This window comes from Euleptes europaea, chromosome 12, assembly GCF_029931775.1.
Source record: "Euleptes europaea isolate rEulEur1 chromosome 12, rEulEur1.hap1, whole genome shotgun sequence".
In the NCBI taxonomy this organism is placed as follows: domain Eukaryota; kingdom Metazoa; phylum Chordata; class Lepidosauria; order Squamata; family Sphaerodactylidae; genus Euleptes; species Euleptes europaea.
This window is the reverse complement of record NC_079323.1, coordinates 23,225,817-23,297,675: the sequence shown is the minus strand read 5'-3', so window position 1 is coordinate 23,297,675 and position 71,859 is coordinate 23,225,817. Positions and strand designations below refer to the sequence as shown.

At 44.5% G+C, this 71,859-nt stretch overlaps 1 protein-coding gene across 2 annotated transcripts; it reads left to right on the top strand.

The window, feature by feature from the left end:
* The first annotated feature begins 41,267 nt into the window (after positions 1 to 41,267).
* LNX2 (ligand of numb-protein X 2) lies at positions 41,268 to 65,035 on the top strand. 2 transcript variants are annotated; one of them, XM_056858343.1, is made up of 9 exons: positions 41,268 to 41,699; positions 47,752 to 47,999; positions 51,722 to 51,921; positions 52,706 to 53,074; positions 55,390 to 55,533; positions 57,052 to 57,229; positions 60,291 to 60,522; positions 62,160 to 62,318; positions 64,614 to 65,035. In XM_056858343.1, exons 1-9 carry the CDS (start codon positions 41,305 to 41,307, stop codon positions 64,747 to 64,749), a joined length of 2,061 nt encoding a protein of 686 aa, XP_056714321.1. In that variant the 5' UTR covers positions 41,268 to 41,304; the 3' UTR covers positions 64,750 to 65,035. The 2 variants fall into 2 exon arrangements, with proteins under 2 accessions (XP_056714321.1, XP_056714322.1); XM_056858344.1 differs by lacking the exon at positions 55,390 to 55,533.
* Positions 65,036 to 71,859: the final 6,824 nt, after the last annotated feature.

Below are 71,859 nucleotides of genomic sequence, written 5' to 3'. Positions count from 1 at the left end.
TGCATACCATGGAAAGGGACAGAGGCAGCTAGCTATGCATAATGAGCAGGAGGGGGTGGAATTTCTCCTTTTGCATTGGACTTGGGACCAGGCAGATGCATTCTTTAAGTCACCATTTGAAAACCAGTTTTGAGCAAGCATCAAAATAACCTAACTGATCTTATGAATGAGGAAAAACCTGAAGAATAAAAATGAAGCCCCCCCTCAAACCAGGGAGAGAGAGACTGGAGGGGGAACACACACCCCAGGCAGAACCGGCAAAAGCCCCCTTTGGCTTCCCCCACCCACCCACAGAAACTGCTCCCTCCCCACACACACACACAGACTCTGCTTTCCCCCACACACACACACAGAAAAGAAAAAATATAGATTAAAGCCCCCAAAGGGGTCTTACTGTGGCTGTCTTCTGTTCCAGCAGGAGGGGCTGGGAGGCTGGGTAATCCAATATGATTCCATTTGTATCCAATATAAGATCCATATGTATGCATCTCTCGAGGGTGATCCATTCATCCCAATAGGGAAAAGTGGTCTCTTAAGAAGCCTTGTCTGATGCTCCACTGAAAGTTTGGGGTCGGCACACCCAAAAATGCGCCCTCTGCAGCCATGGAAAGAAAAAGGGGGGGAGCCCATATCTCGGGACCCCCCGACCCAATGTTTACAAAACTTGGGTGGTCTCTTAAGAAAACCTGTCTGAATATCCCCTGAAAGTTTGGGATCTGTACCCCCAAAAATGCGCCCCCTGCAGCCACGGAAAGGAGCGAATGTGCACAAGCACCCCCTTACACACACATGAGGATTTCCCTCTCTCTCTCTCTTTCCCCGGCCAGCCGCACATCAGCTGATTCCTCCAGTACTCAATCCTGACTGATTGGCCAGAAGAAGACCCAGCTTGGCCACCGATTGGCCGGGGGAGGAGAATGCTGCTTACTGAAGGTTATGCTGCTTACTGACGGCCCCGAATTGGCCGAATTTATTCGTGAACTCCCGAACTCGCTGAATTCGGCCCCCCCCCGGGTGCCCGCCAGTTTTGAGTTCGGTTCCTCCCGAACTAAAAACCGCCGAATCAAGGGAAATTCGGCTGATTTTCAGTTCGGGCCGAACCGAATTGACAGCCCTAGTTTCAGATATGTTTTAAGATACCTTTATCCAACTTTTTCCTGAATATTGCAAGAAGAAAAAAGGGCATTTATGCTTGCAATAAGATAAAACAGTATTGTATTTTATAAATTAAAAACATTATACAGTATTAATAAACTAAAACAATATTGTGTGTTTTGTATGTAAATATACAATAAAATCAGTTCTTAAATCTCAAGTAATCAAGTCACTAGCAGTGACATCCAAAGGAGAGATATACCTCTAAGTCCATTTGCTTCAGTGGACTTAGAAGGGCACGACTCCTTTTGCTGTGACCTGTATGGCCCGGGCTTGGCCAATCTCACCAGATCTTGGAAGCAAATCAGGGTCAGCCTTGGTTAGTACTGGGATGAGAGAAGTGGAAGTGGAAAGTGCCATCAAGACATAAACCACACCTCTGTTCTCTTGCTCGGAAAACCCTATGGGGTCGCATAAATTGGCTTATGTCTTGATGGCACTTTCCATCACTAAATCTGTTTAGCATAACACTGCAGTTGCTAAAATGAGATTTTTTGTGTATGCAGAAGGGCCTATAGAAAAAATTTGGTAGTGCTTCTTGGGGGAGAAGTCCTGCAGTGTCAAGGACCAACACAGGCAAGACTCTATTCTGTAATCCAGAAAGTCTCACCTGGGGAAAGGCCTTTATCTGAAATTAAAGTCAGGATTGATTATTGCCTTCTGGAAAAAAAGAGTTTTCTCCAGGTACTCTTGGCTGGTCTGAAATGCCACTGATATGATTAAAGTTCTTAGGCCTGGTTCATACACTCCCCCAGGCTCTTTGTGCGCCGTAACAGTGGCTTGCACTTTCCTTCCAATACACACAACAAGTAATATGACATATGGTTGCTAACTCTAGGTTGGGAAATTCCTGGAGTGGATGGATTTGGGGAGTGGAAGGATCTTATCAGGGTAGAGTCTGTAGAGTCCAGCCTCCAAAGCAGCCTTTTTCTCCAGGAGAACTGATCTCTTTAGCCTGGAGATGTTGTGATTCCAGGAGAGCTCTCGGCCCGACCTGGAGGTTGGCAGTCTTAGTCGGGCGCAAGGACTCCCTGTATGCAGGGCCATAAAGCATGTGCAGTCTGTTTCACACAATTCTTCTTCCTCCTGTTAGTGAACAGTAATGAGAACAAGTTGGAGTCTTGAGGACTATCTTTGGTTTGTTCCCACTCAGGGCCGGATCTAGGGGGCGAAGGGGGGCGGCTTGCGGGACTTGGGGTGGCTGGGGTCCAGTCCACATGGGGACTGCCCAGCCTCTGGCTCCCAACTGGTAGAGGGGTTCCCTTCCCCCCATTCAAAAAAACATATAGATCCGGCCCTGTTCCCATTGAGTTGAAGAGTCACAAGTTACTACTGTCAGTGAGGACCTATCTAGAAAAGATTGGAGAAATTGTAGTTGTACATGCGGATGGCCAAACTTACAGACTCTTTGCATGGCAAAGATATGGAAGAGTTTAGAAAAACTTGGTCAAAGGCCATCGCATTTTGGGATCAACTGGCAAAAATGAATTTTATAAGTATGGTTAATGAATTATAGAGAAATGTAGTATAGATAATGATAGTTTAAAATATTTTAAGTACTGTCAGAATACTTCTCCGGAAGTCCAGGGGTGGTGGGATACTTTCACAAGGTGGGTGCTGGGTATTCGGGCACTGTTTATTCAATAACATTATATAAGAAGATGAAAAACTGTTATATAAGTGCTCGTTATTTGTATTTTTGTTTTGTTTTTTAGTTATTTACGTGATTTATAATTTGTGGGGTGTGTGTGTGTGTGTGTGTGTGTGTGTGTATTTCTTTTTTTCTTACTTTATAAAAATTAATAAAAATTTATTAAAAAAAAGAAAAGAAAAGGTTGGAGCCAGTTCAGGAAGCTGGCAGTTCTGTAGCTGTTAAATTGGTATCTGACGGTCCTCAGCCTTGGTGGTTGTGGTGCGGTGTGCTAAGTACAACAGGGAAACACAGCAGTTGCTGGATTAATTGTCTGGAAAACGTAGGTGTGTTGCTGAACTGTCCTTCAATTGTACCATTTTCATGTGGATGTTTCCAAAACCATAGTAATTGCAACAAAACAGGTATTGAATGTTCCTTTCCACGTGTTGCGTCGAAGGAAGGACGGTGACTATAAAGATTTTGAACACCTGATCATGTTGTCATCTGTTTGTTCTTACTGCCAACTTCTGTTTCCATGGAAATGGCATCAAAGTCTTCCAGGGTCTGAGACTGAGAGCCCTCCGTTGTGCAGTTGACCCACCAAACAGTGCAGCTTCTGCAAACTCTGTTTATGTCGGTGTGCCTTGCATGGTGAGTTTCTGTTGAAACCCCAGTGGTGCAGAAGGAGACCGAGTGGCTACTACACTTGCTCAGCATTTTGTCTCCATTTAAAAAATGGATGCACTTCAAAAGATCAAACACTTCATTTGTTAGTGTGTGTGTGGGTGCTGTCAAGTCTCAGATGACTTACAGCAAGTGACATTCAGAGGGGGTTGGCCATTGCCTGCCTCCACATGGGCTGAGAGAGTTCTGAGAGAACTGTGACTAGCCCAAGGTCACCCAGCAGGCTTCATGTGGAGAAGCAGGGAATCAAACCTGGTTCTCCAATTTAGAGTCTGCCGTTCTTAACCACTACACCACGCTGGCTCTTGGTAGAGCGGTAGATAATAACCAGTTTGGCAGAGAAGGGGGGCAGAATGGCAAAAGATATACAGTGCAAGTATGTATAGTTTTAAGTCCATAGTCTTCATCATAGGCAGGCAATTTATCTTTGTAGTTGTGGTTCAGTGGAGGTTAATATTTGGAGTAGAATGTAGGCAGGCCAATGCTGAGATGTAATTTAAGGAAAGAGTGATTCCATTGGTGCATAATCTGCTATTCCTGAACAACTGCTAGATGGCATGCAGTATGTATGCAAACTAATTCAGTTTAGAAGATGGAAGTAGTGGGGTGTAGATAATAGAGGATTGGAGTTGACCCAGATTCATATCCCTGCTCAGCCATGAAACTTGGGCCTGATCTACACATGCAACAGAAGGGGGTTGGAGGTAGAATCTTGTGCTGATAGAGAAGATGAGAGTACCCATGTTTGAACATAAAAACTCCCTGCATGTAAATTATTAAGACCTTTTAATTTTCTTCACATTAAGAACTATTTAAGTGCATTAGTTAAGAAAGGTAAGTTAGTTTTAGGATCTCTTAACGAGTTCAAAAAATTATTAGTTGCAAACAAGTTCTTTATAAGCAAGATATATGGCAATTTATTACAAAAGAGTAGAACAACAATAAGTACCATAAAAAACTTGATTACGTATTGGATGAGCAGAAATGGGAATTTGTATTCACTAAAGGTTTAAACTTTACAATAAGTTTATCGCTTAGAGAAAATCTGTATAAAATGGTATATATGTGGCATTTATCCCCTATTAGAATACAGAAAATGAAGAATTTAAATTAAAGTAAATGCTGGTTCTGTAAAATAGACCAGGCCGATTTTTATCATGAGTGGGAATGTATTAGAGCTGCAACTTATTGGGAAAAAGTGATCAACATTATATCCAAAGGTCTGGAAATAATACCTATGAATCCAGAAACAATTTTATTAAATTGTCTACCGATCATGCATAAGAAATATCTCCATATATTCCGCCACATGTTAACAATAGCAAGAGTAAATTTTGCTAGATGTTGGAAAGGAAAAAAATCACCAGATTTAATTAGTTGGTTTGATAAAGTGAAAGAGACCTATGTCTTGATTAAATTGACTTATTACCAAAATGACAAAAGCATAGAATATTTAGAGGAAGTATGGAGTCCTACAATTTCCAGAATGGAAAATATACCTAAAGGTTTAGAATCAGATGGTGGTGGATCATAAAGCAATTGCTTGTTTGGGAATACTATAAGTGTTATATGTTTTATGTCTTTTATACTTCTATATGTTTTGGTTGATGTTTGGATTGCATTGTTCCTTTTTTAATGCTGCAATAAATTTTATTATTATTTTTTTAAAAACCTCCCTGTATGTAAAAACTAGAATGGAATCTTGCTTCCTGACATGGTGGCTTTTTATTTATAGTGAGGGTTTTTGTATCAGCCAGCATCTGCAAATGACTATCCCCCATCTGTTGCTTCAGGATTCAACCCCTGCATTCTACTGCATTGGTAGATTAAACTGGCATTTATCGACTTTGGGCTCATTATGCTCTCAGCCAGGCCCACAGTATGTAGTTGTTGTGAGGGTAAGGGCCAAACTGCACGAGGCCTTTTAAACAGGCCAGGTCCAGGTTTCCCAGAGCCAACTCGCTTTCCCCAGAACTGCTTCCAAAGTGGGGCAAGTAACTCCTCCGAAGGTCTTTTTTGGCTCCGGAAAATGGCTAAGGGGGGAAGCCAGGGGCTCCTTCTCCTGCACCACAGTCCGGAGCCGAATCGGGCCTCTTCAGATTCTTAAGACAACATGCCCCACAGCTGCTGTGTGGCTGCAAGAAAAGTGAATTGGGTTCAAGTGACCCTGACTTGACTTATTTTAAAAAAATCTTGTGTTGTTTGGCCCTAAAATGGAGTAACACCCTTATTAGGCTCCTTTGAGAAAGAATGATATACAAATGTGCTAATGAAATAAATAAATACAGGGCTATGTTTGGAAACGGAAGTCATGGGTGGTTTGTTGTTTGGGGGGAAATTCCTCCAGTGCTGTGGCTGAGAGCCAGTTGTATCTAAAGTGGTTTATATCAGCCATGATTTCTGATAGAGGGAGACAGGTGGGATCAGAGATCCGTAGACTCCCGTTTACATGGCGGCAGCAGGTGTTCTTGCATAGAATATTATCACCATGACCAGCCAACGGGGCCCCAGTTGATATCTGTGGTAGGAAACGCTTTCAGCCTCGCTGCCAATTTTCAGAGAAAATTACATTGCCTGATACTTGTCCCCCTCCATCAAACGTGGCATGCCCCCGAGTCCAGGTATAAAAGGAAATGTTTACATCCTGGAGCTACGGAGAAACTGGACAGCTTATAAGCCGAGTTGTTCTCTTTTATATGCAGCCAAATTGACTTGGAAAGTTTAATGTGGGCATTGTTTGAGGTTTGAGAATTCTGGCAGGAATATCAATCAGCAGTTCAGTTTTTATCACTGAAGTCTGGAAAGGAAGGAAGGAGGACAAGCTGCTTTACATATTTTATGTTCCATTCTCCACTACAATAAAGAAACCGAAGTATACAGAGTTTCCCCCCATAAATTTTTATTGAAAGAAAAAATATTCAAAACACAACATGCTTGCAAACCCATACGTACAGTGTATCAAGCCTTCCAAAGAGAACCGTATATTAACCGCCTTAATAATAGCTGAGCTTTAACATGTCATTCTTTAAAAAAAACTGCATTATGAAAGATTCATTTGCTTTAAACCAAAGGCTATCGTTCTTAACTACATATTTGGCTACTTATTGAATCTTTGATTATTTTATAGCCGTTTACCATACATTTAAAATTAATCAGCTTTCACATTGCTAATTCCGCCTTCTTATAGACCGCCTATATAGTCTACCCTTCGTTATCATTACCTACTCTATCAAGTTAACAAAGCTATTGTTTACATTCAAATTAACCTACTGCACAATATCAAAATTAAAGTTGAGCATAATCATAATATAATTTCCATTTCTTCTGAAACTCCCCCTCGGGTCTTCTGCTCAGCCCAAAGTATTCAGAATTGTAGCTACAAATCTCCAGTTACTTCAGCATTGATTTCCACAGGAATAGACAGGTTGGCAGGTTCTGTGTGTGTCTTATCCTTTGTTTACTTAATTAAGCTTTATACAGTGCCTTTTTGACTGAATGATTTCCAAAGTAGCTTACAATGGATTAAAACAAGACAGGATGTGCTTCCTGGTTCATCTCTTAGTGCTATGACAGACACAGGATATATGGGATGTTGGCTGTACTTGCCACACTGATTTTCAGACCCCTGGTATAAATCAAGGGGAGTTAGTCCCCTTCCCAGAAGTACACTGCCAGGTAGCACCAGTTCTAGCCACCCATAGCAAGCTGAACTCCCTTCACCCCGTCCACACTCTGTAGTATATTTGTTTCCAGTATATTTGTCTACTTAGTGTATTCCTAAGGAACTAATAGGTACACATTTAAGAAAAGAGAGAGTAGCCTTTCTGGGGTAACAAACCCAACCCCATGAAAAATATTCTCAATTCCTTATGGTGGACATATGGTTAACCCATGAGATTCTAATTGTTACCTTCTTAAGGGTTTCAGAACATTTTCAGTATTGGTAGGAAGTTCTGCAAGGGATGTAGAATGGTATGGTATAGTCTGGTTTCTTCAGATCTCGGAAGCTAACCAGGGTCGGTACTTGGACGGGAGGCCACCAAGGAAGGCTTTGCAGAGGAAGGCAATGGCAAACCATCTCTTCTTCTCATTTGCCTTGAAAGCCCCTTGCTGGGGTCACCATAAGTCGGCTGCGACTTGATGGAACATACGTACGTAGGAAGTTCTACATATTCAGAGTCTGAGAAAATGACTCAGTCAGAACTGTAAAGAACAATGCTTTGTCAGAGATGGTGATTCAGCTGTGGACCTTCTGCCTGTGTGGATACAGTGACCTTATGGTATAGCAAATAATTATAATTAAGCTCCTTGTCACAAAAAGCATGTTTTTTGCAGCATAATGCTTCTCAAACCTCTTGAATATGGGCACCCCTGCTATCTGTTTATCTAAAATATATATTTATATCCCACTTTTCTCTGATTCTAGAGTCAAAATGGCCTACATATCAAACAATTAAAGCAGTCCATCCCAATTAAGATAACACAGAGATTATAAAACAGGAGCAAAACAACCCCTGCAAATTCACCATCAGATCGAAGAATCGCTAGTAACCCTGAGTGGGAACAATTAAAAACTGTCCGAAAGCTCTCTGAAACAGTTCTGCTTGGCAGAATTTCCTGAACTGAGGTAGGTTAGAAATCTGCCTCACTTCTTTTGGCGAGGTGTTTGAAAGTGCCAGAGCAGCAACAGGAAAACCCTGAGTGCCGGCTGCACCAGATCTTTCCAGAAGGTCCCTGTAGTAGGCCTCAGAACACAGGAGCAAATGAGCAGCCATGTGACGATTGAAGTATTGGGGGTAACACACACATAACGTTGTTTTTTTTTAAACAAGCACGCTGCTGCAGTTTGAACAAGTTCAGACTGGGAGACCTTGGAGGGTAGAGGACAGGATTTCCAACCTGTTCCTTCCTCCTGCCATTCCTTATGGAACCCTAGCTTGTGCATAATGCTTAGCATGTCTGCTACTAATACTTAGCTTTTGATGTTCCATTGCATTTTACATGAATTATCATTGCATTTTACATGAATTATCTATACAGCAGCCCTGTAAGGTAGGCCAGTATTATTATTCCCATATTGAAGATGAGGGGAGGAACAGACAGAGTGAGTGGCTTTCCTAAGGACACCTAGTTTGTGACGGAGGTGAGATTTGAACTGTCAGGCTTCCAGATCACAGCTCGTTCCCTTAGCCACTATGCTGTACTCGCTCCCATGTAGTGTGCGGCTGTTCATGAGGATTAAGGGAAAGGGTTGTTTAGCTGGGCTGTTGTTTCCAACCTTTTGTCCGGTCCACTGGGGACAGAGCGAGAAGGAGGTCGTGGGGCTTGTCCAGCTGTTGTAAGGATGGGTTCAAATGGCAGGGACTGCCCTTCTCATGCTCCTGGTCTCCTGACACATTTCCAAACCTTTTGCTCTACCTTGAAGTTTCTGAGATCAGGGCTTTGCAGAGAGAGAAACCGAACAATGGAAGAAACAGCCATCTCCCAAGAAGGAACAGTCCTCTGTTTATCTTTTGGCAAGAACATCCAGGCCATTTACGCAGGGTTGATTTTGATGCTCGCTCAAAGCTGTTTTAAATCCGCCCTTTAAAATGACTTCACGGTCCCGATGCAAGAGGAGAAAGTCAAACAAATTCCAACCCCCAATCGCCTGATCCTCTGTTCCTTCATTTGCATAGCCATTAGCAATGGTCGTTTGCATAGCTAAGCCACGGCTGTGATTTTTCATGGTTCCTTCAGTAAATGCTTCGATGCGGGAGCGGAGCAAATACAAAAGGTCGCATTAAAGGGGCTCTTAAGAAACGCGACGCAGGTATGTGCAGGCTCTCAGTGATGGCTGGAATGACGGTTCACCTTGAAGAAATCAAAAAAATATGTGGGGCACTTCAGCCTGGGACCCGCTGCTAACTACCAAGCATAAATGGCCCCAGTGTTGTGTGATGGTTAGGGTGTGGCAGTAGGGAGAACAAAACAATCCCCACTCAGCGCTGAAACTCGCTAGGACACCTTGTGTCTCCCTATCTGTGTCTGTCTATCTCTTTCTTTCTCAGTGTAATTTTCCTCACAGGTTTGTTGTGAAGGTAAAATAGAGGAATGGAGAACCATGTGAGCACACTGAGTTCCTTGAAGAAAGGATGGGATTTTTAAAAAGCAGACAAATCCAGACCAGTCCTGAGCAGTCCGGGAGCAGTTTAGGGGTTGTGTAACTGTAGCGGAATCAGAGCAAAGACCAAGAGAATCTTATCCAGTCTGGTGCCTCTTTGTGTTGAATACGTGCAGCCTTTGCGACAGGATGTCAGTTCAGTGAAATCTCTGCCACTTGTATTTCTTAGCATGGTGACTGGCCTTGTCAGCGGCCCTGATAGTTGTTGAGATCATGGATCCGCTCGCTGAGAAATCTTCCGAGCTAGAGGGAGGAGGAGGAGGAGAAGAGTTGGTTTTTATATGCCGATATTCTCTACCTTTTAAGGAGAATCAAACCGGCTTACACTCTCCTTCCCTTCCCCTCCCCACAACAGACACCTTGTGAGGTAGGTGGGGCTGAGAGAGGTAGGAGAGAACCGTGACTAGCCCAAGGACACCCAGCAGGCTTCATGTGGAGGAGTGGAGAAACAAACCCGGCTCTCCACATTAGAGTCCACCGCTCTTAACCACTATACCATTCTGGCTCTCTACACCACACTGGTGTGTTGAAGTTTCGTTGTGGAGAGTATAAAGTGTATGAGTTAATAGCACCAGCTCACATATTTTATATGTCTGTTGTGCTGTTTATCTACAGTTTACAGGAAACCTTTGGAATGGTGAATTTTAAAGTATGTGATGAAGCAAAGAATCACCTGACTTCCGATGGCAGCACAAAACCTTAAAAGGAACAGATTTTTAAGGTACCCTTCTTGGGGAAAGCGTGAGTGGTCTTCATTGGAGAACGTGTGAGTGGCTACATATACCATTTCCCAGCTGTTGTTTGTGCATTATTCAGAACATGAGCACTTAAAAGATCTTCCCTCTAAAACAGGAGAGTTCTGGGGTAAAAAGCTGGCTGTGGGGAGCTAGAAGACAGAAAAAGAAGTTAGTGGGGTGGGTGAGCTGCAGCTTACATTGATTTATTTAGGTACGTATACAACATTGTACTCCCTTCCTTACAACCCTTGTGAGTTACATTAAGCTGAGACAGAGTGACCGGCCAAGGTCATCCGGTGAGCTTCTATGGCCAAGTGGGGATTCGATCCTGTTTCTCCTAGATCCTGTTCCACCAGTCTAACCACTACACCACACTAAACCTCTGCCTAGGAGCGAGAAAACTCAAAGAATCGCTTTAAAGTAAACTCCTGAGGGAAGTTCCCAGTCTAACCCCCTATATCAGGAGAATGATTTCTTGCTCCAGTATATGACAACTTCCTCCAAATGAGCCGTCTGAAGAAGTATTGAACATCTGGGAGCAGATGGCAGCATCCAGCTCGTCTTTTCCATCACTTTCCACTTGTAATGCTGTGTTCCCGCTGCTGCTCCTTCTCCTTCAGGGATATATTTTTTTTTAACCACAGGCTTCATGTGCCTCACTTCTGGGGAAAACCCGGAAGCAAGTTAACATCTCTGTAGGAAATCGCCAGAAGTTCTATGATTTTACCATACCGTTTCCAGCAATTCCTAGAGCGACATGATATCACTTTTGGCTTTCCCTGGAAGTGATGTCATGCTACATGCAACACCAGCACCCCGATGCCCCTCCATCTCCCACTTGGTGCCAGCCAGCTGACAACCCTAGTTCCTTCTTCCAGCTCTTCTATTCCATGGTTTGCTTTCCTTCCCCTTACCAAAAATTGTGGGTTGCCATTGACAATATTTTCTGTTCTCATGCAAAGACTTGTAAATACCCATTCATCTGGGGTAAGTAAAAAATCAGTGAACTGGAAAATTCCAGATGAGTTAGCCTGTAGCAGCAGAATAAAACGGTAGTTCAGTGGCATCTTAGAGACTAATAAAATGTTGTGAGTCAGTGCTCACTTCATCAGATGGATAGGATGTACATATCCATCATGTACATCCAGGATGTACAACCCTCAGGTTATTACAAAAAGAGGCTGATTTGATACAAGATCCAATCCAAAGAGTAATCAGTTCACTCAGAGTTGCTGTGGGACACCTCCAGTTGTTGTTAGATAGGCAAAATGCAAAACCTCTGTAACTTCCTATTGTATCTGATTATCTCATTTTATCTTGCACTAGATTTACATTTTGCCTGTTTTACTTCAGCTGGGAGTGTCTCACACCCAGGCTGAGTGAACTGGTTTCTCTGTGGATCGGATCTTGTCTCTGTAACAGTCCCTGACCGCCCCCCCCCCCCCATACACACACCTCTCTCTTCACCATATCTGAAGAAGTGAGCTCTGATTCACGAAAGAGTATGTTGGATTTTTTGTTAGTCTGTACTGCTGAGCTGTTTTATTAAACTGGAAAATACTCTGTGTTTCTTTTCAGGGTTTTTATACATAGGTGTGTATGGGGAGGGAGGGGCTGTGGCTCAGTGGTAAAGCATCTGCTCGGCATGCAGAAGGTCCCAGGTTCAATCCCCAGCATCTCCAGCTAAAGGGCCTAGGCAAGTAGGTGATGTGAAAGACCTCTGCCTGAGACCCTGGAGAGCTGCTGCCAGTCTGAATAGACAATACTGACTTTGATGGACCAAAGGTCTGATTCAGTATAAGGCGGCTTCATGTGTTCATAGCTATGTGTGGGCAGGTTCCTGAGGACTAGTAACTTTTGTGGACTTCTTGGCATGGTTGCTGCTAATAAATTGTAGGAAGGCCCAAGAAAGGAAAATCTGAGCCCCCTTTTTTCTTGAGAAGGTATTTTAGTCTTGCTGCTTTATCCATTGCAATTGTATTGCGCATAGTTTGGTTTAGTGGTGTGATTCAGGTATAAAAACCAGCGGCTTGTACGGTGTGGTATGGCACTTGCTAGAATTACTGTGCTCTCCAGAAGGACTTTGAAATTCTGATTTATTTGATGGAGCTGTCTTGCTACACCTGGAGAACCATTTGTATGATTAATCTAAGCCGGGAGCCGGTTTGGAGTCTGATTTATTTAACATGCCCTCTGGGGAAAGCAGTTTAAACACTAAAGCTGTGGATCCTTTAAACTATGACAGGTGCCCCGACTACATTTACTTAACTGTGGTTGTCAAGGCTAAGCTCACATTTATGTAGCATTAGGAGAGAGAATGAATGCGCTCTGCTAAAGCGACGCATGCAATAGGTCGCTGTGGTTAGTGAGGGGGCCAGGAAGGACTGTTTAGCGATTCCGCTGGTGTATTTTGCTTGTCCCCGGCGCGCCAGCAGGCTTCTCTCCTTGAAGTCCGGTGTTATCATGTGATCTCCACAGGGAAGAACAATGCATAATCTCCTGGCCCTTTACACGTTGTGCAGGTATGTTGCGCTTCCATTTAATTTGCGAGACAAAGGATGAGAGCATAGAACGGTGGTGAATGCGGGCTTCTTAAATTCCATGAGCAGTTTCTGTCTTGGCTTTTCTGTGCTGGCTGCTTACTTTTCTGCCCTAAAGGCATCTATCTTTATGCATCTATGGTATGTTCCCCCATGAATTGTGAGGCAGAATTCACACAATAGAGGTTGCTTTTGTGTTGGTGGATTGTTTTAGAACTTGGGAGAGAGCATCTTGCTAGAACAAGTAATCCTGACATTTGGAAAATGGCTATTCGGTTAAAAATGCAGAGTCTGCACAAAGCCAGTAGCCTGCATTAAACTGTTTCTCCCTTATTCCGTTGACAGAGCTCATGGCTTTTGATTGAAGGATAGCTTGTTTTGTATTCATTTGGCTCTCTGTTGTGTCTTGACAGGCCGTTGTCATCACTTTCTTAAAATTTTACTGCTGGAGCACACTACTTGAATTTACGTACTTGGTTTTTAAAAGGTTTATTTTAAAGATCCCAGCCACCCCAAGCTGTGGTTTCAAAACTGCCTCTCCCCTTTCAGTCTTTTAAAATTAAGTCCGAATAGAAGACTGTAACAATGCAATCCTATATAGAGTTACTCCGGTCTAAGACCATTGATTTTGAGTTGTTTAGACCAGAGTTAACTCTGCACAGGGTTTGCACAGTAACTCTTCCATAGTTAGCATGCCTGAAGGGAATGGGGGAAAAGGCTGTGTAGTATGGATGGAAATGAACTGGTGACGAGATGAAGTACATATTCAATGTGTCCCAAAATAAGATGTCAATGTCATTTGTCAAGCCTACATTTTTTATATTTATAGAGATGCGTACTTTTTGTGTGTGTTGGAAGTGAGGGAAAGAATTGTGCCTTTAGATACAAGATCTCTCTGCAGTCTCCTAGGTTACACATTCAGTAATCATGCTACAGTCACCCGTTAGGGTTCTTTGCTGTAACAAACCCAGAAACATCTCTAATGTAGTTTTATTGCTAAAACATCTCCTGCAGGAAGCTTTCAATTGGATTTGTACGTTGCCAGCCTGCACTCCGTTTGCACAGTTGTTCCTTGAATTAACACCTGCTAAATTTTGAAAAAAAGGAGTGGAGAGAGCGCAAGAAGGTGTCAAAGCAATGTATCATTGCTGCTTATTATTGGGGGATTTTTTTTCCTTTTTGTGTTTGGCTGTTCCACCAAACATTTTTGGTATTAAATTTATATTTAACCAGGCATCACTTGATGTTGTAAAGGGACCATCTTTGGAGATTCTGTCTGTTTTGCACAACTTTTTCTGGTTCTCTTAACCATCTGGAGGGTCGACACCACCAACCCCTGCACATTTTACATTATTTAGAAGCAGGCCTGCAAAGAAAAACATGTGTGGTAGGGATCTTTGTTTTTCTTTTGCTGAAGTATGAGCGCTGTTCACATGTATCCCTGTGCTGACTTGTGTACCTGGCTCCAGGTACTGTATTGATTGTTTTCCTTCTCCGTTTGCTTCTGATGGGCTGTCCGGTGTGTATTCCAAGTGACTGCATCTTTATATGCTCAGATTTTTTAAAAGAAGCTTTAAAAAAAATTATGTACACTTAGAAAACTGCTGTGGGGAGGAAGGGGAGAGACTTTGTGAGTGACACAAGAAATAGCCAGTCAGCACTCTGCTCAGTCTTGATTCAAGATTCAGGATTTGATGTTCTGGCTGGCTAGTCAGCACTGTGCAAATCCAATTTCTGTTCAAAACCAGAACAGATTCCTCCTGCCCTCATCCAAGAGATAGGAGTGTACAGGGCAAGAGTGTACACATGTCAGAAGCTCAGCAAGTACACTTCCACATCAGTTCACCACTGAACTTATGTATGCCTGTGCACAGCTTTGGTGGTGGAAACTGCCACTGACTCACAGCTGACTTATGGAGACTCCATAGGGTTTTCAAGGCAAGAGAAGTTCGGAGGTGGTTGGCCATTGCCTGCCTCCACGTGGGCTGAGAGAACTGTGACTAGCCCAAGGCCACACAGCAGCTTTACTCGGCCACATTCTTGAGGTGCTAAAACTCTGCATCCAGCAGCTCACTCCGTACCCTTAACTCTGCTTCTGCCTGCACTGTGTTTACATAGAGTTTTGCTTACAGTTGGAATATCTCTACAGTGGCTAAATAAATAAATTGCAGTGCAGCAGAGTGACAAACTGCACTGCATCCACACTGGAATGAAGTGGTAGCCTTTGGATTGCACACCAGAGTGGTGCTGGGCTTGAAGAGAAGCACTGGTTCCTAAGGTTGGACCATGAACTGTTGCAGCCCATTCCAAAGTGCTCAGATTGGGAGGGTATAGACCCTGTTCCATTTGTAGGGTTGCCAGCTCTGGGCTGAGGAAAACCTGGAGATTTAGGGGGTGGAGCCTGGGGCAGACAGGGTTTCAGGAGGGGAGGGACCTCAGCAGGGTATAATGCCACAGAGTCCACCTTCCAAAGTAGCTGTTTTCTCCAGAGGAACTGATCTTGGCCATCTGGAGAGCAGCTGAAATAGTGGAGATCAGCAACCTTATCCACTTGCCAAGCAAAAAGGTCTCCCTTACAGGCAAAACGTGTGATTGAAGCAGGCATGAAGTGTAACTGCTGCTGGCCTGCATCATTTTCACGCTGCAGGTGCAGGGATCATGTGTCTGGTGGGACAGATTTATATATTATCTTTCCTCCCACTGTTCAGATAGTTGGTCTCTCAAACTAAAGTTGGGACTTCTTGTTTTGCATGAAGTTAAACACTCCCTATATGCCCATTTTGTTGTGATTCTCCCTTCTTTTTTCCAGGTGTGCTTTTGAAAACGGGTCTTTTGTTTCAGACACACTGCAAATGGTTTAGCAGTGAGCGTCACACCCTCATTCGAGGTTAACAACTGAATCTAGAATATTGTCATGAGGCTTGTTGTGACAAAGCGCAGTCTTGCATTTTACAGGGTACAACTCTGTTCTCAGTTTTACCTGACTCCTCATCTTCTAAACTTTTGGCAATCTGTGCACTGAGAAACTTAAGAAGAACATTGTTGTGATGAACATTCCCACACAAATGTCATAGTGACTAAAGGGAAACTCTACATTCAGAGGCTGTAGGTCGGAGGCAACATCAAGGGAAGGCCTTGGCTTGTCTGGCCTGTTTGTTGGCCCTCAGGGGCAACTGGCTGGCCACTGGGCGAAACTTAGGGTTGCCAGCTCCGGGGTGGGAAATACCTGGAGATTTTGGGGGCGGAGCCTGAGGAGGGCCGGGTTTGGGGAGGGGAGGGACTTCAATGTCATAGAATCCCTCTATCGGCTGGAGATCAGTTGTAATAGCGGGAGATCTCCAGCTAGTATCTAGAGGTTGGCAACGCTAGTGAAACGGGATACTAGTCTATCATTGGTCTGATCCAGCAGGGCTCTTCTTATGGTTTCTAAAACAGAAGTCATTTGCTACTAGGATGGCCAGAGGTAAAGCAGGCCACCTCTCTTGTACCTTCAGCAGTTGCATAGAAGAGGGAATTTCAGTTTGGGCAGGCTCAGGGACTGCCAAAATTTCTACACCACAGCTGAAGGTATAGTAGCCTTGTCCTCCTGTCACCCTATTTTGATGCACTCAACAAACGCCCCACAACAGGACTATGTTTTTCTCTTGATTTTTCTCTTTTTTTAAAATTGCCAAAGGCCAATTTATAACAGAGATAATCTGGAATGGTTTATTAAGAGTGGGCGGGGGGAAATTATGCATTTGAAGATGGGTTTCAGAAGGCTCTCAGTTTGATCTGACAAATACTTTCTTAGAAATCTCCTAATGCATTTCATGGATACGGAATTATAAAGACTGAATAAGGCAACGCATTATGCTCTGCTATTGACTTGTGCAAATGCAGCATTATCTTAATTTGTATGTCTATTTCTGCCTTGGACATAGACATAAGTTTACATAATCACTTAATACCTGTTTGCCTTTGCGACTCCTACCTGCAGGGTATATTTAAAATCCCGAGTCTAATATTAATAATGTAGCTGTATGAAGAGTTATTAATCTTTCCAGAAACAATTTAAGAGGATGTTTAGGGAATGTCACAAGGGACTTGTTCATATACTGCTTCTGCACCTGTGGACCTATTTCAGTTTATCTTTTTTAACCCATGCTGTCCTAGTGATGCATGTCTAAATGTTCACGCTCTTCTGTTATATTTTATCTAACATAAATATATTGCTCAGTTCTGTAATAGCTCAGGGCTTTTTCCTCCTGAGAACTTTTAATCCAATCAGGCATCTTTGTTTTATAAAGAGGTGGGTAGGAATGTACTATTAACCTTCCTCTCTGCCTCATTTCTCTTTTTAGAGTGGTTGCCAGCGTCATCCTAAGCAGAATCACACCCTTCTTAGCCCAGGGAAAGGGGGAGAGGAGAGGAAAGTTGGTGCTCCACAGCAGGCTCACATGAAGCAGCCTTCTACTGAATCAGACCCTTGGTCCATCAAAGTCAGCATTGTCTATTCAGACTGGCAGCAGCTCTCCAGGGTCTCAGGCAGAGGTCTTCCACATCACATACTTGCTTGGTCCCTTTAACTGGAGATGCCGGGGATTGAACCTGGGACCTTCTGCATGCCAAGCAGATGCTCTACCACTGAGCCACGGCCCCGCCCCTTAAAAGGGTTCCCAAACTCCAGGTGGGGCCTGGAGATCTCACATGAACACATGAAGCCATTTATGCATGGGAGGTTTTGCCTTGGATTTGCTGCTCTTCAGATGCACATTTTTCTGATCCAAATTATCAAAACTCAACAATAAGCCCCCATGCAGAGTTTTAAGAATTCAGATGGGGAAAAGGTGCATCTATAGGGCGGCAAATCCAAGGCAAACCCCCCCCCCTGCATAAATGGCCATCCTGAGTCAGTATTGTCTTCTTCTCAGACCATCAGTGACTCTCCAGGGTCTCCGTCTGAGGTCTTTCACATCACCTACTTGCCTAGTCCTTTTAACTGGAGATGCCGGGGATTGAGCCTGGGACCTTCTGCATGCCAAGCAGATGCGCTACCACTGAGCCACAGCCCCTCCCCTCATTCCCAAGTTGTGTGCATTGGTATGTATCCTACCATAATCTGGAGCAGGGGCCCCCAACATGGTCCCTGTGGGCAGGTTAGAGTCACCAACCCCTTTTCTAGTGCTCACCAAGTGTTTTTAGGAAGTGGATGGGGCAAGGAAGGGCTTTTGCCCAGCAAGGCTTCTGATTGACTGTTGGAGATTTGACTGGCTGTGCAATTTTTTTTAATGTTGCTTTGGCAGCTGCTGCCTCCACAGCACAAGGATCTGTACAGTGTTACTGAAGTTAAACTGGCTCCACCTCCTGCATCAGCCATTTTGTTGCTGTGCTTACCATGCCTTCTTAGAACTCCAATTGTGCCTGCAGGCTCAAAAAGTTTGGGGACCTCGGTATGGAGGAGCTTCGTCCAGCCTAAGGAGCCTTCCTCTAACAGTAAGAGCCACTTTTGTTGGAGGAAGATGCTTGAGGATGGATGAAGCTTGAGACTTTGTGTGGTGGAGTGGTAGGAGACATGCCATTCACTGAAACTCAGTTGTACAGAATGCTTACATTTATACATTTGTTAAGAGTATCCTCTGAGAATTGAGAACTCTGCTTTTTCAGGGTTCCCAGTTGCATGGAGAAGTGCTTATGTGAGTACACTGGTACGTTTGTAGGACATAGACACACCTTCCAATGAATGTGTGCAGGTTAGAGTCACCAACCTCCAGGTGGGGCCTGGAGTCCTCCTGGGATGACATTTGAGCTCTAGATGACCGAAATTGGTTCCCCTGAAGGAAATGGCAGCTTCAGACTGTATGACATCACATCCCGGCTGAGTTCCCTCCCCAGACTCTGCCCTCCCCATGCACCACCACCAAATCTTCAGGGATTTCCCAAGCCAGAGTTGGCAGCCCTAGAAAATCAAAAAGAAGAGTTGGTTTTTATACCTCACGTTTCTCTACCAAAAGGTATCTCAAATCAGCTCACAGTCGCCTTCCCTTCCACTCCCCACAACAGACACCCTGTGAGGTAGGTGGGGCTGAGAGAGTGTGACTAGCCCAAGGTCACACAGCTGGCTTCATGTGTGGGAATGGGGAAACCAACCTGGTGCACCAGATTAGAGTCCGCCGTTCATGTGGAGGAGTGGGGAATCAAACCAGGTTCTCCAGATTAGAGTCTACTGCTCTTAACCACTACACCACACTGGCAAACTTGCCACCGCCGTTCCTCTCCTTCTACTGCTATGCATCCTTTCCCCCAGGACATTGTCTGCTTTTATTGTCCAAGCCATTCAGTGACTAGCAAACTTCTTGACATATATGAATTAACTTTTAAAAGTTCTACATTTTAGGGATCCATTTCAATATTGACTTGCCTGTCTTGGAACTCCAGTGTGCAGCAGAAATTCTAGATGCATATTCAAGGACACCCACAAACACGCACACACAATTTGTGTAGACAGCTGGCCTTCAGTGGCATCCTTTGTGAACTGTGAGCGAAATCTAGAGTGTGCTCGAGAGGACCCAGCAGCTGCGCAAGGCTAGTCAGCCAGCAGTCTCACAGAGAAGTTTCACTGCTGTAACTGATATGCATCGAGGAGCCCACAACGAGCCTTGGAACACAACTGGAAAGCCATCATCAAATCTCTTGTGAAAGGACCACCCACCCACCAGCCTCTGAATGCCAATTCCTGATGGGCAACAACAGGGCGGTTTTGCCCCCTTTGCCTATAGACTATGTGAAACATCATCCATGCTGACTTAGATTCTCAGTACACTTAGATACTCAGTACACTCAGTACACCTTTAGAAGCGCTTTCCATTTGCCAGGCATGGACCTTTGTGAGAAGGTTTTTCTCCTTTTTCAGTTATAGCTCATGTTTAGCGTAATGTCCTTCCTAAGGAGGTCTGGAAAGAAGAAGAGGAGTTGGTTTTTATATGCTGACTTTCTCTACCACTTAAGGAAGAATCAGATCAGCCTTCAATCACCTTCCCTTCCCCTCCTCACAACAGACACCCTGCAAGGTGGATGGGGCTGAGAGAGCTCTAAGAGAGCTCTAAGCGAGCCCAAGGTCACCCAGCTGGCTTCATGTGTGGTAGTAGGGAAACCAACCCAGTTCACCAGATTAGCATCCGCCGCTCATGTGGAGGAATGGGGAACCAAACCTGGTTCTCCTAGAGTCCACCGCTCCAGTCCACCGCTGTTAACTACTACACCTTTGTCTTTTTTAAAATATGCAAAGCAACTCTTTTTTTTTTTTGAAGGGCTTTTATAGACTGTTCAGTCTGATGATTGATCACTGATGTTTTTGACAGGGCAATTGAAAATCTCCTTTATCTATGGCTACGTAATCCATTTTGAATGGATTTTAATCCTGTTGCTGTAATAGCCATTTCAAGTGTATGGGATAAGGAATGGATAAGGTGGGATATACATGTTCAAAGAAGCTAAAATCAGATTAAAAACCTGGCCACTGTGGAAAGCAGATGATGAACTAGATAGGCCATTGGTCTGATCCAGGAGGGCTCTCCTTATGTTCTTGTGTTGTAGGAAAAGAGGGAGCTTGTCTGACAACTTCACACTTTGTAGTATGAAAGAGCGGCCCATGCATTCAGAGCTGCCAGACAGTGTCTTGTAGGAATAAAATCCCTGTGCAAGCAATTTTTTTTCTTTCCTTCCTCTCTGAACGCACTCCAGTGAGAAGAAATTGGTCTAGCTAATTACTCCCTTGATCTTAATTGCACAGTGGTAAGAATAAATATCTTTCCCTCACAGTGTTCTGGAAATGTTGGCATGAATCCCACTTAGTTTTCCAAAGGAATCGGTGTCGGGGGGTAAATTTTTACTGATTTCTCCCTCCTCTGGCAACCCAAAACACACTCTGAAATGTTGCTCCTGGGGGATGGTAGAGTCCCAGAATAGCCATGGGGGGCACCATTGGAGGTGTCTTGGGGGGTGTCGGTGTAATTTCCCACACACACACACCCAATGCTCATGGAAATCTAGGCAGGTTCCAAAGATGTTCTGTTAACAACTATCTTGTCTGGCTGGGTTTAATTTACCTGACTATAAGAAAACATTTCAGAATTCTGTAGGCATCTGGATGTATGGTCCTCATCACTCACCTGTGTTTGGGAATGGATATGTTCTCATGGACTTCGTGTATCCCAGGTGTAAACTGTTTGTGTGGGTTTGTGTATGTATGTCAGTAAGTGGCAGCAGGTGATCAATGTTGGGAGAGGAAGGGGCTTTAGAGGGTCAGCGGTGTACAGAATTCCCCAGGAGCTGTAGGATTTCGGATGCGATGGCATCTAGGGACTCAAGCAGAGAAGAACAGTCTCTAGGGTGCGGCAAATGAGACAGTGGGACTGTAAGTGGCGGAATGTGGAGGCCACAGATGAGAAGGACGATATGGGGCGGTGGCAAGAGGGGTCTGCTTTTACGATGGGAGGGATTAGCTTAGGGGGAGGGCCTGTGGCTCAGCTTGTAGAGCATCTGCTCAGCATGCAGAAGGTCCCAGTTTCAATCCCCGGCATCTTCAGATAAATGGACTAGGCAAATAGGTGATGTGAAATACCTTAGCCTGAGACCCTAGAAAGCCGCTGCAGGTCTGAGTAGACAATAGTGACTTTGATGGACCAAGGGTCTGATTCAGTATAAGGCAGCTTCATGTGGATGGTTGGAAAAGTCTCCCTGAAGTTTTGAGATTCAGCTACAATATTTTGGTATTGCTTGTTATTTCGGTAATGGGACTAGACTCTGTAAATGCGATTTGCTTCCTGCTTTTGAACAAGATGATATTTCAAGCTCTTCTGCATTTGCCTTCCGTCAAGCTGTCTTCCATCTCTCTGCTCTCTGAAGTGTGTCTAGAATGCTGTGGCTGGCCCTTTTGTGTGGAGGGAAAGTTTGCTCCTCGTATTACCTGCACGCTGCATCTTCTGCTCTATGGCACTGAGTGCCAATGACAGTGTGTTCGATACCTTGTGTACGCCTGGTCATTTCAGTCAGCCATTGTTAGTTTTGCAAATGAATGTGTGAGGGAGAAACAGAGCTTAAGTATAAAAGCTGGTTGGCCAGAAGGGTTGGCCTCCCCTCTTCCCAAACCCTTCACTTCTTCTCAACTAACAAACCTACAGTCCTCCTCTCCCATCGATTTCTCCTTTTGCAACATCAGAAGAGGGACAAGAGAATGGGCCTGGGGCACATGGACTCCCCACTACATTTTAAATGATGTAGGTGGGGGGATGGACATCTCCCAGAATTACAACTGGTTTCCAGACGTTAGGGATCAGTTCACCTAAAGAAAATGGCTGCTTTGAAGGGTGAACTCTGGGGATTATACTCAGCTGAGGTCCCAGTGTGGTGTAGTGGTTAAAAGTGATGGTCTGGAGCGGTGGACTCTAATCTGAAGAACCGGGTTTGACTCCCCACTCCTCCACATGAGCGGTGGACACTAATCTGGTGAACTGGGTTGATTTCTGCACACCTACACATGAATCCAGCTGGGTGACCTTGGGCTAGTCACAGCTCTTTTAGAGCTCTCTCAGCCGCACCTACCTCACAGGGTGTCTGTTGTGGGGAGGGGAAGGGAAGGTGGTTATAAGACGGTTTGATTCTTCCTTAAGTGGTCGAGAAAGTTGGCATATAAAAACCAACGCTGCTGCTTCTTCTCCTCTCCCGAAATCTTGCCCTCCCCAGGCTCTACCCCCAAATCTTCAGGATTTTCCTAGCCTGGAGTTGGCTGGGGCTTGTGACATCATGAACCCTCCCTGTCCTTATTGGTTTTACAACTTTATGATTGATTGTTTGTGGCATAAAAAAAGAATAAACATGTATGTGGCGCTTTAAAGGGGGCAGGTAGGATGCCTGAAGCATGCAGAGAAAGGTAAAGCTGATGACTGAATCACCGTTGGAACTGCTGACATATGTCTGTCAATTACATTGCGAAGGTGGGTGGAAGCTGAGATCATCTCAAGTCTTATTTTGATGTTTCATTTGTACTGAGCCATAGATTCCTTACATAAGCTGCTCTGAATGTCACAAAGGAAGTGTAGGAGATAGCAAAGCAAGAAGAAATCCTAGTGCTAGAGTGGGCCAGGATTGTTTCGAAGTGATATCCCAGAACCTCAGCCCTCCAGAGCCTAAGGGCATCTCTCTCACAGTGCCAGCTTTATTATTTACTTTGACTTATTTCGCCTCATTGTGTTGTAGTATTTCCATGGTATCATCCAACACCTGGGATTGGGATAGGGGACATAGCTTAGTGGAAGGGCAGGTGTTTTGCATGCAGAAAGGTGCAAGTTCAATTCCTGGCATCGGCAATCAAGGGATCTCAGGTGTTAGGAGACAACTCTATGCCCTGTTTGTTGGCCCTCCAGGGTAACTAGTTGGCCATTGTGTGAAACAGGTTGCTGGACTACACAGACCTTTGGTTTGATCCAGCAGGGCTCTTCTTATGTTCTTCCTCTTCCTGGTTGCCTGGCAGAGACACTGCCAGTCAGTGTAAAAAATATTAATCTAGATAGACCAATGGTCTGACTTGGTATAAGGCAGTGTAGTATGGAAATATTGTGGGGGGTTGGGTTTTTCCATATCTTATGCTAAATCTGAACACATACACGAATGTTCTTACATATGGCTTTGGATCAAAAAGTTCTCAAAGGTGTTTTAGATGGTAAAATGGGATAATTAAAGCCTCTTAATTTGGAAGTGTTTCTTCTGTTCTCTTCCTTGAACAGCATGGCGGATGTGTCAGCAGCTCCTGTTGCTCCTACTAATATTGGTAGCTGTTGGGAGTAGCAAGAGGGATGTCCCAAGTCCTCTTCCCAGCTCTCTTGCCGCTGTTGCTGCCTCTCTGGGCCCACAATGCCCAGAGCAGGAATCGTTTCCCCCTCACCAAAAGCCCTGCTCTTGGGTTGCCAAGCTCAGATATCTCAAGGTGCAAGAGGGCAGAGCATGCCAGCTCACGATTCCCCCCCTGCATTGTAAAGTAAAACTGCCATAAAGGTAAAGGTAGACCCCTCTGCAAGCACCACGTCATTCCTGACCCATGGGGTGACGTCACATCCCAACGTTTACTAGTAGAAAAGGGCAAGAGTCCAGTAGCACCTAGTTTACTAGGCAGACTATGTTTTCGGGGGGGGGGGTTGCCAGTGCCTTCCGCAGTCGTCTACACTTTACCCACAGCAAGCTGGGTACCCCTTTTTCCAACCTCAGAAGGATGGAAGGCTGAGTTAACCTTGAGCCGGCTACCTGAAACCGACTCCTTCGGGATCGAACTCAGATCATAAGCAGAGCTTTGACTGCAGTACTGCAGCTTACCACTCTGCGCCACGGGGCTCTCAAAAGTGTCGTAGGAGTGCTGTAGCATGTATATAATTTATACCGGAACCCAATATTAGCTTTTCATGAGATGCCGTTCGAGAGGTGTCCTTGAGAGAGAAGAGTTAGAACTCTTTTTAAAAGTCACTGCTGTAATTAAAGCCTGAAGATCCTTGTTTCTATGGCAACCCAAAGCCGCACAAATATGAAACGCAAGTTCCAGGGTGGTACTTAAGTCTGCCTTAATGCTCTCTGTTCATGAGATTGAAATTATTCTTTGCTTCCCCATCCCCCCCAGTGGGTAACTATCTTATGCTGCAGAAGCAAGTGCAAGGGCTTCTTGGAGAAAGGACATGGATACACTTCAGACCGATGGGAAAATATGTTTCTGGGCTTCTGGAAAGCTCAGTTTCTATATCAAGATGTAGCCACCCCCGCATTGGAAGGCACCGTTGGCTCACAACCCGGAGTTTTGCTCTGTCTGTTTGAAACTGCCGATGATACGGAAGGCGCGGCATCTACAACTTCTCCTGCCCGTTTGTTCTGCACATCATTTCCTTTCCTGCACTCGGTGTCCTTGACACGCCTGCTGAAAGAAGTTGCATTCCAGGCACTCATTCCAGGCACTCATGTGCAGCAGGCAAAAGGAAAGGGGAGATGAAAAGATGTTGGAAGAGTCAGGTGGAAGAAGTCACGGCTGCTGTGCTTTCTGTTTATTGGTAATTTTAAAAGATCAGAGTGGTTTGGCCTGACCTGGATGACCCAGGCTAGACTGATCTCGTCAGATCTCAGAAGCTCAACAGGGTCGGCCCTGGTTAGTATTTGGATGGAAGCCCACCAAGGAATTCCAGGGTCACTACACAGAGGCAGGCAGTGGCAAAACACCTCTGAACCTCTCTTGCCTTGAAAACCCTATGGCAGGGGTGGGGAACCTTTTTTCTGCCAAGGGCCATTTGGATATTTATAACATCATTCGCGGGCCGTACAAAATTATCAACTTAAAAATTAGCCAACCAATACGTTTCTCCATGGCCCGGGTGGGAAAGGGTTAACACAGTTTCTTGGGCAGTCCTAGCAGCTCCATAGCTAACGACTCTTCTGGAAGGGGGAAAAAAGGTTCCTTTTCTTGGCAAAACAAACTCACATCTGCCTTGAATAGAGGCTATTCCTGCCAGCGGGAGGGGGCGTATCACCAGTCTTAGATCCTTCTGAGCTAGAGTTCTGCCAGGACCCACGAAAAGCCACACCAAATGATTTTGCGGGCCTTTAACAGCCCCCGGGCCTGACATTCTCCACCCCTGCCCTATGGGGTCGCTGTAAGCCGGACACAACACGATGGCATGTTTTACCACCACCAGAGCTTACCACCACCAGAGCAGTTCAGTTTTATTAACATAGATGAATCACGGGTCTAAGAGTTGAATAAAGGCTTGGATCCAGCAAAGCATGAGTGGAACAGAAAATGCTGCTTGGTACAGTTCTGATGGCATAAACAGTAGGGCAGCGGCTGCAGCGACACATATAGTCATAATACTTTGCATATGAAGCAATAGAAAAGGCAACAAATGCTTCACATGATTTCATTGAATCTAGTTTTGAAATGGTATCAGAAGAAATACCTTGGGCTATGTCTCGCGCATGTTGAAACGATAGTGGAGACCATGGGAAAGGTCGCAAGCAGGTTGTGAGGAGTAATTTTAGCACTTCCACTTGTGCAAGAAATGCCATGCATGTGGAGATCTTCCATGGGATCCAACTCGTACAAAAGTTTAAAAGGGAAAAAAAATCACAACATGTTATACTTTTATATTCTGACCATTTGGAGATGGTTAACAAGAAGTTTGGAATTGCATTAATGGGTCTTCATGATGCACACAGGCCACAGGAGTGGAATGAGGGGAGGAAAACAGGGGAGAAAATCTTGAAGGGTTAATTTAATTCCAGGAAAAAATATGCGGAGGATGACCAGCTAATAGTTCTGCCCATGCAATTTGGGGCAGAAGGGGTAGCTCACAGCCAGAACCATCTTCACCTGCTGTGCAAAGTCCTTCTTTTGAAGAGTAGATGATGATATATGAAAAATGATGTACAGCTTTCGAGAACGTTGTTAAAATGAGGTCAGCTTTGATGAAATGTGTGCCCTTTGAGATGGCAACTTTTACTGCTATTCTAAGCAAAAGTATTTCCCTAACAGTGCTATCCTGAGCAGAGTTGCTTCCTTCTAAATCTGTGAAAGTCAGTGGCCTTAGAAGGGTGTAACTCTACTTAAGATGCCACTGCAAATGTCCTATCCCAACATAAGGACAGAGACTCGGAGTTGGATTGTACCTGTAACTGATAACTAAGCACCATCAAGTCACAACTTCCGGCAACCCCTCAAGGGGTTTTCAAGGCAAGAGATGAGATGAGGTGATTTGCCATTGCCTTCCTTTGCATAGCAATCACAGTCTTCCTTGGTGGTATCCCATTCAAAAAACTAAACATGGCTGACCATGCTTAGCTTCTGAGCTCTGAGAAACTCATGCTAGTATGGGCCATTCGGGCTGCTGACTGTACCTATACTGCTCTTGAATTTTTTTGTAAAAAAAAAAAAGAAATGGAATGATGTGGGTATTAATATTGTTGAGTGCCTAGCCTTTCAATATCTGAATAGTTAAGGGAAAAGAAAAAATGTCCAAAAAATGGCATGGTTTTGTGGGGAGACTTGCCATTTCACTCTTTGTTTAGAGCAGAAATTCCCTACCATGGGGCCTGCCAGTGTCTTTTCTGGTGCCTACTTGCTTCTTGAGTTAAATTGTGGAACTCCCTGCCCCAGGATGTGGTGATGGCTGCCAACTTGGAAGGCTTTAAAAGGGGAGTGGACATGTTCATGGAGGAGAAGGGTATTCATGGATACTACTAAAAATGGATACTAGTCATGATGCATACCTGTTCTCTCCAGGATCAGATGAGCATGCCTATTATATTAGGTGCTGTTGAACACAGGCAGGATAACACTACTGCAGTTGTCTTGCTTGTGGGCTTCCTAGAGGCTCCTGGGTGGCCACTGTGTGAACAGACTGCTGGACTTGATGGGCCTTGGTCTGATCCAGCATGGCCGTTCTTATGTTCTTAGAGGGGTCATTTTTCATTCATAGGCATGGCAGAAATCAGCACTGTCCGAGCAACCCGAAAGAGGTGATGGCTATAACCTGGAACTTTCACCCTCCCGGTGTTTCTGCTCAGGAGAGCTGCAGATCCAGCATGGCCTTTCTTATGTTCTTATGCGTCTTGGGAGTAAAATCCAAAAGGTCTTGAAATAGGAAAAAAGATAGGGAGCTTAAGGTCCTTTGTATTAGCAAAGTGCTGAACTCCTTCCATGACTGTAATTGGCTCTGTGGTGATTAATTTTTTTTTTAATGCTGTCAAGTCACAACTGACTTTTGGCGACCCCATAGGGTTTTCAAGGCAAGAAACGTTCAGAGGTAGTTTGCCACTCGCTGCTTCTGTAGCGACCCTGGTATGCCTTGGAGGTCTCCCATCCAAATACTAGCCATGGCCAACCCTGCTTAGCTTCTGAGATCTGACAAGATCAGGTTAGCTTGGACTGTCCAGGTCAGGGTAGAGTGATTCCCATTACCCTTTGGCAAAATTCTTAAGAGTGCCCACAGGCCCATTCAGTTGGGTTGCCAACCCCCAGGTGAGGCCTGAAGATCTCCCAAAATTATTCTCCAGACTATTTAGATCAGTTTCCCTGATGAAAATGGCTGCTTTGGAGGGTGGACACTATACTCTATGGCATTATGCCCCATTAAGATCCCTCCACTCTCCAAACTCAGCCCTCCCCAGGCTTCACCCCCAAAATCTCCAGGAAATTCCCAATCCAGTGCTGATAACCCTCCTCATTAAGGCTGGGGGCCTCTTGTTTTAGAGGGCCAGATAAGCACTTCTCCATAAAGGGGATGGCAGGGGAGCATTCAACTTTTAACAAAACGTCAAGAAGAAAATTAAAATGAATTAAAACATAACATTTACAAAATGACACAAGCATGGTGAGGGAGAGGAATTCTTGCTAGTCTCTACGAGTGTCACTGGCACTGACCAGTAGGCCCAGGGCTGGATTAACCATTAAGCAAAATAAGCACGTGTTTAGGGTGCCAAGGGAAGGAAGGGCACGTCAGCCATTTGCCATTGCTGGATTTACCATGGACCATATGGTGCAAAACTGCAAATGGTGCAGCTGAACCAGGGTCACCAAAAAGTAGGAGAAAACTTTTCAAATATAAATAAAGTGGACGTATACAAAAATAAACATTATTTTCCATCTTACTGTAAGTTTTGTTTCATTTTGAAAAATAAAATTTTATTTGATGGTTTACTGTTTATATTTTGAATTACATATACATGGGGGCACCAAAATCTTTTAAGTGCTTAGGGCCTGTAAAGGTCTTAATCCGTCCCTGAGTAGGCCCCCTTTATGCCAGCGTTTCCCAAAGTTGTGATGGCTGGTACTGTGTTTTTTACCCCTTTTCTAGTGTAAAGAAACACATTTGTAAGTGGTGTGTGGTTAAGAGAGTGTATGCATACGAATTTCCTGCCCTTTGAGAAGATTACTGTGGTTGATGACAGTGCAGAAAGAGCCAAGCCAAAGTATGCAACCATGGATTACTATCCCCATGTAACCACGTTGTTGTTTTTTAAAGAGGGGAGAATTGTCTATAGAGTCCCACATAATTTCTCTCTCTCTCTCTCTCTCTCTCTCTCTCTCTCTCTCTCTCTCTCTCTCTCTCTCTCTCTCTCTCTCTCTCTCTCTCTCTCTCTCTCTCTCTCTCTCTCTCTCTTTCTCACACACACACACACACACACACACACTGCATTTCCATTCCTGGAGCAGATACCCCTTGAGGCAGGTCATGTTTGATGGAGGGTGAAGTCATCTGAAAATGGCATGTAAAAGATCTGGTGCTTTTGCTTTATGGCACCAGATGCTTGTCACGAAGAATATGACGAGACGGAAATATGGAGCCGTTTATGTCATCTCTAATTATCCAGCTACATCACTGCCTAGTTAAGACAGCTGGCTAAATCCCCACATTAGAGGCTGTAGTTCTGCTGAGCTGGCTAAGTCCCCACATTAGATGCCGTAGTTCTGCCGAGCACTCGGATGGGCTGAGCATCTGCTGGGGAGCCAGGAAATAATTAGATTTAAATCTGAATCCTGCTGGTGGGTTTACAGTACCGTCCTAAGCAAGCTTGCATCCTTCTAAGCCCGTTGCCTTCATCAGGCTTAAGAGGATGTAACTCTGTTTAGGATTGAGCTGTAAGTCTGGATGAGGTCAGGTGGCTTTTATTTTTCCCTGTCAGGCGTGGTTGCTGTAGAGTTGAGGGTCCTTCAAAGGGGGTGGGCAAGGCAAAGGAACACAGCACAGCTTTCCAGCTTCCATCAAACAAGCGAGCTTTGATCTAGATTCTAGAAGCTTTATAGGGACCAGAGAGTACCACCTGACATATTCTAACCTATAGGTGGATGGAACTAGTCTCCCTGTAGTTTCCTGTTTTGACCAGAGCTTTGTGATGCTATATAGGCCAATTCCCTACCTTACATCTCTCAAGTTTCCAGTTTAAGGCCTATTGTGAGCTCTTATTTTTGGCATTCAGCGCAATGAACATGGGTTTGTCCATATACACGAGTGTGCGCACACACTCTGTGAGGTTGTTCAAGCTCAGAGCCTGTGACTCCCCGTTCCACATTCTTAAACCCCGTGTCTATGGCACTATGCTGGCTCTGATACAGAATTTAGGCACTAATGTGGTTTGAAGTGAATGAGACATGCGCAATGTGTTTGTCAAAACTAAGTTGCAAAGTGGAAATGTGCAGGTGAACAGCCATTTGTGGAAGTGGTCATTCATCTTGCTGTTTTTTTAACATTTGTATTTATATCCCACTTTTCTTCCTGTAGAGACCCAAAGCAGTGTAGCACACTTTTCTTCCACTCTATCCTCACAACAATAACCCAGTGATGTAGGTTAGACTGAGACATAGTGATGAGTCCGGGCAGGTTCATCTGATGAGTTTCCATGGCAGAGAGGGAATTCAGACCAGGTTGTCTCAAGTCCTGGTCTGACACTTTAACCACTGAGCCACGCCAATGATATAAAATACAGAGAATCCAAACAGTGTAAAGGCATATGGAAACCAGACGGAGGCCATAAGCGACGCATGGCATTTTATATGGGTTCTTTTTTCCTCGCAGAAACTGTTGGTACGACCCTACCAAACATGGTATTTGCAATGAAACTTGCATGGAAGAAACCGATGAGTCAATTGTGCCCTTAGAACAAAATGCTGCTTTGTCATCCTGTGTTTCCTTTTTTCTTAAAAATAAGGGGGGTGGGGAATGCAAGATTTGAACATTTAGAAGTCCCATTTATGTCTGCACTGTGACGTGCCTGTATACTGAAGCATTATAGTTGAATGCAAAAGTAGGATCATGAGCACATTACGGAAAATGAAAAACAAGCTGAGGTGAAAAATAAACCTGCAAAATACTTCTTGCACAGCTGGGCTATCCAATCGTGGGCTGTTCTTCCCAAGGTCTGTAATTTTGCAGGAGAGACAAGGGCATCACCTACGCTATTTGGCTGTCATTCTGACGTTCTAAGGGGCTTATTTCCAAGAGAATTATATGTTTTGAAAGACTGACTTGTAGCACTTTTTCCTTTGCTTTTGACTCTTGTTTTCCATCTGCTTTGCAGTTCTTCAACCAACACTGCCGTTGTAGTCATTAAGCTATCTTAGCTGTTATGTAGTCCTTGAGAATTCTACAAGGCAAATAAGTAAAACTGGATTATCGAGACCTGCAGCTAGATCCTGCGGATCCATTCCACTAGAGGTGGCATTTTACTCTACAAAGGAGCCCTCCTTTGATTCCTTTGATTCATTCTGGGAGAAGGGCATCTTGATACTCGCGGGTATTGCCATCACGAATCAGAACGAATCAAAGTGGACCACCGCTGGTGAAATAAATGCCCAGGATCTAGGTTTGCCAGGTCCCTCTTTGCCACTGGTGGGAGGATTTTGGGGTGGATCCTAAGGAGGGCGGGGTTTGGGGAGGGGAGGGACCTCAATGCCATAGAGTCCAGTTGCCAAAGTGGCCATTTTGTCCAGGTGAATGGATCTCTATCAGCTGGAGATCAGTTGTAATAGCAGGAGATCTCCAGCTAGTACCTGGAGGTTGGCAACCCTACCAGGATCCAAAAGCAGAAGCTGGTAACGCTTGTGACTGGGCCAAACCACTAGATTACAGATGGGAGTTCATATAACTAAATGCAGGTATCTGTAGGTATCGATGTCAAATTGTGTCTCTTTGGAGGCTTATACTCCAAATTCGGGAGGGGAAGAAAGTCTTATTGCTCAAGATAGTACTCTGTGGTCAGATGTAACCCCCTTTTTTCCTCCAGAGATAACAAAATACTGGGTCAGATGCCAAGCTCTTCCCTCGGCGGTTGTGGATGGGAGATACAGAAAGGTTCCCCTGGAGGAGAGGGTATGTCCCTGTGCTTTAAAGGAAATTGAAACAACAGAGCATGTCCTACTGCGCTGTCCTTTATATCAAGAGGTTCGTTCTAAGTTTATCTCCCCCTGGCTTAGTCGGCATTCCAGCCATTCAGGTCAGAAGTAAACTAAAATGTTGCTTATAGACGAAAACCCACAGGTTACAGTAGGAACGGCTACGTTTTGTGCAGCGGCCTGTATAAGAACCATTACTGATAATTGACATTAATAATCCATAACATTTTTTTTGCAGCCCAAACACCGGTTGTTGTGAGTAGTTTATTAGGAAGCAGCACACACAAGGTCCTGCAGTAAGTAATAAATATAGGCAGGAGCACAGTGTGTAACTATTTTAGTACACTGGCATAAACATGCTCATGGGTCCCACTCAGGTTACTAGTAACTGTTCACCGTTACCATTTCCCTTTCTATAAAGAATCTCTAAGAAGCCCCGTAGTCCCATTAAAAATCTTTGTCTATCATTCCCTTCGCATACTTGTTACTCTCCAATATATTGGTTGCTAATTTTGTTACTTTTTTAGTTTGAGTCATTACTACTGTTTTTTTGTTTGTTCATTTTATCTTTAACTTTTTTCCCTTTTCAGTGGCTAATATACATGTCTAAGGCAGCATAGGGTACAGAAGTATGCACCTCTCTCTTTAGTATGGGGTATATTTGCAGTTGTTATAGAAAACTGATGTATTGTGTTGTTTAAAGCAGTAAAATAAATTTGGGCTTGATGAGAAGCTAAGTTTTGCATATATTGCAACATTTCCCCCATATTTCCATTTTCCCCCCCTCATGGCTTCAGAAGCTCTAGTAGTTTTACATTTCTGTTGGGGAAGAACAATGGGGTAGCTATTCAAGAGTGTGTAATTTCAAAAGGGTTTTTTGCGCTGTCTTAAAACGTCTGTTATAGTAGAAAAGCTAGTGTTTTTATTTATAAGATAGATAAATATTCCAGTTTATTGTAATAAAAGGTTAAAGCCAAACTAGCAATATTTTGCAATCTTTTCCCCATAGCATCATAGAATCATAGAGTTGGAAGGGATCACCAGGGTCATCTAGTTCAACCCCCTGCACAATGCAGGAAATTAACAGCTACCTCCCTCCCACATCCCCAGTGACCCCAACCCTCCCCCCGCCATGCAGGCACTCCCGACAGATGGTCATCCAGCCTCTGCTTAAAGACCTCCAAAGAGGGGACTCCACCACCCTCCGAGGCAGTGTATTCCACCATCAAACAGCCCTCACCGTCAGAAAGTTCTTCCTAATGTTTAGGTGGAATCGCTTTTCTATTAGTTTAAATCCATTACTCCGTGTCCTAGTCTCTGGAGCAACAAAGAACGAGCTATTTCCCTCATCCTTAAGGAATAGATCTCAAAATAGAGGACAAGAAACAACCGTTCAAAAGATGGGCGGGTGGGGGGACTAGAAAAGTTTTGCTAGACCCTCCCTGTATTTTCCACCAATTGTTCGAGTGTTGAGCGGGCATTCTCTGTTGTGGAAACACCCCCGCAACCAACAGCATTACTTCCGTTTCCTCCAAATCCGTTAAAATAAATTCTAATGTTTATATGATTTCCTTCCTTAGCTAGCTGGTAAGCACAAAGGAAATGACATTTCTGGGCTCTGATGGCATGGACCATAATAGTAAACGCCATGAAATACACTAAACTTCGGTGTCGGCTCTCCCTTCCTCTCTCTTGCTTAGTAACCCACATCACCAGGTTTCCAGCAGCCATGATGCTTGCGCTGGCCCAGTTGTCCAGCCGCATTAGACTGGGCATGTCGATTCAGGACTTACAGTTCCAAGTTGACCTCAGTCGCTCATTGACCTCTGCAAATGTCTTGTGTCTTTTCTTGCTGCTCTCCTCTGCTGTAATCACCTGTTGCGTGGTTTTATGCGCTCACCAGGTTTGTGACTACACAGATAAGAACATAAGAAAAGCCATGCTGGATCAGACCAAGGCCCAGCAAGTCCAGCAGTCTGTTCACACAGTGGCCAACCAGATGCCTCTAGGAAGCCCCCAAACAAGACAACTGCAGCAGCATTGTCCTGCCTGTGTTCCACAGCACCCAATATATTTGGCATGCTCCTCTGATCCTGGAGAGATCATATGACCAGATATGATATGATATCATGTGATATGATATGATAGGCATTTTTACAGCAATGACGCAATGGCATGAGAGGAGGCATTGTAGAGCCCAAGTGTAATTCAGTCTGCCATGGTCAAATTTTAAAAATCTTTTCCATATTCATAGGGCAGGAAATGGTAATCTGTTTAATAAGCTTTCCTTGATTCCTAGCAAAAAAAAAAAAGGAGCCTTACAGGACCTGCAAGGAATAATAGACTTACTGTGACATCAGTTTGCATGGAAATGGCATGACTGATTTGGGGGAGGGGGCACAGAAAAATAAAGAGATGTAAGCAGATATACTTGTCAGTTTTGCACAGAGATGTCACATCCTGTACCTCTTCCGTTTCATAGCTTTTCCAGTGCCATTGCTCTAAGAGTTTTTTGTTTTTGTTTTATATATCCTTATCTGCTGACTGAGGATTCACTTCTTGCATACGATGAAGTGATCTCTAGCCCATGAAAGTTTCTGCTACAATAAATTATTTCTTTCAGGTGCCATAAGACCCCCCCCCCCACTTTTTTTTATTTCCTTTGCTGCAGCCCACTAACTGCTGCTCTGGAATCTGATCTCTGACAGTAAATGAGCAAAGAGCACATTGTACTAATCTAAACAATTGCTTTTCCACCTTCCCATGCAATTACTTTTAATTGACAAGATAAGGCTGGAGCCCTTCACCTCAATAGATTACTGCCTTTGTTGTTTAGCCTGTTCTCACAATGGTTTCTTTAACTACAATGTGATGCTTGTACAGGGAATTTATCTGAGTATTCTTTCCCATCTTCCTTATTTGCTCTTTCTTTTGAATACCTGTAATAAGTTGCTAATGTGCGTAGTGAGATACTCTGGGTAGCTGAACCATAGGGACGTATGAAAAAAAGGGCTGCCAAGCAAGTCCCATTACATACAAGCAGTGCCTTGAAAGCAGAAATTGTTTGGTTTGGTTTTGGTTTTGTAATTCTCCTCATAATGTTCATATACACTTTGGCATTGTGAGGAAGGGAAGGGGTGTTCCCCTACACATGAAGCCAGCTGGGTGACCTTGGGCTAGTCACAGTTCTCTCCAAACTCTCAGCCTCACCTACCTCACAAGGTGCCTGTTGTGGGGCGAGGAAAGGACGGAGATTGTAAGCCAGTTTGATTATCCTTAAAAGGTAGAGAAAGTTGGCATATAGAAACCAACTCCTACTCTTACTCCTTTGCTGCATGGGTGCTTGGACCTTTGGCAACGCTAGTCTTACAGTAGCTTGACTGCTTTCCCTTTTGTGTCCACAGAAAAATCCAAAAACAAAAGCCATGTAATACCTTCTTATTAGAACCAAGCCCATTTATTTACTCGCTTACTTGATTTATAGTCCGACTTTCTGATTGAGACTCAGGAGGATTACAGAATTAGAGAACAATGTCATGGAAACCAATATAATGCATACACCAAGCAGTGCAATAGATATGATTTGCTTTCATGTGTTGCTTGAGTTGGGTCGAGAATGCGGTGAGGGTGTCTTGTGTCATGACCCTCTCTGACCAGCCCAGTGACTCAGAGTTCTCAGGGGAAGAGCCCAAGGAGCCAAGTCCAGTGGCTGAAGATGACCAGAGAGGGCCCAGCACTGCATAGGCGCCTGTTGAAAATGTTCCAACAGTGCCAGGGGCCACCCTGCCAGAGCCTTCAAGGGAGACCTCTCCACCAGCCCTGGAGATAGCCAGCAGGCTTCTGCCAGGCAGGTGGTGAACTCAGACCCACAACTCCCAAGAACCCACTCCCACTCTGCAGGAATGGTGTGGCATAGGGTTGCCAACCCCCAGGTACTAGCCGGCGATCTCCTGCTATTACAACGGCTCTCCAGCCGATAGAGATCAGTTCACCTGGAGAAAATGGCTGCTTTGGCCATTTGGGACTCTGGCATTGAAGTCCCTCCCCAAACCTCGCCCTCTTCAGGCTCTGCCCCGAAAACCTCCCGCCGGTGGTAAAGAGGGCCCTGGCAACTCTAGTGGGCAGAAGAAGGCCCAGGATGAGGCAGCGCAAAGGAGGCCATGTGTCAGAGTGGCTGCGTGCAAGCCCTGCACACAAGCACTGTGAATGTAGAGCAGTGCTTTGAGAGTAGTACTTCCTCTCAGGATCCTGGCACAGCCTCAGGAGCTCCAGCACCTGCCAGGAGTGCAGCTAGGCCCAGTTACCCCCCAGCCTACTGAAGCTGAGCCCTGGGAAGACAGTCTTGCTGGATCCATTGGCCCACCGGGTACAAGCCTTGTGTTATCAGTTCCAGTTTCCCAAACCTGGCCAGCCCCAGGGCCAAGGATCTGGTACCACTTGAAACATGACCGGACCGGACTGCAGAGTACAGGACACCTTGACAGCATACAACCAGTTCCCCAAATGGGGATGTGCATTTCTGTCTACATCGGAAGGTGAATCCGTCATGTTCAATGGGACCCAGATGAGCATTATAATGCAGGCCCTATCAAATTGGGATTAGCTGCACACTTTAGATCTCCCATGTCTAGACCAGAATAAATTTGTCAACTAATACTGGAGGTGCGTATGTCTTCCAGACTATGATCCTTTTAAAATGGGTTTGCCGCTGGTCTTGCTTTTTACTAAGAAGCTTTGCTGTTCTTTGAAAAGGGTAATATAAAAACATGTAGTGGCTGGAATCTTCAGTAGCCATATAGGTTGTATATATTTGAATCTTAGCTAGGAAATGTACATTTTTAGGATACAGAATATTAATTGATTTTTAATGTAATTCTTATAGGAAGGATTTCCAAACCATTGGTGTTCCATTGATTTGAATAGAATGGCCCAGGATTGAGGGTTTTTCACTGATGACATCCTGTACAATAAGACATCTAATTCTTAGATTACTCTATCAATAGATGTAATGAACTATATTTTGTATGGAGCAATAAATAGTATATCTGGTGCCTTGTATTTCTCATACCTTCCTTTCATTTCATAATAAAAGGACTAATTTCCATACACTCTCTTGTGGAGAAAATGAGAATAATGTTGTCAATTTTACGTAACTGTGTCATCGGTAGCAAGGAATCTCTATAACATAATCCTTCCTGGAAGGAGTTCATTATCTTTGCAATAAGGCAGGGCAGTGAGGAGTCTCAGATCCCAGACCAGTATGGAATCTTGTATTACCTCTTGCTCTTTAATCCTTTCTGCGTCAAAAGATGCTATAAACCCATTGCAGTATGTATCTATAGTCTTCAGCTAAATGAAGTTAGAATCTGTAACAACCCAGGAAACAAAATGACAGACGTTTAAGTGCAACAAATAACTTTCTGGGAAAACAACCATATATTTTCTCTTTTTAATTTACATTTAAGAGTCTTGCAGTTAGGGTTGCCAACCTCCAGGTGGTGGCTGGAGATCTTTTGCTATTACAACTGGTCTCACCTGGAGAAAATGGTCTCCTTGGAAAGTGGACTGTATGGCATTATACTCCATTGAAGTCCCTCCCCTTCCCAAACCCTGCCCTCCTGAAGCTCCACCCCCAAAATCTCCAGGTATTTTTCAATCTGGAGCTGGTAACCCTACTTTCAGTACCCTCCTATGCAGAATTAGGCCAGTCCGAGCCCACTGAAATCAAGTGGTATTAGGCTAGCCACTAGGGTTGCCAACGTCCAGGTACTAGCTGGAGATCTCCTGCTATTACAACTGATCTCCAGCCGATAGATCAGTTCACCTGGAGAAAATGGCCACGGTGGTGGGAGGGATTAAGGGCACATTGGTGGAGGGTGGTGGGAAAGGGTAGAACAAATGTAATAAGACTGTAAAGAATGTATTTTGGGTTTTTTAATTTTTTACATATATGTCATTCTTATTACATAGCTTTCTATATTGTTATACTTTTTTCTTTTTTCTGTTTGTATTTTTATGTTGGAAAATATAATAAAAATGTTTTTTTTTTTAAAGAGAAAATTGCCACTTTGGCTATTGGACTTTAGGGCATTGAAGTCCCTCCCCTCTCCAGACCCCGCCTTCCTCAGGCTCCACCCCAAAAACCTCCCAATGGTAGCGAAGAGGGACCTGCTACCCTACTAGCCACTGTTTTCTCAATTTCCCCCCATTTCCTGCAATGTGAGGACAATAATACTGACATAAGGATTACCAAAAGAATGTGAATGAAGCAGTTTGAACCATCAGGATTACCAAAAGGATGTAAGTGAAGCAATTTGAACTGTCACAAGCATAATACAAAATGTTGTGTATTTCCTTTCATTTTTGTATTTCCCCCCTAAGCCTCAAAACTTGAAAACTGTTATAAGCCATTATTAAAAAATAAAACACATCTTAGCATTCTCTGTAGGTTGAAAGCACGGTGCAGCATTTTTATGTGGAACAAATAAAGAGAACTCTCTCATTTGGAAGTGCCTATTTTGCCGCAATGAGCACCGTTGCCATGCATACAAGAAGAGAAACAAATACCTGATCAGGGAGAATAAAAGATTTTACCAATGAAAATGCTTATAACAAATAGTCACCAAAGACACAAGAATGAATTATCTTTTTTTTTTTAAAATGGAATGAAAATCAGAGTTCATCGCTGTTCATTTCAGGGCTGCCTTTTGCTTCCAGTAGGGGAATGCTTGGAATAAGAGAACAGATATAAGCCTTACGGTGAATCAGATCTGTGATTTTGACCGTGGGTGGTACTGACTTCCCAAGCATTACTTGAATTATGGGACGGAAGTTAGGGGGAGCCTAAAAACGGTAGCTATGGGCATTGTTGTAGCAGGGTGGGTCCCCTATTGCTAGAGCTCCCAGCTCCGGATTTTGGGGGTGGAGCCTGAGGAGGGTAAGGTTTGGGGAGGGGAGGAACTTCAAAGGGGTATAATGCCATAGAGTCCACCTTCCAAAGCAGCCATTTTCTCCAGGTGAACTGATCTCTGGAGATCAGTTGTAATAGCGGGAGATTTCCAGCCACCACCTGGAGGCTGGCAACCCTACTTAGTGCCCTCGTAATGTGAATATTATGTCCAAATTCTCTCCCAGCATTCTACCTGACATTCTTTTAACTGGGTTTGAAGCCTGAGCCATAGCCAGGCAAAGCAAGTGTTCTTACACTGAGCTATATGTGTCCTTCTTCCTTGAATTGGGGGGCCTTTTCTGTTGTTTAGTCTTCTGCAATACTTGTCCTGTTAAAGATTGCTTTGCTTAACATGTTCAGGGGGAGGCATCCTTATTAAACCTGCAAACACTAAGCGCTGCCTGGGATTGACATTTTAATCATTCCCCAACCGGTGTGACTTTCTTTCTGCCTCATTGTGTTACACCGTTTGTCTTCACTAGGCTGAAAAGCCGGAGTATTGGATGTCAGCTATCAATTATGAAACCTATTTATAATAGTAGCCTGTCTACGTGACTTGCTGTCATTCTGCAGATCAGATGTGCTTGCGTATTTATTGGGCTGGAGCAGAGGTTCCACTGGCTGTCTGCTAATCTCAGTTAGCAAATAGGGAGCCAGCCTTAGGAAAGGCCACTCTCTCCCTGCGCCTTCTCTCTTCCCTGAATCAAACTAATTCTTAACCCTGGTTTAAAAAATTGTTTAGTCTGACATTGTCCTTAATTAAAGCTAACCATGGTTTCTCTTAAACCAGGATCTGAAACGACAGTTTGATATAAGTTATAAATTCCAGGTTAAGGGAGGACCACATTAATATCAGTGGGTTAAGATGGATACCATTCCAATGAGGGGGAAGGAACTGCAAGAGGGGATGTGCATATATGCGAGGTGGGTTCCTGGTTTGCTAACCTTGGTTAGCGGGGAGCCAGTGTTGTGACTGCCCTAGCTCCCCAAATATCACATGCATGTATCAGAATGACTGACTCTTTCAAAAATGCAGCAATTAATATCAGCATCATATATATCAGGATGGCATATTTGTGGTCTGTGCTAATGATTCAAAGATTAGTAAATGAGTGAACATTGGCTTTGTACTTCTTAATATGCATAAGAAGCCTGAAAAAGGAGTCATGGAGGAAAATCGAGCTACACTTTGATGTTTATGCATTTGTATTTTCTCCTGTTTTAAAGGTCAGATTAGATTCAATGGCTCTCCTGATCTTTAAAGCATAATAACAGCATTTCTTTTGTGGTACTTGGTAACATGAATTGTGTTCTTTTGAGCCTGAATGCCCCAGCTGTTTTTACCTTTATACCCCTTGTTGCCAAAAAGTACATAATAGTTGGTATTATAAACATGGGGAGATGACTGCATTGTGTGGGGCCTGCATTGCATTTATTTCTATGTAAAGTTTTGCAATGTGCAAGACTGAATATGCTTTGATTCTGTGGGAATGTAGAAGGAACGCAGAATGTGGTACCGGCTACAGAATTCAGTTTCCCAAGACTCTCTACTGCACATTTTGTTAAAAGCAAGTTTCTAGATCTGATGCCTGTTTAGAATCTCGGAAGCTATAGAAATGATTGAATGAGATTTCCAGTGGTTGTGTGTGAAGCTTCGGTTCGCTGTGTTCTCCAGGACTGAAATGTTCCAGCACACAGAGATGTGTAACGAAACCCTCCATGCACACAGAGATGTGTAATGAAACCCTAAAGGCCCCTTCTTTTAAGGGCAAGCAGTGTTGAGAGGAGATTACCATAGAAAAGCAGTGTGCAGGGAAGGTGTTCAAATCAGCCTCTCCCAGCATGGTTTTTCTTTAAAGGGGCTATCAGGGTTTTGTTACATACATTTGCATGTAGGACAGCCGTCACTTTAAAGGGTGTCGAGTTGCATGACCAGTTCAGGTGGCAGAAATCGACATTTCTCGGTGCAGAATCTGCAGTGTTCCAGGCACAGAACTTTAGGTGCTAGTACATGCAGAGCTAAAAGCCCCATGGCGCAGAATGGTAAGCTGCAGTACTGCAGTCCAAGCTCTGCTCACGACCTGAGTTCGATCCCAACGGAAGTTGGTTTCAGCTGGCCGGCTCAAGGTTGACTCAGCCTTCCATCCTTCCGAGGTTGGTAAAATGAGCACCCAGCTTGCTGGGGGTAAAGGGAAGATGACTGGGGAAGGCACTGGCAAACCACCCCGTAAACAAAGTATGCCTAGGAAACGTCAGGATATGATGTCACCCCATGGGTCAGGAATGATCCGGTGCTTGCACAGGGGACGTTTACCTTTACATGCAGATCTAGTCATAGCGTGTGAGAAAGAAGAGTACTTCTCTTTTGGAGTTTGGATAGGGGATGCGCTTCAGGTATTCTTTGCTCCTGCTGTGTTTCATCAGTGAATGACAATAGTATTTTATTTATGTTTCAGAAAGATGAGCACTTGCTGAAAAACAAGAAGTTCCCTCCTACAAGCTGGTCTCCGCTGATGAGGAAACCGGCCCCACCCTCCCTTGCTTGATCATGGGCACCAAAAATGAAGAGATGGTTTCTGCTGAGCAGAACTTGAACCCTCTGTGCTTTGAATGTGGCCAACAACATTGGACAAGAGAGAACCACTTGTACAATTACCAGAATGACGTGGATGATGACTTGGTCTGCCATATTTGCCTTCAACCATTGCTACAGCCATTAGACACACCTTGTGGTCACACTTTCTGCTATAAGTGCCTACGGAATTTCCTGCAAGAGAAGGACTTCTGCCCTTTGGATCGCAAAAGGCTTCACTTTAAGTTGTGCAAAAAATCCAGCATCCTCGTTCACAAACTGCTCGACAAGCTCTTTGTGTCATGTCCCTTTTCCTCCGTGTGTGAGGAAGTAATGCAACGATGTGACCTGGAGGCACACCTCAAAAACAGGTGAGAGGCAGTGAGGGGCGGTAGGCATGATGCAGCTTGTTAGAAGACCTCCCATCTTTCAAAGTATCCTCTTCTCGCTGACTCAGGAAGCGCAGATGGCTCAAAGATTCTGCCTCCTTCGTCCACATTAGTCTCGTTTTAGGTCAGCTCCTAAATTGCTGTTCTGTCAGAATTTGCCTTAATGTTATGTGACTCAGCTCACAGAGGAGCTGAGCCTTTGCCTGCTCAGCCTTTTTATATGCCTTCTCGCTTCTCCGCTCGGTCTCACCTCTGGTCATTAACGGTGGATAGGTGGATGGCAATGGATAAGCAGGTTGTTATTCAGACATGGCACTGCAGCCCAGGATGCCTGGGCTCCCCCCACCCCACCCCCAGGAACAACCTGTTGGAAAGCATTTGTGGGTGTAGCAGTTCCCTGGCAGAAATCTCCTGGAATTGCAACTGATCTACAGCCTACAGAGATGGGTTCCCCTTGGAGGAAATAGCAGCTCCAGAGGGTGGATTCCACAGTATCCCATAGAGCTTAGGAGAAATAGAAGCCCTAGAGCAGGGATCTCCATCATTTTTGAGCCTGTGGGCACCTTTGGGATTCTGACTCAGGGTGGTGGATGCAACTAACAAAATGGCTGCCACAGGAGGAGGTGCCAACCACAAAATTCCGGGAGGGAGGCAATGCATAGCTATAATTGTAACTCTTCAACATTTCAGGCAGAAGCTCTGCTTAACAGGATGCCTTTTAAAATGAACATATTGTTTAAAAATATTTTCTTCGCCTGGCACAGCTTCAGTCATATGGTAAAGTTCCTCATGCTGTGGTGTCAGCTGGTGCTGAAGCAACTTATAAAAAATCTGTACAGCCAATCAGGTCTTCAGTAGCCGATGGGAAGCCATGCTGGGCAAAAGCCCCACTTGGCTCTGCCCATTTTCTAAAAAAAAACACTTTGCAGGTGCCAAGAAAGGAGCCAGTGGGCCCCATGGTGCCCTTGGGCACCACATTGGGGACCCCTGCCCACATCACATCCCCCTGAGCTGCCTCCCCTCCTCTTCCTTCCCAGGCACTTCCTCAAAATCTCCAGAAATGTTCTAAGCTGGAGTTGGCAGCCCTAGTTTACACGTTCCTTCCTTTCTAAGTCTTATGCAGCGGTAATCAATCAGTCACTTGTATCTGAGGGCAAACCAGGATTTGAGCAACTGCAAATCATAGAGTTGGATCTCCCATTCCCGCTAATGGTGGTGCTTTTTCTGATGCCTACAGATCTGTGGGATCTAACTTGATATTTGGTGGCTTGAATTTGATGGCAAGTTATGATTTACCCTGCCCTGGATGGCCCAGGCTAACCAGATCTCAGAAACTAAGCAGGGTTGGCCCTGGTTAGTATTTTGATGGGAGGCCACCAAGGAATTCCAGGGTCGCTATGCAGAGGAAGTTGGTAGCCCCTGTTGGTCTCTTGCCTTGAAAACCCTACGCGGTTACCATGAGTCAGCTGTGACTTGACAGCACTTTACACTCATGATCCACATGAAAGCAGGAGTCATTGACTCAAATACTTGGGGGAGAGCAGTTTTGTTCAAGTAATGCCAAATCTTTATGTCTCATTGTCTTGGTAAAAGATAACGATAGTGTAAGAGAAAGGAGGGCTGTTTTGGGAGGTGGGGGAGGGCAGAATGAACGTGAACTTTCTCCTGTCCTCCTCAATTCTTGCCTTGGTAGGCTGTGGAAGTCTGGTGCTATGACACTTTGCATTTCACAGTAGTAACATAAAATACTCAATACAGAAATTCAGTTCTTTGGATAATATAGAGAGTGATGTATACACAGGTAGCTTTGAAACACATAGAACTTGCACAGGCTGTTAAACCCGAGGAATGCCCTATTTACTTTTTTAAGTCTAGATTGTGACCTTTTTCTTTCAATTGAAGCACTTCCCCCCCCCCTTTTTTTTTGGTAGCATGTTTGGCTCATCAGCTGATCAGGTCTGAGAGTTTGCTAAGAGTCCTTTACATGGGAAAGGAAGGGTTGTGGCTCAGAGGTAGAGCATCTGTTTTGTATTCAGAAAGTTCCAGGTACAGTACCAGTCACCTCCATTTTAAAGGATCAGGTAGGCTGTAGAAAGACCTCTACCTAAGATCCTGGAAAGCTTCTACTAGTTAGAGTAGAAAACATTTACCTTGATAGACCAGTGGCCTGATTTAGTCTAAGGCCACTTCATATGTACATCAGCAGTCCATTAAAGACTCTTCTAAGATGGTACAATCCACCTAGGTTTTTGTAAATGCTCCTTTTACCAAAAAGAGTTGTGTTCTCAGAATGGCATAAGAAGATAGGAGGAAACGTTGGTTCTACATCTGGCAATAAGGTCAAAGTCCCTGTCCAATAGGTGCTCTTGACCATCAGGGCAAGTCCTGTGCCTAGCCGGTTATCCCTACTTGCTGGGGCAAGAATCACTGTTTCCCAGCAAATGTAGTTAGTAGAGTTATCGCTGAGAATCCCTGTGTGATTGCAGGGATGTCAGAATCATCATTTGAGTAAATTTGTGCTATCTGCCTCCATCCATCTGTTCAAGACAGGGTTGAATGTCTTAATGAAGATAGACAATACTATTATCATCATTATTACACCATTTTCAATGTGTAAAGCGTTTTGGGGGAGGGAAGGCAGCATAGTATAGCCCAATCTCGTCAGATCTCGGAAGCTAAGCGGATGTGGGAATGGATGCTGGAAAACACCGTGGTTTGTCCAAGTTCATCCAAGTGTATCCAGGTCTGAGTTCAAGGTTGAAGTCCACCTCCCAGGTCCAAGGCCAGCCAATCCTCTATTATTCCAGACCACACCACCCTGAAATAGACTCATCTAGCCTGACTCAGACTGGGTAGTTTCCATTGACGAAATAATCTGCTTCGTTTAAGCATAAAAGCTGAACAAAATGTCAACGTAACCCCGCAGGCAACCTTGGAAAGTGTGGCAAATCTGTGGGCGAGCTAACAAGAAGATTAGAAGAATGAGGCACAAAATATCATTATTTCCTGGTCACTAACCCCACCCCAATATTACCCTGTTGCTTCATTAGCATCCCCTTGATTTATCAGATTTTCAGGTTCAGTAGATTCCCTTCAAAGCCACAGACCCTTGGAAGCGCTTCCAGCTCCTCTGTAACCAACTTTCACAAGTCTCGGGTGGACTTTAATTCTCTGGCGCATGGCATTGAGAAACGTTGTTAATATTTAATAGATGCAGCGTTAATGGAAATGTACTCTTACCAAAAGTCATTTCCTGAACCCAGGTCCAAAATTACTCATTTGAACCTTGCTACCTTTTGATTTGATCCTCCTTAAGTGTTCCAGGGACACACACACATACACAAAATTACAAAAGAGCAGGTAGCAGGTTAACATATGACAGGATGTTCTCCAAGGAATTCTGCTTCAGAGAATAAGGCCAGGTTCCTGCATGCAGGAGAATGGGGTAAGAAGGCAGAACAGACTGAAGTACTGCAGACTACAGCTGGTATATTCCAGCTTGGAAGGTTGCTTTGCATTTTTTTTTAGAAAAACCCTCTTCATAAATAGAAAACTAGCACAAGTAAGAAGAGAGGGTCCATGTCTTCTCTTTGCTTGATATGGTGGCTCCCTACTTCTGGGAGTTTTAGGGGAGCATTCCAAACTGTGATCCTCCACCTACAGCCTGAAGCAGTGCAGTCTATTTTCCCACCTTATGCTCCTTCATGCACATACAAAGCCTGATATGTGTATTCCAGGGGACACATTCATGGAACTGGCCAAGCACATCCAGGTACTACCAGCTGATTCCAAGCTGATCTCTCACTCATCTTTGTATCAGACAGATATGAGTAGGAATCTTGTGTTTGGCTCCACCTGCAGAATTCAAGGTGCAGTGTCTCCCAGTCGACATTGAATCTTAATTATGGGTGGCTTTTTGTATGGTGGTGGAACGTGCTGTTAAGTCCCAGCCAACATATGGCAACCCTGTAGGATTTTCTAGGCAAGAGACAAACAGGTGGTTTGCCATTGCCTGCCTCTGTATAGCAACTCAGAACTTCAGAACTTCCTTGCTGGTCTCCCATTCAAGTACTAACCAAGGCCAACCTTGCTAAGCTTCCAAGATCTGACAAAATCAGGCTAGCCTGTACCATCCAGGTCAGGGCTGGGTTTTTTTGTTTACATATGTTTAATTTGCTTTAAGGTCCTCATTCATAAATACTTGTGTGTTAAAATCTCACAGATGGATTCTGCTTCATGGAACTTGGCCCTTAATCTCTGTTTTATTTTTCTTCCTCCTTATTCTTTAATGGCAGTGGGTTGGAAAGCAACCTTGCTAAAGATAAGTAGGTAAAGCGCTGGTCAGTGCCTAGAATCATAGAGTTGGAAGGGACCACCAGGGCCATCAAGTCCAACCCCCTGCACAATGCAGGAAATTCACAACTACCTCCCCCCTCCACACCCCTAGTGACCAGAAGATGGCCAAGATGCCCTCCCTCTCCTCATCTGACTAAGGTCACAGAATCAGCATTGCTGACAGATGGCCATCTAACCTCTTCTTAAAAACCTCCAGGGAAGGAGAGCTTACCACCTCCCAAGGAAGCCTGTTCCACTGAGGAACCACTAAAACTGTTAGAAAATTCTTCCTAATGTCTAGACGGAAACTCTTTTGATTTAATTTCAACCCGTTGGTTCTGATCCGACCTTCTTGAGCAACAGAAAACAACTCAGCACCCTCCTCTATATGACAGCCCTTCGAGTACTTGAACATGGTTATCATATCCCCTCTCAATCTTCTCCTCTTCAGGCTAAACATACCCAGCTCCTTCAACCTTTCCTCATAGGACTTGGTCTCCAGACCCCTCACCATCTTTGTTGCCCTTCTCTGGACCCGTTCCAGCTTGTCTACATCTTTCTTAAATTGTGGTGCCCAAAACTGAACACAGTACTCTAGTTGAGGTCTAACCAGAGCAGAGTACATGAGACACTTCCTGGGAATCCTATTTAATGCTTCGTGAGTGCCATACTGAAAGAATGGAGGAACAGAAGTGCAGCATATTAATAATGATGCAGTACTTTTAAACAAACATTGTTTAAAATATTAATGTTCCAAGCCCCCGTTAAGGATGTAGTAGATTGCTCTGTGATGTCAGAGCAGATCACCCAATGGTGGTCAGAGGGGCAGAATAGGCAAAAGTTGAAGAGAAAATTGCCAGAGTGGATGTATCGGAGGATGAAGAGGGCAGGGTCATTGTGTGAGTTGCACAGTTCACAGGAACATTCTAGTTCCAGATACTCATATAGTTCACTCAGCAGTTTTCCTCCTCTTCCCATTTCAAGCTGTTGTCACTAATGTGTAGCTGACCTTTGATATCAGAACTCAATGTACGCACGTAGTGGACTTGAGATTGTTTTTATTCCAGTTCTTTCCCTGTTCCCACATCCAAGAATCCCTTCAGACATTTAAGCGGGACTGGATTGTAAGAATGGATTGCTTTCGGATGCACCAATGAAGGAGGGGGAAAGCAGGGTGTTGGGAGCACATAACTCAAAAGGTAGCAGGCAAAAGACATTGATCAAGCAGGATTTGGTCTTGGTCCAGGCCAAGAAAATTAGTCTCTCAGTCACTAGTTATGATGTGACAAAGGTTGACTGGCTTGCTTTTCCAAGCTTAAATAAATTTAAGGTGGACAAATTTTTAGCAAGGAAGAAAAAAGAATATTAGAAGAAGAAGAAGAAGAGTTGGTTTTTATATGCCGACTTTCTCTGCCACTTAAGGGAGACTCAAACCTGCTTACAATCACCTTCCCTTCCCCTGATGACTTGTTGATTCTCACCCAAACAAACAAACAGAGCCCTGACTGTTTAGCAAAGATGTCCATTTGGAATTGGTGTGTGGCATTGACTGGCTTCCTCTGAAATCACAGCATTGTTTTAAAAAAAAAAAAGCCAAATAATGCTACTGGAGAAAGAACAATTTTGTTTCCCTGGGATGTTCACACATTTCGTGATGTTCCTTATTTTTTGTGAAGGCGTCATAGCGTTTCCTTTCCAGGTGTCCTGGGGCTTCCCATCGAAGAGCCGCCTTGGAGAGGAGAAAAAACAGCAAATTGCAGGTGGACACGGAGAGTGAGAATGAGAGCAGTATGACCGATCGGCCGGGTTCTCAGTCTCCTGATGCGGAGCATGCTGGGACAGGCACAACGCCAGCGGAGCAGAACTTTACATCAGCAGCTGTTCCTGTGTGGACAGATGAGTCCGGCCTTGACAACCCTGCCTTTGAGGAGAACACCGGGGCTGACAGTAGGTTCTGTTTCTCTCTTGACATTCTGTTTAATCTGCCTCTATCAAGACCTGAATTTTAGGAAGTCCCAGGCTAGGTTTGTTCTCTTCCACGAAAGCAATTCAGTACCGCAGCCAATTTTCCTAAGTTGTTTTTTAAATTAAAAACCTTCATCTCATTAGCTCATACAATCTGGTGAACTAGTTAGGGCTATTAAAAGAAATCGCCATTGATTTGTTGTATGCAGCTTTAATTGACTAATCAATTAACACCGTCCTTCATTTGCACGTGAATGAAATGATTAAATGAATGGTTATGTTGCTCGTTTGGGTGCGCAGTTACCCAGTTTTTAAACTGATAGTGAACCTTGCAGGACACTACTGATTTTCATTCCCGTTTTGCCTGTACTTTATGAATCCCCTGTGAACACCTGAAGCATGTTACAGATCCTCCATCCACCCTGATTTATATATAGGCAATATGGGGAAGTGCCTTTTCCTGCAGCCGCTTGAGTGTGTCCATCTAAATTATCCTGAGATTTGTTTGTATAGTCTAGAGCGACTGCAGCTCTTCCTCTGCATTTGTTTTTCACTTCACCCTTCACGCTGCATTTTGTCAAGGGTTTGTATCTGTCCTCCAGTCAGCACTTGCTGTAAATTGATTGCAGTCAATCGAATATAAGAACAGACTTGATGGACTGGACAAGGGCCCATCTTGTCCATCACTGGGTCCTCCTGTGGTGGCCAGCCAGATTCCTCCAGAAACTCACAAACAGGGCATACAGCAGCCTTCCCTAGTTGTTCATCCCAAGCATCTCACAATGGGTTCAGACCTGGGAGTTTGAAACAAAACACTGAGAATAATAAATTATATTCTCCCAAAATCAGGATGAAAAGAGAAGGAAGTCTCTTTGGCGTCTGGGGCTCTGATTCACAAACTGCAGACAATTCACATTGCGTGCTGGGTGAAGTCTCTCTACTTCACAAGCTCTGAGAAGCCACTTTTCCTCACAGTTTCTACAGGAGAAGTCCCACAAACACTCAGGATCAAACGCCCATGCCAGAAGATGGCCGCTCTTCCGCCCAACTGCCTCCAGAGGCTTTTCTTCTCTCAAATTTCTTCAGAAAAATTCTCCACTCCCCCCAGAGAAAAATGCCTCAGCTCCTTCTCTCCTCCTTTGGAGTTCACCCACTCCCTCTCTTATCCTGTTGCCAAGCAACCACTCACCCAGCCCCTCTAGAAATCCCCTCCTTCGAGAGGGAAGTGTTTCCAGGCCAGGCCCACTGCGGATGAAGACATGCCACAAACTTTTTAATAATAAATAAATATTTTTACAAGGCTTACATATATATTTCTATTCAGAGGTATACAGCCTCTGGATGTGGAAGGTCCATTCTGCTATCTTGGCCGATAGCCATAAACAGACTTGTCCTCCGTGGATAGCGTTGTCAACCTCCAGGTGGTGGTTGGAGATCTCCCGCTATTACAGCTGGCCTCCAGGCGACCGAGATCAGTTCACCTGGAGAAAATGGTCGTTTCAGAAGGTGGACTCTATGGCATTATACCCCATTGCTGGCCCTCCCCTCCCCAAACCCCGCCCTCCTCGTGCTCCACCCGCAAAGTCTCCATTTATTTCCCAACCTGGAGCTGGCAACCCTATCCACAGATTCAGTGTTCACTCAGTAACTTAGGAGCCACACATGGCTCTTCTGAGCACTGTTATCCACTATGACACCTGCTCCATGTTTCAGGAAAGTGAGCAAGGCTGTTGCCAGGTATAGCTAGCAGTTGGCAGGGGGTTCCCACCTTAAAATTGCTACCACTGGCGGAAAAGCTAAGCTGTGAGTCTTCTTGAGGTATAGGCCCCGTCCCAAGGGTGGAATTAAATGTGGCTCGTTTGGTGGATGGCAACTGCAAATGCCACTCTCTAGGTTGCGGCGTGAATACCACTGATCTAAACCATTTCTAAAGCTATTTTAGCAAGTGACATAGCCATCTACTAGCTTGATGACACAGGGACCGTCCCATAGACTTAACCCAGCCATTGAAGAATATCGTGCAGTTTCAGAATAATGTAAAGGTACAAATGTGTACCTTAAAACAGAATTGGACAGCAGAGAAATATCTCATTGATTTGAATGTGGCTGCAGAAAGAGCACTTGCAAACCACACATGAAACTGCCTTATACCGAGTCAGACCATGTCAGGTCCACTTTTGCTTACTCTGACTGGCAGAGTCTCTCCCAGGTCGCTGGCAGAGATCTCTCACACCACTCCTTTTTAACTGGAGATGCCAGGGATTGAACCTGGGACCTTCTGCATGCCAAGCAGATGCTCTACTACTGAGCCATGGCCCCTCACCACTGAATGCAGTAATGCATTTTCTACAAAAGCTACTCCTGGGGCTGCAGCATTTAGTAAAGCAATGCGTTAGATTAATAGCTTAAAAATATTTAGATCAATTAAAAAGGCACCGTGATTAATCAGCCAGAAACTTAGTTTTTTTTTTTTAAAGTTTCTTTATTTTTAATATAAGTCCATGAATGGCAGACACTATCCAAGAAGAGGCATTTCTCTTTCTTACCAAGCTGCTTGTGAAGATTCGGTTCTCTGCTAATGCGAATTCCCATCTGTGGGGTGTTATGCTGTAGCTACAAAAGGAATTACTGAGTAATGTGGTGACCCAACAGTGACATTTCCAGCATCTGGAATTTTAGAGAGGAAGAGAAGCCATATCAGAGAGGAAAAGGGCCTTTCCGCTTTTATTTCCTAGTGCAGCGTGTGTCTCACCTTTCATTAATGCCCATCTTTCCTTCCATTTTGCCTTCCTGTGTTTACGCAACAGTGGTTTGCATTTAAAAACAAAGCTTTTAAGTGAATGCTTCCAAATTGATGTGAGGACAGCAGTTGCCGCCTAGCTTCCAGAGTAACTTTCTAATCCTAGCAATGGTCTGTGGATCAAATTATTATCTCCAGGATCAGAGGAGCATGCCTATTATATTAGGTGCTGTGGAACACAGGCAGGGTAATGCCGCTGCAGTCATCTTGTTTGTGGGCTTCCTAGAGGCACCTGGTTGGCCACTGTGAACAGACTGCTGGACTTGATGGACCTTGGTCTGATCCAGTATGGTCTTTCTTATGTTCTAAACTAGATGAGAGGGAGAAGAGAATCCTCATTTGTTTATACATGTGTCCACCTATTCACATCTAAAGACGGGGGGTGGGGTCCTAGAGCCAGTGTGATGTAGTAGTTACACTGTTGGACTAGGATCTGGGAGAATCCCCACTGCAACCTGGAACCTTGGGCCTATTACACACTGCCAGCTTAACCTACCTCCGAAGATCGTCATGAGGAAGGGCACGTGAATAAATAGTTTTAACAACAGGGGAGCCTGCCGGAGAGGAGAGTAAAATGCTGCTTCCTTTTCTGAGCTTGATGGACCAGTAGTCTGACTTGGCAGCTTCGTATGTTGGAATAGTAGCCTACCAAGGACTTAATATGCCTTGTATTTTTGTTGCCTCCATGAAGTTGCAAATACTGAAGGGGTCGCCAGTCTCCATAGCTGGTAGGTAGCCAATGCTAGTTGGGCTGCATTTGATCCAGCAGTTCAGAAGTTGGGCAGGCCTGGTTTAATTTACTTGCCTTGTGATATGTCCGGTGTTGCTGTTGTTGGTTTGTTCAGTAATTTGCTCTGTTGCAAATATATTCAGGTGCATGTTTTTGTTTGTTCAAATTGGGCAGCAACCCATCAGCCACCCAGTTTGCCGGAAGGCGAAATTACAACCATCGAAGTTCATCGGTCCAATCCTTATATCGAGCTGGGAATTAGCATAGTGGGTGGCAATGAAACACCTTTGATCAACATTGTTATTCAAGAGGTTTATCGAGATGGGATTATTGCCAGAGATGGAAGGCTCCTTGCTGGGGATCAAATATTGCAGGTATGTATTTAATTTTTATATTCTCCTCGACCTGCATCTGTCCAGACTGCAGAGCTGTATCAAATGATGGGTGTTTCCAGGCAGTTAGTTGAAATACTTGGTTATGGATGGATTTTAGCTTAGCAGGTTCTAGTCGGAAAATGTTACTATTCCGGCAAAGTAGGATTTGCTATTTCCATACTGATAACAATGATTTATGTGACTCTTGGGGTTTTGCCTTCTAGAAATATTTCTGTTGTCTTGTAATTGGGGATATAAAAGCAGAATTGTTCTGTCTTTCTTTGGTGAATAATAGGAAATGCTTTTGTTGCCTGTAGCTTAATAGGCCTTCCTTAGTGCCCTGAGAGGTTATTTTGAATAAGATGTTTACACAGTTTACCTAGTGCAGAAGCAAGTGTCACTGATGTTCATTTATGTAGCTTCCCCCCCCATACAAACAATTTTACATTTTTAACCTGAATTTTTCCAGGAAGCCCCCTCCCCTCCAAAACAACAGAGGGTAGGCTGAGTTTTAAAATGTTATTACTTACTACTTAAGAACTTAGACGTGCCCTTCTAAATAAAAACGAAGTGTTCTGGAGTCTGCGTGTGAACGATGCGAGGTGGGATATTTGTATGATGGGGGAATCTAGCAAAACAACTTTGGAGGGGGCATGCAATAGTTTTCTGATGTATTTGGTAACTAGAGGATCACTTGAAGCAGCAGCAGTTTTGAGGATGCTGATAAATGGGCATGGCAGAACAATGTGATTTTTTTTTTTTTTTTTTTTGGTAATTCTTTCAGGTCAATAATTTTGACATCAGTAACGTCTCCCACAACCACGCGAGGGCCATCCTTTCCCAGCCCTGCACGGTGCTTCACCTCACTGTCCTCCGAGAGAGGCGGTTTGGAAGCCGAACTCACAACCACACCGATAGCCCTCCTCAGCGCGAGGACAGTTTTCATGTGACTTTGCATAAACGAGACTCCAGCGAACAGCTTGGTATTAAGCTGGTGCGGCGAACGGACGAGCCGGGGGTGTTTGTCCTAGACCTCTTGGAAGGTGGCTTGGCTGCTCAGGACGGCCGACTCTGCAGCAACGACAAGGTGTTGGCTATCAACGGGCATGACCTGAAGCACGGCACACCTGAACTGGCTGCTCAGATTATCCAGGTAAATTATATTGAATCCCATAGGCTGGGTGTACGCTAACTAATCAAGGTTGTTAATATTATGAGTTTCAACTAAGCAAAAACAAGAAAGAGTATAAATAGAGGAATGCCATGTCTGACGAATAGGGTATACCTTCAGAGAGCTGAGCCAGCTAATTACCTTAACAGTGCCTTTCCTCAGAACTTACTTGAGTAATGAGGCTGCTTCCCATAATAAGACTGTACATTAAAGTGGTTTCCTGTAGGTCATTTGCTTGTCACATTAAGACCATTTTTGTGTGTGTGTGTTTGTTTCTACACCCTGAGGTGGGCATTTGCCAGAACACTCTCTGGCTATGTATACACATGAACACATGAAGCTGCCTTATACTGAATCAGACCCTTGTTCCATCAAAGTCAGTATTGTCTACTCAGACTGGCAGCGGCTCTCCAGGGTCTCCGGCAGAGAGGTCTTTCACATCACCTACTTGCCTAGTCCCTTTAACTGGAGATGCCAAGGATTGAACCTGGGACCTTCTGCATGCCAAGCAGATGCTCTATCACTGAACCACAGCCCCTTTCCCTATAGACATCCTTTTTTATTTACTGGCTTCACAGACAATGGCTTAGTGCAATTCATTCATGTTCATGGCTCTCTTTTCCCTATAGGAAAGACTCTTAACATAGCCACGGTTCCACACGTCTGGCCGAGACCTTGGAAGGGCTGCTTACTGGCAGTGATATTAGACAATACTGAGCTAGTTGAACCAAGACTGACAATATAAGGAAGTTTTTTTAATGTATTCTTAAAAGCAGGTTGAGGAGCCCCGTGGTGCAGAGTGGTAAGCTGCAGCACTGCTGTCAAAAGCTCTGCTCACGACCTGAGTTTGACCCCAACAGAAGTCAGTTTCAGGTAGCCGGCTCAAGGTTGACTCAGCCTTCCATCCTTCCGAGGTCAGTAAAATAAGTACCCAGCTTGCTGGGGGTAAAGGGAAGGTGACTGGGGAAGGCACTGGCAAACCACCCCGTAAACAAAGTCTGCCTAGGAAACTCTGGGATGTGACGTCATCCCATGGGTCAGGAATGACCCGGTGCTTGCACAGGGGACCTTTACCTTTACCTTTTTTAAAGGCAGGTTAGCCTCTCCAGTTTTGATTAGTGATGGCCAGCTTCTACAGCCTGAGGAGACAAACTCTTTCCAGCCAAGCTGCTGGAAAGTTAGAACTTCTGCTGTTCAGCAGTGACCTCCAACCAACTTAACCTGGAATGGTTTGGCCTCATTACTGAATAACAGTGGAGGATGGAGGTACCTTCCAAAATGAGAAGAGATACTATCTATGGGCCTCTCTATCGTCACCTTCGTGTTACTTCAGAGGCCTCTGAGAAGGTCTTCTGCATCTGCCAGGATAAATGTTTTGCATTTGGCTCAGTGAAGGATAAAGGCTGTAAAAAACCCAGAGTTGGTTCTAATTTTATTTATTTACATACTCATTTGTACGTCCCCTTTCTTCCCAGGGGGAACCCAGAGCAGAGTATATCATTCTCCTCTCCTCCATTTTAGCCTCATAACAATCCCATGAGGTAGGCTGAGAAGGTTTGACTGGCCCAAGGTCATCCAGTGAACTTCAGTGGCAGAGTGATGATTCGAACCTGGGTCTCTAGACCCTGGTCTGATCCTAGCCAATGGTAAGGGATTCCCTCTTGGAACTGCAGGCCAATGAAAATAATTTGGGCAGCTCAGGTGACCTTTCTGAAGAGAGAACCCAATAACTTTATAAATGGAGAATACCTGTGATGCCCAACTGTAGTTATGCAGGCCTAAACTTGAAGATGTCTGCATCAATAATTGTGTACATTCATAAGTTAAATATATAATTTGTACCATGTATTCCAGCTAGAAAGCATTTAGATATTAAAAAGGTAAAGGTCCCCTGTGCATTCCTGACCCATGGGGTGACGTCACATCGTGACGTTTCCTAGGCAGATTTTGTTTATGGGGTGGTTTGCCAGTGCCTTCCCCAGTCATCTTCCCTTTACCCCCAGCAAGCTGGGTACTCATTTTACCGACCTCGGAAGGATGGAAGGCTGAGTCAACCTTGAGCCAGCTACCTGAAACCGGCTTCCATCAGGATTGAACTCAGGTCGTGAGCAGACCTTGGTCTGCAGTACTGCAGCTTACCACTCTGCGCCACTGGGCTCCTGACTTAGATATTACTTGATGAAATTTAACCTTTTCATGTTGCAGAGTCTCTGGAATGTATTTGCTTCTCATGCATCAACATGCAAGCAATAATGTTGGGTATTTTTTTCCTCCCTCCCTACATGTGTATTCCACAGGCCAGTGGTGAAAGGGTGAGTCTAACCATTTCCAGGCCCGCCAAGTCCCAGATCATGAGCATCCTCAGAGATGGTGGAACTCATCCCACCACCCAACACCAGTCTCATCAACTATATCATAGTAACAGGCCCAGCCCACATAAGGTGAGTCTGAATGAGATCAAATTTTACAACTGCGGACATTGGATAAGGGCATGCAGTGAATTAATATTATGTGGCTATGGTGGATGATCAATAAAGCTTATGTTCACAGGTCAGCACCTTCCTGTAAACAATGTACTTTATCAGACCAGCAGCTTCCATCTAAATGCAGATTTGAATGTGATTATTCAAGAATTAAAATCTAAAGAGGCTAACTGTGGAATCCTGTGTAGCATTAATGCATCTGACCTGGGTGACTTTGCATAAGATTGCACTGTTGTTCTTCCCCTTCTTAATCTTACTCAGCAGCTTTTCCTTTCTATGGGGATTACCGCACTTGTATTCCCAGCAATGTATTAAGAGTTTGAAAACGTTATAAAAAATACTGTTCGCACTTTCTATGTATTCCCACCGATGTATTAAGAGTTTGAAAACAGTATTTAAAATACTGTTCGCACTTTATTTGGCCCCTTTAGCTGTGAAGACGTTTTCCAACCATTTATAAGCTGTGGTATCCAAAAACCCTTTTAAAGCGATGTTTTTCACAACATTTTCGAACTCTTAATGCATCGCTGGGAATACAAAGTGTGGTAACCCCTTATAAGTATCTGCTTCCATGTATAATATGGTGTAGTGGTTAAAAGCGGCTGACTCTAATGTGGAAAACCGAGTTCGACTCCCAACTCCTCCATGCGAAGCCTGCTGGGCGACCGTGGGCCAGTCAGCTGTGACTTGACAGCACTTTCCACCACATCAGCACAAATGAAGAACGTGCAATTAGCCACACAAGATCAGTCAGGCAAGCTATATACTTTTGGTGGTGGAGAGTGCCGTCAAGTCCCAGCTGTCTTAGGGAGACCCCATAGGGTTTTCAAGGCAGGAAACGCTCGGAAGTGGTTTGCCCTCGCCTGCCTCCACGTGGGCTGAGAGAGCTCTGAGAGAACTGTGACTGGTCACCAGGAAGGCTTCATGTGGAGGAGTGGGGAATCGAACCCAGTTCTCCAGGCTAGAGTCCGCTGCTCTTAACCACTACACCGCATTGGCTCTCATTCTATGTGCTTTTACATAAAGCAATACAAGAACCGGTTCCAGCTCCCTTTGCCGTATTCTTTAGCTGATCACAACCTTAAATGGACAGTAGGTATACATACCAATTAAAAGGGGAAAGGAATCATACCTTGCAAAGATGGACAGGAATCTGTGATGGAATCTCTTGTTCTCCTATCGTTCAGAACCTTTCATAGTCATCAGGTTTTGGATCTTTCACTAGACATTACCTGCATTTCTAAGATTGTCGGCACAGCTTCAAGGAATAGAAACTTGCACCGTTATTTGCATTTCCAAGGAAGTCCATGGAGGCATGCTGTGGTGGGATGGGGGGAGGCCAAACCATAAATGGTTAAACATGGGTTTAAGACCCAACCTGACTCTGCTGGTCAAACGGCTGTGAATAAATTAACTAATTGACCCAACCTGACTTGAATGTCCTTTAAAAAAAAACTGTTCACCATCTGATTGCAGGATCTTTCCCAGTGTGTTACTTGTCAAGAGAAGCACATCACAGTGAAGAAGGAGCCCCATGAATCCCTCGGCATGACCGTGGCTGGAGGCCGAGGCAGCAAAAGTGGGGAGTTACCAATATTTGTCACGAGCGTGCAACCCCATGGCTGCCTGGCGAGAGACGGGAGGATTAAAAGAGGTGGGAATTCTGAATGGCCGTAACGATGAGTGAAGGTCACAGTCCCCCTGAGGAAGTCCTCTCCCACAAGTCTTGTTCTGTTGTAATTGAAGAGGAGCTTCTTTTCATATCAACAGGATGGCTTATGCGGGAGAACTTCACAGTGGATTGCAACCCTCTTGCATGGCGACACAACAGCTTCCATGCAAACACGGCGTTCATTCATTAGAAAATAGGTTTCTTGTCCGGGAGAAAAAGGAAAAATAGGCCGACACCAAGCAACGTGCCAGCAAACCTGAAAAGGAAGAAAGATGACAGGTGACAGCTTTATTGTCATGTAAAACCCCTACACATTTCGCTGTACAAGTTTCATCAGGGGGATCAGAGTTCCTTTGTTCTGAACCTTTCCACAGCAATTGAGTTCTATCACTCAATATTATTATTGTTATTGTTATTGTTCACCTGTCACCTAGCATCTTTTTTCCTATCTTGTATGGATATCGGATTTCTGGATAAGGGGTGCTCACTCAGCCTGTAATAATACATTCAGAGCTGGTGTGGTGCAGTGGCTGAGAGAATGAGGTGTGATCCAAGAAGTCCTTGGTTCAAATCTCACCTCTGCCATGAACCCAATAGGCAATTCACTCTCCACTACCCATGCAACACACATAACATGGGTGTAATAGTACTGGCCTGACTTACACAACTGTTGTAAAGTTTACGAGTCACTAGGTTGGATCCAGAGTCAGTTTTCCACTAGTTGTGGGGTCACCTGAACAGAACTCTTCCAGCTCCTGCTGTAGCCCATTCATCTCCCCAAAATGCTGCTCCTGAGAGACAAGGGGCCCTTAAGAATGGGGGGTGGGTGCAGCAGGAAAGGGAAATTGTTAGAAATTATACTTCTCCTCCCATTAGCGGAAAGTTTTAGTCTGGATCCAATCCATTGTGTTCCAGTGAGTCGCTGTGGAAGTCTGTTGCCACAAAAACAAAAGAAGAACCTCGAGGTACTTTAACGACTGAAATGTTATGAATAAATAAATGTGTGTTGAAGCTCTTTAAACACCGAAAATGATGTATAAATGCTGCTGTTGTTTTTATTGGGAGGATTCCTAGGATAATAAAGGGTGAGGTGTTTTGAACACTCCAAAGCAATAAATCGTCATCCTATTAATGGGGGCTTCATCCTATTAATCTAAATCCACACTAAGGAAATGGCTGTTTTCAAAAAGAGAGTGGTAGGGAACTTACTGGCGGGAATGGGAAGTTATTTGTCAAATTCTTTCAAGCTGACGATCATCCTACTGAGATGTGGGAATCTGTTCTCTTGCCACTGCACGCAAGAGCATGCGTCCTGTTTTTGGCCGTTTGTGCAGTTGGCTGTTTGGAATACGTTTTACGGGAAGGGAGGTTGTTTCCAAAACATTCTTCCAATCATGGGCTGTGTGTCTGAACCTTGTTTTCGCGTACCCAGTCCACTGGTCTCCAAAAAGGGTACAGTTGCCCAGGTCTCTCACAAAGGTTTTAGAAAACACATGTCAGCCTTCCTAATGGGAAAACTGTTCAGCACAGACCCTGCCAACTGGCAGGTATTTATTTTATCTTCCTACATGAGTTTATATTCATTTCTATGCTTGTGGATGTTCATATGGAAGGGGGGGATTTTTTACCTAAAGCCAAAATAGCCACATTCTAGAATTTTATTTATATGCCATGTTTCTGTAAAGCTTTTTAAAACCAAGTTATCCATGTATTTCCTAACTTAAAGTCAGAATAGAAAAATGATAAGACATGCATTAAAGGTAAAGGTAGTCCCCTGTGCAAGCACCGGGTGACATCACATCCCGACGTTTCCTAGGCAGACTATGTTTACGTGGTGGTTTGCCATTGCCTCCCCAGTTATCTGCACTTTACCCCCAGCAAGCTGGGTACTCATTTTACCGACCTCAGAAGGTCGGTAGGCTGATTCAACCTTGAGCCGGCTACCTGAAACCAACTTCCGTCAGGATCGAACTCAGGTTGGGAGCAGAGCTTTTGACTGCAGTACTGCAGCTTACTACTCTGCGCCACGGAGCTTCTTATATCTGTATAACTGTAACTTTGCATTACAGTATGTAAAATTAAGACACTCAAAACAGTAAACTATAAAACTTGTGTGCAAGTTGCATGCAACTTGTATGCAAAATCAAGAGAAAGTTGCATTTCTTTTTCCTAGTTTATTTTCTGAATTTATTTAAGCATCTCTGTGCTATTTATCTTCCGAGGGACCCACAGTTGCTTATAGAAATTTCCAAAGTAAATCTTATAATGTCAAAAGCAAATGAACAACATAAATCCGGTATGAGATCCTTCTTCACTAGAGTTGCTGTTGTGGGACCGTAGGTTGTAAGCCATAGGCTACCAACTTGGAAGGCTTTAAGAGGGGAGTAGACATGTTCATGGAGGAGAAGGGTATTCATGGCTACTAGTTAAAATGGATACTAGTCATGATGCATGCCTATTATCTTCAGGATGGTGCTGCTGCAGTTGTCTTGTTTGGGGGCTTCCTAGAGGCACCTGGTTGGCCACTGTGTGAACAGACTGCTGGACTTGATGGGCCTTGGTCTGATCCAGCATGGCTTTTCTTATGTTCTTATGACCCCAGGCCCCTTTGACCCCTGCCCATCAGCTTGTACCTCTGGCTACTCCCAGCCCTTATACCTGCAAGAAGAAAGGAGAGCCCCCCCCCCAAAAAAAAGAACAGCTGAGGTGATTTGCGTCAGCCAAGATGTCCCCCACAAGTTTCCTTTCCTTGCTTCTGGTGATCACAGTAAAAGAGCAAGAAACTGTACAGAACTACAGATGAACCTCTTATACAGCACAGAAGTAACAACACTGGCAAAATACCACAAATGACATGTGTGGCTGTTCATCATCTCTTAGTAGCAGCGCTTGCACAGCGTAAGAGGCCACCCACTGTATATTCATGCCTCCTACATACCTATAGGCTCCGGATGCCGGTGAGGAGCAGAAATTAGCAGCAGGGAAGTTACAGGCTGTCCTACCACCTAACAGAGGCTTTCTGTTCCCTTGCGTTTTTATCCAGGTGACGTGCTGATGAATATAAATGGCATCGATCTGACCAACTTAAGTCACAGCGAGGCAGTGGCCATGCTTAAAGCCAGCGCAGCCTCCTCGGTCGTCTCCCTTAAAGCTTTGGAGGTCCAGATCACCGAAGAACAGCCCCAGGCAACTGAGGAGCAACCAAGCACCATCAGCGAGAATGAATACGATGCTAGTTGGTCACCCTCATGGGTGATGTGGCTGGGGCTTCCCAGGTAATGCCCAACGCTGAAATCCCTATCCTTGTATGTGTCATCTTCTACAGCAGAGGCCTTTTTTGTGATGGCAGGCCTTGGAAATACCCTCTGGGCAACTTGTTCAGCTTCAGTAGCCAACCTTTCCTGGCATGCATTCCCGAAGTCCTAAGCATGAGAGATTGCAGCTCTAAAGCATGCTACAGAACATGGGCAGGGCTCCCCCAGCCCTCATGAACACATGAAGCTTCCTTCTACTGAATCAGACCCTTGGTCCATCAAAGTCAGCATTGTCTATTCAGATCAGCAGCGGCTCTTCAGGGTCTCAGGCAGGGGTCTATTCACAGCACCTACCTGCCTGGTTCCTTTAACAGGAGATGCCAGGGATTTAACCTGGGATCCTCTGCTTGCCAAGCTGATGCTGTTCCACTGAGCCATGTCATGGTGTGGTTTTGAATCTTGAGTTTGAGGACATAAGGCAGGATGTAAATTGTTTAAATAAATAAATGTAAATAAATAGATTTTGCACCTGGTCTGCTGAGCTGGAGAGGCCATAGGAGAAGGCAGGCAGATGAGCAGGTTTGACTCTTAACCTGGCTTGCTGGGAAAGAAAGAGAAAAATCTGTAATTTGAATTTTTTTCATTTTCTTCCTTGATTCTAACCATGAATTCTTTGTCTTTGTTTGCATGTAAATGGATACCTGTTAGATTGTATGTTTATAACATTAATTTAGATAATTATAGGTAGATTATAGATTATAAAATAGTTATTGGTTAAGTTAATGACCCCCTCCCCCCAGCGTGGCACCCTTGGGCACCATAGCACCCATCAGTTAGTTTCCTGATCACTTCCTCAAAACACTACTCCCCAGCCAGCGTGTTGTAGTGGTTAAGAGTGGTGGTTAGGAGCAGTGGACTCTAGCCTGGAGAAGCGGGGTTGATTCCTCACTTCTCCACATGAGCAATGGACTCTAATCTGGTGAACCGGGTTGGTTTCCCCACTCTTCCATATGAAGCCAGCTGAGTGACCTTGAGCTAGTCACAGCTCTCTTAGAGCTCTCTCAGCCTCACCTACCTCACAGGGTGTCTATTGTGGGGAGGTGAAGGGAAAGTGATTTTAAGCAGGTTTGATTCTTCCTTAAGTGGTAGAGAAAGTCGGCATATAAAAACCAACTCTTCTTCTTCATCATCTTCAAAGCAAAGACCGTCTTCCACCTCGTAGGAGAAGGAGTTGCTTCAAAATATTTCAGGAGGCATCACCTTTGGGTCTGTCCGTTCAGAAATAGCTGCCTCCCATCACAGGAGGCTACTTAGTTTGGAATGTCCCAACCTTTGGTAGTTACATCCCATGGCAGCCGTTTTGTGACTGGTCCCACCCATTCCCCCATGGTAGCCATTTTGGGGTGGCATCCATTATCCTGTCTCAATATTCCAAAAGTGCTCACAACTGTAGGGACCTCGTGGGTTAGCGTGCATTTGTTTTTAATGTAATGATTTTTTCTGTGTATTCTCTTGATGTGCTTTGGCAGATCTTGGGGCGGTCTTTATTGTTAAGCAGATGGGGCCCCAGTTACAAAGAAAGAGGGTGGTATGTTTTAGAAACGCAGAAGGAGATTGATCAGCATTCCACCCCCACCCTTTGCTCTCTTGTTGCACAGCTGCCTGCATAGCTGCCATGATGTCGTCCTGCGGAGAAGCAATTTAGCAAGCTGGGGCTTCAGCATCGTGGGTGGCTATGAGGAGAACCACACAAACCAGCCTTTCTTCATAAAAACGATTGTCCTGGGAACACCAGCATACTTTGACGGAAGACTAAAGTAAGCCTGGCTGTTTCATCCTTTATACTTCCCTGAAAGAGGAGGTCAACAATTTTAATTGTTTCACTTTGTTTATACCCCTCCTTTCTCCCCAGTGGGGACCCAAGGAGGCTTCCGTCATTCTGCTTTCCTCCATTCTATCCTCACAACCCCATCAACTGGGTTAGGCTGGTGACTGGCCCAAGGTCACCCAGCAAGCTTGCTTGACAGAGTGGGGATTCGAACCTGGGTCTCTTAAGATCCCAGTCTAACAGTTTAACCACTATTCTGCACAAAAGGAAGGCTGAGGTCCGGGCCAAGGAAATGCCAATTTGCCTTTCTGTTGAAATTAAATTTCAGCAGTGTAACATTTAAGATCTGATGACCAATAAGCAAGGCAGGGAATAACTGGCTTGAGAGAAAGAGGGAGGGAGGATGGCTCATATAGTAATTCAGTTATTCATTCTTTACATTTTTCACCCTACCATTCCCCCAAGGAGCTCAGGGCAACAAACATCATCTCCTTCTGCCCCATTTTTACCTCCCTGATCCAAGACCAGGATTCTATCCAGGGTGGCGTGTGCTTTGCATACAGCCCCTGCCACTCCCCGTTTCATACTGCAGTTTAAAAGACCCTCTCCATGTATCCAGCGGGTTTTGCCACAATACACCATTAGAGTGAGAAGGCAGATGTACGCCCCTAACCACATAATGGACATGCTTCAACAGTTTCCTTCCCCAGCATGCCATGCCGAATAAATGGACCTGCTTGTGAGAAGAGTGTCTGACTTGCTTGCAAGGAGCAATTCTTCCAGTTTTAAAAGGATCAGCACAGAGCAACACAGTTAGTTGGTTAAAAGGTAAAGGTAGTCCACTGTGTAAGCACCGGGTCATTATGACCCATGGGGGGACGTCACATCACGACATTTATTAGGCAGACTATGTTTACGGGCTGTTTTGCCATTGCCTTCCCTAGTCATCTACACTTTACCCCCAGAAAGCTGGGTAGTCATTTTACCAACCTTGGAAGGATGGAAGGCTGAGTCACCCTTGAGCCGACTACCTGAAACCGACTTCCGTCGGGATCGAACTCAAGTCGGGAGCAGAGCTTTTGACTACAGTACTGCAGCTTACCACTCTGCACCACGGGGCTCCTAGCTAGTTAGTTATTTGGTACCCGGACTCATTTCCCTGAAACAAAGTGTTGCAGTCAGGGGCACATGTTGGAATAAGTTATGAACTCTCCCAGCTATTTCCAGTATCTCCTAGCTGGTGGGGAAAACAGGTCATGCAGGGCAACCATCTGTTCATGAAGTTCAGCTCCTCGACTCTGGGCCTCGCTTCCTCAAAAAGTTTTCTAAGGCAGTCTAGGAATTTTATTTTGTGGCGAAGGGTTTAATAGTCAGGGATGAGTAAAGGTTTATTTTTAGTCTTGTGTTGCAATAATGTACTCATAGACACACTACCAGCACTATGTATTGAAAAGAAGCCTCTTTTTTTGTAGCGGCTCACTGGGACTTTGTCCTGACCTATGGTGGATTGTGGCATATATACTTGATATTTCTAGTTTGGGTCAGACAGACCCACGATGTGGCTAATGATAAAAACAGTAAATTAACTCAAACCTGGTCCTTCCCAGCACCCTTCACTTTACAGTGCCTCCCCCCCCCCATTATTCTTCAAGGCATTATTGATCAGAAAACTCATTATGTAAGGCAGGAACTTCATCCAGGCCTGGGACGTACTTTTCTAACCCCAACCCGCTAAATGGGGGTCCCACTTTTTAATTTTTCGACATATATATCTGCCAGTCTGCTTCTGCCTATCTCTTCTACCCTCCCCCTACTTTTCCTTTCTTTCTTTGCCTCGTATCTTTCAGCTCTACCCTCTCTTATCTCTCTTCTTTTTTAAAAAAAAGCATTAAGAAGAGATGAAAAGGAAATGGTGGCCGTGCCTCTGGTACAACAAGGGTTGCCAGCTCCAGTTTGGGAAATACTTGGAGATTTTGGGGGTGGAGCTTGAGGAGGGCAGGGTTTGGAGAGGGGAGGGACTTCAATGCCATAGAGTCCAATTGCCAAAAGTGTCCCATTTTTTCCAGGGGAACTGATCTCTGTCGCCTGGAGATCAGTTGTAATAGCGGGAGATCTCCAGCTGCCATCGGGCAGTTGGCAACCCTAGGTACAACCCACCTGAGATAGACTGGTGACTGAATTGTGGGTCTCAGTCCAAAGATTTGGGCTGTGAAGGACATGGATGTCATAGCTGCAGCAGATTCCTAACCTTCACTGACCCCCCTTTCTTGGCTTCCCTTCTCAGATGTGGCGATATGATAGTCGCAGTGAATGGACTTTCGACCATGGGCATGAGCCATTCAGCGCTGGTTCCTATGTTGAAGGAACAGAGGAACAAAGTAACTTTGACAGTTATCTGCTGGCCAGGAAGTCTCATATAGACCTGCAAAAAAAAAAAAAAAGGAAGAGAGAAACTTCAGTTCAAGCAGCTTACTTTTTTCTAGATGGCTGGTTCAAAATCCTCAAGCTGTTTGTTTTGTTTTTGTTTGATTTCTTTCTTTCCTACTACTGATACAGCTGGTAATAAGCCGGGCCAAAAACTGCTACGTTCATATCTTGGGCTGGATGTTCAGGAGGGAAGATTCTCAACCTCACAGTGTGCATCTTTCCATCTCGAAACCGCCATTTCTGCCGTGTTGTGGTTTGGTTTACGTTTTTCCACATTGACACTCAAAGCATCCATGTTCACACGCTGTAGGATCCTGGGGGTGCTTTCAGGGTTGCCTTCCTCTGGCGATTGTAGTGCTTATTTTAAAAAAAAAATGCAGGAGACCAGTCTGCTAAGGTTCCAGCTTGCCAGACTCCTGCCAGTCTCGAGGCCAGCTATGCTGTTCCCTGGGTTGGTAGCTCCTGATCCACACATAGCAGAATCCGTATAGGGGGAAATGGCCATCGTCTTGCAAAAAACCTTCAGTAGAGAGCAGCACCCAATCCCCCCGGTAGCAGGTGTGAGACACTTCCTCTTTTGCTTCCGGGTTTGCTGCCATCATTACTGGGGAGTAAGGAAAGAGAAACAGCACGAGGCTCAACAATAATGTAGTCAAAAGACTATAAAGAATATATCGCCTGTGATCACAGATCACAGTTACAGCAAAGGTGTCTGTTTGTTGCTGGATCATCACTGAGGAGGCAGAAGCACTTTTTAAACATTGTTAAAATATTCCCAGTGTTACTATTTAACTAAAGTGCTCCTGCAAGCTGCTCCTATCCTCGGAAGCGGCTGTGGTCTCTCGAAGCACGGGCAATTTCTTAGGTTACAGCTGCCACGTAGAAGCAGCAGGACACGATTCCGTGTAGCGCCTGCTCCCACAGAATATAACCCTGCTATGTGAAAAGTAGCACAGCGCATGGATTGCCCCCATTGGGCACAGAGTCACTATGCTAGTGCCAGCCATCACTAGGAATGTACTGCACTGGCCTGGGAACCCTCCGCGCAAGGGGGCAGTCGGCATTAACCCGCTGTAGCTTTTACTCCAGTGCGTTTCCTCGTGGTGGTTGTAGCATATGGATCTGCCCATATGATCAGCGGTCCCTGTTTTCATTTTGAAGCATGGTGTTTGCTTGTGAGAGCATCCTTGTCATTCAGTCACGCAAGGGCGTTGGGCACACGAGTGTGACTCCAAGCCAGTCTAAGATCTGCACCATCTCATGGGTGGTTTCTGCATCAGACGGACACCCCCGTGCATCCCACACACACATACTCCTCTGTGCTATAGACAAGGTTGTGTATCCTCTGTCGTGAAGAAATCCAGATTCTGTAACCTGAATAAATTATGAAAGCGTGCATCTACGGTCAGTATTTTGCATAATTTTGCTTCCAGTAGTCATAGGAATCACGTAACACAGCCTCTGCTCAATGCTTACCCCTCTTCCAGACTTCCAAGATTTCACCAGTCATTAGCCGCATCTTTTCCAGTTTGCTTCTTCATCCATAAGGGCTAGAACCATGGGTTTTGTTTCCCTTTAAATGAAAGCTGAGATTCTGAGGATGCTAAATTCTCTACTCCTGTGTAATGATGTCCATAGGATGTTCAGAATACACACCGCCCTGGCTATTGGTGTATTGGATGTTTTCCAGTGTGCAGCTGGAATGGCCAACAGGGTGTGTGTGTCCCTGTATCAGAGGCTGTACTGTACTGGATTAAAGTCAGTGTCTGCAGCACTCATTCTGTGCCACGCCATCCTTAAGAGTGACAGTGTGTCGCACAGTCCTCTTTCCTGCGCAGGTGTGTAAGTTGTTTAGTATCCTGGCAAAATCAACAGAGGCTGCTCACTGGCTAATTTTAACTTCCCTTTAATTTTGTGCAAGCCAAAAGTCCATCTGATCATTTCAGTTCAGCTTTCCTTTCCACGAAAAGGAGCTTTGATGGCAGCAAACCATTTTTGTATCTTTTAATTTAAAACAAAATCTTAAAAGGGACAGATGTTTCTGAACATCCTTCTCATTCTCACCTGCTGCTTTCTTTCGTATTCTTCTGAGAGTTGTCTTCATACGAAACCATTTTCATCCCATAGTTTTTATTTGCACATCGTCAGTCTTCACTGAATAGGACAAAAGCCTGGAATTTTTTTTTCCTAAATGAAGTGCAATAATTGGACTATTTCTTAGAAAACTGTTTAATGTATAAATAGGTTTGTACCCTGCAAGAAAACAGGATGTGATGACCCTCAATGCAGGCAACAATAACAAAAAGCTGGGGTGATCTTTGATCTACAGTGTTCGCTTTTGCTGATATTACTGGTCCAAATGAATGTTTTTCTGGGTAAGAATTTTGATGAACCTTTTTTTCTAGGGGGGGGGGACCTTTTTACAGTTTATATTGCAGCTGTCTGTAGCTCTCTTGTGTGGCTTGGGTGTGAAATCAGAGGAGTATTTTAAGAAAAGGGAAATGTTGTCATTGGGAGTACTACAATTCAGTTTCAGGAAGCCCAAAGGAGAAACTTTTCTATCCTTTTTTTTTCCAAACAGAGAGCAAATTGCACATTTTTTTTTCTGTCGTGTGCTAACAAAAGCCCAGATGCCTTCACATTAAATGCTGAAACAATCTGTTCACATACGCGGAATAATTTTCTTTTTCTCAACCTACTGTTGCGTTGCTAACTCGCTAATTTTATACCCAGAATCGTGTTTACATTTCTAAATCAACTGATAGCTCGGTGCAGGTTTTCAGTTGGTCTGAAAGGACGGAGCACCCTTTTGTAAGGCACACAAATGCCTGCTTTCACCTGAACCCAAACCTCTACGCAGTTTTAAAAGTCCTGCCTACTTAAAAATGAAACCAAGTTTCTGAATGGTCAACAAATTGGATGGAAAAAAAAATCTACCGTATGTATTATCATTCTAGTATTAATGATCAGAGAATGTATTTCATTACCATGACATATATTCATTGTGGGTTTGTGTGTTTTTATTTCCGCCCACACAACTATGTGATAGGGATATTACAGCATGCCACTGTTTTCAAGTACTGTTTTCAAGTACCTTTGTTGAAAATAAAGCTTCAATCCTTTGCGTTAAAAAAGTCCACAGCCAGTATCAAAGTTTTCTTTTCTGTATAATGTGAAGCGTTTTGCTTTCATACTGTTGCTCCATACAGTATATTACCATGTCAAATGTTTGTCTCGGAAGCCAGTATCTTTGGCCCAATGTGAAGACACACTTGTGCACATCCGGACCCATTTGGTGGAGGAGATGATCTGACATATATAAATGTCCAAATCCAAAAAGCTATGGCAGAAGAGATTGATCCTAACCTTTTGGAAATTTTGTCTTTGAACACCTGACTGCCCTAGGGCCAAATTGCTTTTGAAATTCTAAATTCCACCGTGGACTGGACTTGGAGATTTAGCTTCACATATTCTGGAAGAGCAGACTGAGAGAGACCAAGTTTGCATAGGTACCCTATGGATGTGATGAGGTATCTCCTTGAAGGCAGTGTCATCCTCAGACTCCTGCAACTGCAAAAGAGGCATGTCACAGGCACGGAGGAGCTGGTGCCAAGGTGGGATCGTAGAAATTTGATTTGCCAGCACTGCCGCATCATACACCAGTATAAGCAAGTACAGTAATGCAAATCGCTTTACTCTGCTCTGGTTAGACCTCACCTAGAGTATTGTGTTCAGTTTTGGTCACCGCAATTTAAGAAAGATGTAGACAAGCTGGAACGGGTCCAGAGGAAGGCAACCAAGATGGTGAGGGGTCTGGAGACCAAGTCCTATGAGGAAAGGCTGAAGGAGCTGGGTATGTTTAGCCTGAAGAGGAGAAGAGTGAGAGGGGACATGATAACCATCTTCAAGTACTTGAAGGGCTGTCATATAGAGGAGGGTGCCGAGTTGTTGTCTGTTGCCCCAGAAGGTCGGACCAGAACCAACAGGTTGAAATTAAATCAAAAGAGTTTCCGTCTAGACATTAGGAAGAATTTTCTAACAGAGTGGTTTCTCAGTGAAACAGGCTTCCTCGGGAGGTGGTAAGCTCTCCATTCCTGGAGGTTTTTAAGCAGAGGCTAGATGGCCATCTGTCAACAATGCTGATTCTATGACCTTTAGGCAGATCATGAGAGGGAGGGCACCTTGGCCATCTTCTGGGCATGAAGTGGTGGGGGGGAGGTGGTTTAGCGTTTCCTGCATGGTGCAGGGGGTTGGACTAGATGACCCTGGTGGTACCTTCCAACTCTATGATTCTATGAAATGTTCTGAGATCTTGAGTCTGAACTTCTTCTGTACTAAAGCATATAATGGGAAAACCAATTTCATCACCCCACCCAAAAAAATGTGAGGCTAACTTCCTGGTAGTAGGGCAACACTTTGTAAATTAAGTGTGTCACATCTCATGGCAAGTTGCAGTGAGCATAGCAGAAGGCATGCTGCTGCTGTGGTCAGAACATTCCATGTGAAACAGGTCTCCCATGAAATATCCCAGGCAAAGCAGAAACACCTTTACTTTTTGCTCTGACTGCATGATCCAGTAGTTGCAAGCAGTGCCGTAGACGTTGTGCTAGGAGGCTAGTGCTGTTGATCGCAATCTCTGGTAATGGAAATGTGCTCAGAGTGGATTCTTCTTCCTTTACTCTTTTTACCCCTCCCACATATATATTTGTTCCTTTCTATGATATTGTAGTTATATTATTGGGTTTGTTCTTCTGTGCCTTCTGTCTTAAATTATTTCAAACATCTGAAATCGAACTGTGTGGTTATTACTGAAGGATGAGAGAAAAATAAATTTAAAAAAACCCTTTCTCCCTCTTGTAGTGGTGCCTGATTTTGGCTTCGGTTTTCTCGATAGCAATTAGCAATGCATACTTCTCTCTCCCTGGTGAATCAAGCTGAACAACTTGTAGACAGGTCTCAAACTAATTGAGGTCCATGCAATCTTGTATGGTTTCCTGTTTTGTTATTATCTTTTCTAAATATTGCACTTTCTGTTGTTAAAAGTCCCCCATTTATTATGAGCAGCGGTCCATACATTATTCTCTGTTGCACAGGTAAGAGTTCATGCAGATGGACAATTTATGGTGGTCAAGAATACAAGGGGGATACTGCAGCTTGGCTTCCATTAACAGAATGTTCTCCATAACTGGAGGTTGCCACTCCCGAAGGCTGATCTGTACAACTCCTTGAGTCAGCTTTTTGAATGTAACACTGTGAGGAGCCAGCATGGTGTAGTGGTTAAGAGCAGTGGTTTGGAGCGGTGGAGGCTGATCTGGAGAACCGGGTTCGATTCCCCACTCCTCCACATGAGCGGTGGAGGCTAATCTGGTGAACTGGATTTGTTTCCCCACTCCTACACACGTAGCCAGCTGGGTGACCTTGGGCAAGTCACAGCTCTGTTAGGGCTCTCTCAGCTCCACCTACCTCACAGGGTGTCTGTTGTGGGGAGGGGAAGGGAAGGTGATTGTAAGCCGGTTTGAGTCTCCCTTAAGTGGTAGAGAAAGTCAGCATATAAAAACGAACTCCTCTACTACTGCAACTACTTTATGAGTAGTAGAGCACGGAGGGACCCGAGGCCTGAAAATTCATTTGAGAATCTCCTTTCTTCTCATGACATCCTATATCAGTTGCATTTTTTCTCGGGGGAGGTGATAAAATAGGTATATAACCTTTTGAGAAACGACCTGTACTTGACATCAGAATTTAATACAATAATATCAGATTTGGGGTACTGAAAGGGAGAGGAAAAATTTAAGAAATCCTACAAAGCAACCTGTCCTCTTTCTTCAGTGACTTAGGGACCACTAAAAGTAGTGGGATTCTGGGCAGGAGGGGGGAGTTTGAAGAAGAGTTGGTTTTAATATGCCGATTTTCGCCACCTTTTTAAGGACAATCAACCCAGCTTACAATCTCCTTCCCTTCCCCTCCCTACAACAGACACCTTGTGAGGTAGGTGAGGCTAAGAGAGCTCTAAGAGAACTGTGACTAGCCCAAGGTCACCCAGCAGTCTTAATGTGGAGGAGTGGGGAATCAAACCCAGTTCTCTAGATTAGAGTCTACCACTCTTAACCACTACACCACACTGGTTCTCCATTGATGGACTTGTGCTGAACTTGTGCTGGCTTTAGGGCAAAAGGAAGTTTTGTCCCAGGATGCTGGCCCTCTTTTGCATTTTTTTTTGGGGGGGGGAGGGACACAGCTCTTTTACTAGTAGAGGGAACAAGCTGGGAACCCACACAGACTCAACCCCCATCCCACCAACACTATGGGTTCTTTTAGGCTTGAACAAGCTACTTTCCTCTATTCCCCTTTCCCTTTTAAAACTGATGTTCAACATGTTGCCGAGCTGAGTCCCTCTCCAGTTCTGTGGACTGAAGTGAGAGTGTTTGGGGTCTGAGCTGAAGGCTGTAATCATTCACTTGGCTCGAAAGTTAGTGCTGTTCTTACTGTGTGATGGGGCCTAGAAGGATGGCTCAGATCACTGAAATTTGGATTCGAAAATTGGACCCCCTGTCCCAAACTTCACCAAACTTCGGTGTCTAAAGAGAATTCCTTGCAGCTATGCTGCAAATTTGGTGACTCTACCTCAAAAATCGCCCACTCCAGAGCCTTGAAAATAAACTCCATAAACTATTGGTTCTTGTGGGTTATCCGGGCTGTGTAACCGTGGTCTTGGTATTTTCTTTCCTGACGTTTCGCCAGCAGCTGTGGCAGGCATCTTCAGAGGAGTCCTCTGAAGATGCCTGCCACAGCTGCTGGCGAAACGTCAGGAAAGAAAATACCAAGACCACGGTTACACAGCCCGGATAACCCACAAGAACCAATGAACTCTGACCGTGAAAGCCTTCGACAATATCCATAAACTATAATGGACCTCAATTTTCTCAGGAAACCTAGAAATAAAGCCGAATACCCATTTACCGGTATGGGTATTCAGCTTATTTCAGATTTATCGAAAAATTCAGGTCCAATAAACCCAAACCTGAAATTTACCTTTTTTTTTTGCACAGCCCTAGACCCCCACTCCTAATTGTGTGTTTTATTACACACCCGTGCTTTTGTTG

Excerpts from the sequence above, each read along its gene's own strand:
- LNX2 (XM_056858343.1), top strand. The coding sequence starts at position 41,305 with ATGGGCACCAAAAATGAAGAGATGGTTTCTGCTGAGCAGAACTTGAAC. Across the intron at positions 48,000-51,721 it reads GGAGAACACCGGGGCTGACA|CAACCCATCAGCCACCCAGT; the intron begins GTAGGTTCTGTT and ends CAAATTGGGCAG. Across the intron at positions 51,922-52,705 it reads CTGGGGATCAAATATTGCAG|GTCAATAATTTTGACATCAG; the intron begins GTATGTATTTAA and ends TAATTCTTTCAG.